Source organism: Desmodus rotundus, chromosome X (genome assembly GCF_022682495.2).
Source record: "Desmodus rotundus isolate HL8 chromosome X, HLdesRot8A.1, whole genome shotgun sequence".
Lineage (NCBI taxonomy): Eukaryota > Metazoa > Chordata > Mammalia > Chiroptera > Phyllostomidae > Desmodus > Desmodus rotundus.
The window spans coordinates 4,659,865-4,731,953 of NC_071400.1; the positions used below are offsets into that span (position 1 = coordinate 4,659,865).

General features: G+C 40.1%; 1 protein-coding gene across 3 annotated transcripts; it reads right to left on the reverse strand.

The window, feature by feature from the left end:
- Positions 1-13,065: 13,065 nt before the first annotated feature.
- VSIG4 (V-set and immunoglobulin domain containing 4) lies at positions 13,066-34,506 on the reverse strand. 3 transcript variants are annotated; one of them, XM_045191294.2, is made up of 8 exons: positions 34,354-34,506; positions 30,088-30,444; positions 28,951-29,232; positions 18,503-18,565; positions 17,899-17,976; positions 15,148-15,252; positions 14,085-14,106; positions 13,066-13,731 (listed from the first exon to the last, which is right to left on the reverse strand). In XM_045191294.2, exons 1-8 carry the CDS (start codon positions 34,406-34,408, stop codon positions 13,554-13,556), a joined length of 1,140 nt encoding a protein of 379 aa, XP_045047229.1. In that variant the 5' UTR covers positions 34,409-34,506; the 3' UTR covers positions 13,066-13,553. The 3 variants fall into 3 exon arrangements, with proteins under 3 accessions (XP_045047229.1, XP_024411021.1, XP_045047230.1); XM_024555253.3 differs by having other exon boundaries at positions 13,066-13,791; XM_045191295.2 differs by lacking the exons at positions 17,899-17,976; positions 18,503-18,565 and having other exon boundaries at positions 13,066-13,791.
- Between the last annotated feature and the right edge of the window lie 37,583 nt (positions 34,507-72,089).

Here is a 72,089-nt window from a genome sequence, read left to right on the forward strand (position 1 = left end):
GTGAGAAAAAAAATAGTAATTTACCCAAGGCAAACTGGGTAAATTTGCCACACCTAGAAAGTGGCAAACTGGAATTCAAATCTAGGTTTTTGAACTGCAAACTCAATGTTCTTGTCACTATAACACAGGCCTCACATGACGACCTGAAATACCTGTCATCAGTCCAGAACCCACTGTGAGCATCTTTGATATTTTTCCCCAATTATTCTAGTTGTAACACTGTTTAACAATAAGAGATATTTGGCCATCTACATCATAGCATCTGTGTTGGGGTTAGAAAAGTTTAGGTTAGACATTGGAAATTCTGAACTACCTATTACCACACAAATTATGGTGGTTGACGCTCTTTAGATAAGACTGTGAAAACTGACACATGCAAATATAGGGCAGGAATATTAAAGAGAATTATCCTGGTGACTAATCTGGAGAGAAGTATATAAGAATTGATTGCCTCTATAATCAATGCTACACCAAATTCTAGCCTCCTAGTTCTAGAAGATGTATAGCTGTTGTGTAAGCTGAAGGGTTTGGCTTAAATTTTACTTTGTCCCCACAAAATGCTTCATCCTTGCCCTTGCTTTAGTCAAAGAAAATACTAGGAAGGTTGAGAGCAGAGCCAATGCAGTAGTGTGTTCCAGATCAATGATTCCAGAGATGCCCACCCCAGTCTGAATTAATGAATATGTAATTGAACAACAATAAAAAAAGAATATGTATTTCAAAGAAATGAAGTTTTGTTTCTTCCAAATACATGCAATGAACTATCATAAATTGGTTCCTTCCTCCCTCCTTTGCCGTATTAGGGGATTAGGTGGACCATTGTAGAAAATAGATTAAGAAAGAATGATTGGGGTCATTTCAGTTATTTTTGTCACTGATGAAAGCTTTTGTAGGACTCTGACTGGGAATAAGATATAGGGAGTGAAGAGTGGTACCACTTCGCTTTTCTTAATCTTTAAACAACTTTTTAGAACTCCTATGTTATTTATATTGTTTACTAGAAGCTAAGCAGAGGTCTTCTTCAGCTCAGCCTAATGATAATAAATTGGAAATTAATTGAGGTTTTTCTGGATAAAACAGCCCTTGTACACTGAGATGATAACTGAGTTGAATTTGATATTTCTTATCAAATTATAAGAGCCATATTATAATTTGGCTCTTATTATATTATTTTTAATCCAGACCCATATTATATATTTTTGTAGATTGCTTCAAAAGCCCTACCCTTCATAAATTGTCACATGGCATTTGACTCTTGCCTCTGTCATTTACTCGTTGTTTAACTTTAGGCAAGTGACATGACCTCCTTGAACCTCAGCTCCTCATTTGTCAAATGGTGCTAATTATAGTGTCTCCTTCATAAAAAGATCATGAGGATATTACATAAACTAATACATGGAAAGGGCTTGAGACAGTGCCTGGCACTTAGTGAGTTCACAATATGTGTTTATTATTATCATTAGTGTACACAATGAATCTCTTGGTAGGTTCAGGTTTTTTCCTTGGTTTTTTTCAGAACACATTTGATATGTTTGAATATCTATAGATGTTCAAAGATATTCTTAGGCTTTTATTTATCCTGTTGAATCAGTGGCCCCTCCATTCACACAAGTTCACCATGTTCTTCCTACCTCTGCACTTTCACTCGCATTCATCCCTCTGCTCGGAATGCCCTTCTCTGCTCTTACTATCCTTCAAGGGTCTTTTAAAATGCTACCACTTCTGTGAAGTTTGTAGTTTAAACAGTTGGAATTAACTTTTCTTTCCGTGGCCTAGACTCCAAAACTCTTTGGCTTGGAGATGGAAGGACCCTACATCATCTGTATCTTTTCTGGCTCCTTATGTGTCCTCATCGGATAGGTTTCAAACCCTCAATCTAGCATACAAGGCCTTCCTCAGGCCGCCTTGTTTGCCTCTCCTACCTTGCTTTGAGCTATTCTTTTCTTTGCATACTCTATTACAGGACACATTAGCCTCCTTATCTTCCTGGACTATACCACATTCTTTCTCATCTCAAAGCTTGTACATATGCCCTTTCTTCTGCCTGGAATGGCTTTTTACCAATTATTCACTTGGTTCACTCCTTCTAATTTTTCAGTCTCACCTCAAATGTCACTTCCTCTGAGAAGTTTTGTTGACCATATTCAAGCCTGGTGGATTAGGTTCCCTTGTTATGTGTTCTTCCAGGTCTCTGTGCTTCCACATTTCTTCTCATACTCAATTGGAATTATTTAATCCCTATTTTCCACCATACTACAAATGTCAAGAAAACAGGCATTTTGTGTGTCTTGTTCATCTCTGTACCCTGAGTGGCTCCTACCATGTCTACCTAGAAAACACTTAACATGTATTTGTTGACGAAATAAATCTAGTCCAGCCTCACTATAGAGATGGAAATATGGAGGCACATAGAGAGAAAGGGATTCACTTAAGGTCACACAAAGACTCAATGGCAGAGAAAAGATTGTGCTGCCCAGTTGTGCTGACTTGTGATATAGTGCTCTTTTCCATACATGCAGTTCTACTACAGTATTTGTTTGTTGTACATGCTTATATATTTAGTCTGACTCCTAGACTAGGCTGTGCATTCCTTGGAGACAGGGATTACCTCTTATACCTGTGTTGCCCAGTGTGGTAGCTACTAGCTAGATGTGACAATTGAACATTGGAAAGATAGCTAGTCCAAATTTTGATGTACAGTAAGTGTAAAATAAATACCACATTACAAAGCCTATGAAATATATCATTATTTTTTTTTACATTGCTATCTGTTTAAGATAATATTTTATATGTATTCGGTTAAATAAGATATATTATCAAAATTATTTTCACCTATTTATTTCTGAAAATTTTAATGTGGCTATTAGAAAATTTGTGGCTCATATTACATTTCTATTAGATGTATATTACTGCTCTGTTGTATATTTCTTTTTCCCATTTAGTGCCAAGCATAAAGCTTGTAGCCAGTAAGTACTCAACACACTGTTGTTGAATGAAGTCGAACTGTAGTTTATAGGTTAATTGTTGCCAAATACCTTGTCAATATCATTGGGTTTGTGGGGAACCTCACAGTGAACCCTCTGTCCCCAGGCCCAGATGTACGTGAAGTTTTTCAGCCCTGGCCTGGGGGTGCCCTATACATTGCATCAGCCTTTGGGTTTCCTTTCAGAGGAAGCCCCATTGCAATCATATGCACAGCAATAACCAGGGTTGAGGTGGAGTGTTTGGACACCAGCCTCTTGCACAGGAAGTGGTCTCAGCTTTGCAATTGTCCTTGGGGCCTTTTCTTTGCAGGCTTCCGATAGGAGGTGGGGGTAGGTGAGCAGGGAGATGAACTCAAAGTTAAAGGGGGGCTTTCTTAGTTCCTTCATGGAGGTGAGGTAAGCTATGGAAAATGGGGTTCTTGGGCTAAGGAGTTTACTGCATTTACTTATGCACCAACACATTCATTTATTACACTATTTTTCTCCTGGTCCTGTGAAAAAAGGAAGGAATCAGATACAGTCCCTACTTTGGGAAGTTCTTGGCCTCCTGTGAGAGACAGATACATAAGTCTGCAGAATGGACAGTTTTTAAAGACTAGAAGTGGGCAGAGCAGGGAACAACTAATTTTGCTGAGGAGTAGTCAGAGAAGGCTTTCCAATCACAGTGAACATTGTTATTTTTTTCTCTCCATCTTTTAAGACCTAGCAAAAATCCTACTTTTAAAAGAACGTTTCTAAACATCGCCACCTTTTCACCCTCTGCCCTGGAGAGTCATGCCTTTCTTACTAACATTTCTTATAGCTCTTTGTACCTTTGCTAAATAACTTGCCTCATTCTGTAGAAAGACATAGTTCCTTAGGTTCATGCCTATGTTCCTCTCCCCTCCAGTCCAAGAATCCCTCTATGATGTGATAGCTGAGGCTCATACAGGCTGTGCACTATTTTCAAGGGAATTTAATTAATGAGTTAAAGAGCTGGGTCTAAAAGCCAGGGGCTATAACCTAGGTTCTGAGACACAGGGAATCTGACTAAAAAAATTTAGTGTTTTTTTCATTCCAGCACTGAGTTAGTAAATGAATGTGTCTACAGTGTGGGATCTAAGTGCTGCCTTCCTGAGCCCCCATCCAACTCTTTTCTCCCTCATCCCCCTTTATAAGCATAGCCGACTCAGAGAGTATCCAGAATGGGAAGATTCTGTGTGCTTTGGATGGACAATAGACCTAAAAGAAAAGTGCCCTTTGTGCTATTGCTGCAAACTTGGCCTTTCCTAGCATTGTTTGTGTTTGTAAGGTAAAGAAGAACTCCAAGGAACCCAGTGCCTTTTGCACTAATTTAGGCCTTTTGAATAGGAAGAATGATTTGCAGGTCCTCCTGGCTCCTAATGCTCTGTTTTATAGACCTATTTTGAGGCCCAAAGTAGCCACTGTTAATTATTACTTAGGTAAAGACAATTTCTCCAGAAAGCCCCTGTTAAAAAAAAGCAAACAAACCAGTAGTTTAAACTTTAACTTATAGGTGGGAAATTTATGTAGATGAATTTAATCACTATATTGTGAACAGAAACAAGGGGATCACTCCTTAAGAAATTGCCCACAGTACAATACTGCTTCCACCCTAAGCTTTAGTAAGAAAGAAAGAAAAAAAAAGGAACTGAATCTCTCTAGAAGCCATATCTGTAGAAACTGGTCACGAGAACTAAGCCACTACATTATTCTGGTAGGGAAGTTTTCTGTAGAGTATTAAGAGTGCAAGTGAATACCTACCCTAGCCTGTCCCTAGAGCCTCTAGGCCCTCACAGGAAAGCCTACTGTGAGGGGGCAGGGATGGGGGGCTTATGAAGGAACCAGGAAATGTTTGAGTTGTAGAAGCCATGAAGATCATCTAGTCCAACTTCAGTTAGTTAAATGGAAAACCAAGGCTAAGGGAGGGAACACAGTTGGCAGATCTGGGACTAGGGCACAGAACTCCTGGTTCCTGGGATATGTTTTTTTTCTCTTGAGCCTGAATTTGTAAGACTGTATGAGACATGTCCAGAAAGTATCCAGCAAGTATGATGAAAAACATTTATTGAAGAAGATACAAGATACAAGAAACATTGTACATAGGACAATGATGCCTCAGTCCCCTTCAATGTAGGCACCATGCAGGCTCACACAGTTGTCCCAGCATTATGATCTTCTGGAGGAAATCTGATTCATTGGCAGCAGTTGAATCAAGTCATTAGCAACTGCAGCACGATGGTCCTTCTGCTCTGGTAGCGGAAGCCATGGATCGAATTTTCCCACAAGGTGTTTCAAGCCAAGATCTTGTGTCAAAATCTCAGACACAGTAGGTTTTGGAAGCCCCAGATCAGCTTCTAGTTCTTGCACTGTCAGTCACCAATGTTCATTGACTGTAGCCTGTACACGTTCAACATTCTCAGATGTTCTGCTTGTTGCAGAACTTCCAGAACATGGATCACTTTCAACAGATTCTTGACCATCTTTGAAGTGTTTGTGCCACACTTTTATTTGCACTGCACTCATTGCATCATCCCTGAAAGCCTTCTGAATCATCCAAATAATTTCCATGGAGGAATGTTTAACCTTCACGCAAAATTTGATGCAGATTCGTTGTTCTACTCACTTAGTCATTTTGAATGTGATGGCCACACAGTACACATGCTCACTCAGTGGCGTGTACCACACCCACTGACTAGTACAGTGAAGTCGTCATTGTTCACGCATGCGCATTCCAGTCCACTCTCCTTGGCTGCCAGGTTACATTGATGTCACACAAACCATTCTCGTTATATTAACAATGTAATATAACTTTTCCTGGACAGACCTCACATGTAGCTTGGGTAGAGTATTTACAGGTGCTTGAGTACTTCTCTAGATCCTACATCTGCTATTCAGACTAAGGACTGGGACTTCGGCACTGCAATCATTGAAGGTGATCCCAAGCATACTCTTAAAGCATTGCAGTAATTGCCTCTCCCATCTGTCATGTCATCAGGATCCACGATGTAGAGCACTGCATAATGGGAATTAAGCATCTTCCTGACCATGAATGGGGACTGCCCAAAGATTGCAAACACAAGATGCTATAAAGCCACTCACTTTCTTCTCATACCTTTCATGTCTTGTATGAACTCTGAAAGTCACAATTAAGGGCTTGGTACCATCTTTTCCTTCTCAATGTCAACTACTTTTCTTCCTTCTCTATGTACCCAACATGGGAGAGTAGAAAAAGCCTAACATTTGGAGCCAGAAAGAAATGCTTACAGATGCCCCTTTCTACATTATTTCCTAGATTTTTGTCTCTAGGCAAGTACCTTTACTTCTATGTGCCTCAGCTTCCTCACCTATAAATAAGGGTAATGAAAATACCATACACATAATTGTTGATTAAATGAAATAATACATGTAAAGCACATACTAAGTTCTTTAATATATATGAATTTCCTTCTTTACTTACATTTATAAGACTCTTGGATACCAAAATGTGGTCAGAGCAGTGCCAGCAGGGCCAGTTTCATAGTCATGTGAGCTGTAAAGTTCCATAGGGACCCGTGCTTACAAAGACCCGGCACTTGACTTAATGTTCTGCTGTTGCCATCTTGAAATTCTCACTTTGTTTTAAAATAAGGAGCCCCTCATTTTCATTTTGGACTGTGCCTTGCAAATTATGTAGCTGTTCTGGGGAGGGGATGGTAAAAAGGGTATTTCTGCTGCTAGTACACATTGTGACAAAGTGAGAGAATGCACGATTTGGAGTTGATATAAATGGATTTGAATTCCAGCTATGCTGCTAATTTTCTGTTTGTTATCAGACATTTTCTTTCATCCCTCAGAAATTCAATTTTTCAATTTGACAATAGGGGTTTTCATTTGATAATGTCTCAGCTATGATACTTTAGGATTCCCTCAGTAGCTCTGGAGAACCTCCTTGGCCCATAGGCAGAGCTAGGGTAGTCAGGGGTTTTTTTGCTTCGACTCTCTGCAGCTATGAGAGCCAGTGTCTTTTGGAGGTTGTTGGGAGTGGGCGGGCACATGGCAGTGGGGACTGTTGCTGCACTAGTGGACCCTTTCACAACAGCACTGTTTTGTCATTTTGCACCCAGATTTCCGTTGGCTAACCTCAGCCTTATCTTCCTCATTTCTGTTTCCTCTTGAAGACACCAAGGGCCCTTCAAAACACACGATGATCCTGCTCACGGCATAAAGCCCAGTTCCCTCTGGCCTCTGTAGGTTGGCTATCACCAAGGAACCTGTGCCTCCTCTGAGACAAAGGCACTACTTCAGTAACAGGTATAGTATCCATTTGTCTTCTCTTCTTGGACTCGCAAGCTGGATTAGTGTCTATGGCTACTAAACATGGCTTGGATCTGTTTATCTCATTCTCCTTGAACCCTCTTCAGGGATCTTGGGTTAAGGATTGGGGAGAAGAAGGTTCTCATTGGTTTTCTATCCTGGAGCTTCTAATAGTGAGAGTGAAGGATGATATCTTTTCCCCAGACATGCTGTTTAAGAGATAACCACATGGAAATGGAATATTCTCTGGAAATAGGAGTCAAGATATTTGAGTAGCAGTCCTGGTTTTCCATTTACCCACTGTGTATCTTTCAGCAAGTCTTTTTTCCATTCTATGACTCAATATTTTGGCCTCTTCTGCAAAGAAGAGGAGGGGAAGGATGTGATGGATTTTGTCTAGAGACTCTTTTAGTTTTTATATCCCTTATTTTGATGATTGTCAGCCCTCTGTTGACAAATGAGAATGATGCTGAGTAAATATCTCTGGGTGGGGCTGAACAGGCTGCTGGGCCATACCTGAAAAAAAAAATCCAGACTGCTCTTAGTATGAGAAGGCCCAAATGAGTTAGTTGCAGGGCAGGTCCTGCTGCTTGGTGTATTAGCCCTTCCGGAGTGCAGCAGGGGATAAATGATGATATTTTATGTAGCATGACGGACCAGGAGATGAGTTTTGGGAAGTTCTCAATATGTCTTCATATAGGTATCCACCTCTTCTTCCTATGGGTCTGGCCAGCTTTTCTCAAGTGAACCACTTTTCTTATATACACTCTATTGGAGAAGCATGGACTAGAACATCAAGAGTAGAAATAAAAATTGGTTTCAGATCAGCTACCAACTCCTTCCATTCATAGTGGGGTGATATGTTTTATAAGGCTCTTCAGTTTTTAGTGTACTAAGAAGGAATCTTTACATCCCTCACATTTGTTTTCCTTTTTGACATAGTCATAAAAGATGTTCAGCAGGCTTGGACTCCTCCAGTTTATCCAGGTCTTCTCCCTGGGATTGGTAATGATAGAAGAAAGGCACCAGTTGCCTCTCCCCTGCCACCCTGAATTCAAACTCTATTAATCAGCTTCCTTAATTGACCAGCTCCAGGGAGCCAAGGTACCAGTGGACTACTTTTTGGGAAGCTCTGAAAAGCTCACTGAACAGTTTTCTAACAACTCTGCCAGGTAAGTCTTCTTGTCCCCCGTTCTAGAGAAGAAAACTGAGGCCCAAAGAAAGACCTTCCCAATGACATGATTGGCTAGTTGGTACCCAAAGCACTATTAGAATTCAACATTGTCTGATTGTTTCCACTCTACCATATCCATTGACAATGATTGCTACTTTGGCTAAAAAAAGCCACGCTTCTGAGTGGCTTGGGATGGATTGGGTAGGTAGCGTGGAAAATGGAGGAATGGAAAATATATTTTGGATCCTTAGATTTGAAATCAGTCTAAGATCTCAAATTAGAGGAGCATGTCACCTCCTTACCAACATACGTTCAACTAAAAGAGTTAATAAAATAAAAACACAGACTTTTTTTTTTCTTTCTGGAAGAGAAGCCTTCTGACTTGTTTTAGCTGGGATAGGACCTTATGGCCTCATGGGGCACTTTTCTATTCTTGGTAACCTTGGAATGTGTACCACTTTTCATGTCAGTATTTAATATTGCCAACTACTTTCTCACAGATCAACTGCAACTGTTAGGAAGGGGGTAAATTTGACTCAGACAACCTGGAATAGTTAACAATGGAATCTGGGTATTGTCAAAGGAATTCTCCTGGAATTTCCAGGCCTATCCATGCTCCTGGCAGCTTCCTTATTTCTCCTATGGCTGAGGGTTGAAGGATTCCAGTGTCTCACTGCCAAGATAACTGCCTGTCTTTTTCCTTTCTTGTGGATGTATCTACCTTTTCCCAGAGTGACAAGTACAGGAAGGAGGTAAAATGACTGATGATTAAAGCTGGAAGGCAAAAAGGGTTGGCATATGGCAAGACTCCAAACTGTGAACAACTTGTATGACCTTTAGAAACTTTCTTCCCCAACACGAGCCTTCATTTCCTCATTTATAACATGAGTAAATGAGACTAGATGCTAGTTCTTTTATAGCTGCCTTTCTTGAGTCTTGATGGTATAAGGGGATCATGTTAGGTAAGGCTGAGACTCTTGGAAATTTGTGTTTCATCTGTCCTGACTTTGTTAAATCAATTTTCACTGACCCTTGCTTTCTTTCTGTCAGCACAGCCACCATTTTTTGAGTACTTGTTGTGTATCAAATAATGAACTAATGACTTTAAGTACATTATCTCATGTCATTCTCACTATAACTTATTAGGTACATACTCTACTTATACCCATTTTGAGGATGTGGAAAACAAGTTCAAAGAAATGAAATCATTTATCCAAGGTTTCCCAGATAATTGATGGCAGAGCCAGATTCAAGCCCATGCTTGACTTCAATGCTGAAGTTCATACCCACAACACTGTGGAACATTGTCTGGGAGGGCTGGGAAGATGGGACATGACACTGACTCTGGGGCCTGGTTTTTTCCTGAGGTGAGTGATGCAGGATGATAACCAAATTGTTCTCTCTATGCTACATAGAAGATCCCACTAAAGCTCGAGACCCCCAAAATGCTGTAGCTATAAGACTCAGGCCCGAGGAACCCCCAGCTGAGCACTGGGGCCTCACCTGAATTCTTAATGGAGTGTTCCCTACCTACCCTCAGATCCCTCTTTTTCTTCTTTTTTGCTGTCAACAGACAGTTTATTCTATAGATCCCTCTTTTGATTAGAAGCCTTATGTCTATTTTACTCACTTCCTTATTATGGTGCTTCAGCTAGTCCCAACAGCCTGTGACGTTTCCCTGAGGTTCAGGGTGTGACTCTTTTCTCTTTCTTTCTCTCTAGGGCCACAACTACTATGAAGATTTCACCTCCCCACTGAAGACCCTGGCCCAGCCTTCTGCAGTGCCACGCTCCGTGTATTTGACAAGCTGAGTTGGACACTCCGTGTGGCAGAGTGTCAGTTTGTCAAATACCCCAAGTGCGGCACGTGCCTAGCAGCTTCAGGCCAGGGCACTTCAGATACAACAAATAGACTATCATCTGGATAAGGAACATATGGAAAGCACCAACTAAGCTCTCACAAGTTATTTTTGGTAACTTTGAGGGACTGTAAGCATTTTATCTTAGGTTACTAATGGAAAAGTCAGACAGCTCTGGGAGCCACAGTCCTGGGTGGATTCTACACACACTGAGGTGGGCACAGTAGTCTTAAAAAGGTATCTGGGGCCCAGAAATGTAAGTGCTACTTGATTCATTGTTTTTTCCTTCACATTCCCCTTCCAGCATCTCCCAGCAAGGACACCAGAAGTCTCAGACAAGTCCCATGGCAAGGCTTAGAAACCCATTTTCCTGAAAGTCAGCCTTGGCTCTAAACATGCTTTGACATCATCCATCTCTTTCCTTTTCCTCATGTTTTTTCTCCTTCTGAGAATACCCTCTCCATTTCTTTCTACCTATCCAATTCCTTTCCATACTTCCTGGCCCAGCCAGAGTCCAGTCTCTCCAGTGACTTTTAAAGTCAAATTACATTTTCCTTTTTCATTCTCAAATCTCTTTTTGCCTGGGTCCTTTTATGTACCTCTTTATCTCCTACTGCCCAATGACACCACTTGAATTGTTAGTAAACTTTTCCAGAGGATATTTTTGAATTCCCCACTAGGTTGTGTGCTTCTAGAGGACAAGACTATGTTTCCTTGATTGCTATCTCTCTATTCCATCCCAACCCCAACCCCAACCACTAGCACAATGCTCTGGTTGCAGAAAATACTCAATAAATGTTTATTAATTGATTGACTTTCTACTACTTCATTAGCTTTTGGTCTTTGGGACACATGCTGCCTAGGAATTTTGCGAGGAAAAAAATTAAAAGTGTGGTCAACATAATGCTATAGGGCATGAAAGGTATAGCCAACGTGAAGGGGTTTTCTTCCTCAGATATTTGGTCAAGGACTGAAGAAGGAAGGCACAAAAAGTAGGCTCAGAAGACAAATACATTTTGGGATTACTTGGTAACAAAAAGTTTACAGGTGCTTTATTGCAGAATTTTTCATAACCTTTCCCATTCTGATGCTGCATTAGAAATTTCTAAGAGGGAGCTATAGAATGAAGCATTTCCCATACCTCTCTGGCTGTGAAATTTTTTCCTGTGGACCATCTCCTGTATCTACTATTCCATGGAACAAAATTTGATAAGCTGCCCTAGGGGAACTTCACACCTTCTGGAGACCTCTTTTTACTCCTGTACTTTCCCCTGACCAGCAACCTGTCTAAGACAGGTCTTATGTTATCATCTCAGTTTTGTTTATTCTTATCCTGCAGCCTTGGGGTCGCCCTATATCTGGGACTTCTTTCCTGGCTTGTCTAATATGAAAAAATGGTCAGTTTGGGAACACAGATGATCTCTAGAAGTCTTCCTTCTGCAACAAATATATTTTTGTAGGATTTCACAGACCTTACATTTGGTCTCTGTTCTACCCACTACTGACTTGATGTGTTTGACTTTAGACAAATCACTTTTTCTCTTTGGGCTTCATTTCCTCATCTGCAATATGGGAGAATTAGAATCAATAATCTCCATGCTCTCCAAGAGAAGAGACTTTGAGATATCCCTGGGGGTCCATAGCTTCTATGGAGGGGGTAGTCCCTGGATTTGGCGCTACTTTTACCAAGGAACATGCAACTAGGATTCTCTTCCCAACCTCAGTATAGAAATAAATAATGGCTGTTTTCAAAGGCTGTGGGGTCTGGACACAGAGCTGTTTCATGAAGAAAGCTGAGGTTTCCACTGGGTGTGGATCCTGTTTCAGGTGATTGTAAGCATAATGGGGAAGAAGTTGCTCCTTTCACAAGCTATGTGAAGCTGGCATTTGGAGATAAGGAAAATGCTGAGGTTTTGACCATGGGCTTGACAATTTAGGGGTGGTGAAGTGAAGGAATCCTCCTTGTTCACTTTTGTGTACTATTTTGACTTCTGTAATCATCCCAAAGGAGAGAAGTTCCTGGTGAAACCTGAGCCGATCTTGGGGTTGTGTTGGAAACAAAAGTGGCAACATGTCAGTTTCTATGATGAATGGAGAAGTTGATTTCACATGAATTACACGAGGGAGAGGAAGCAGTGTTGAACTTTCCCAGAACAGGTCTTCAAAGAAGAGAATGATTTTAAAGTATATGCATATACATGCATACACACACACACACACACACACACACACACACTCTCACACTCCTATTTGCCACTCCTACTTGAGGAGAGACTTATTTGCTTTGAACTCCACACAACATTGAAAGAAGGGACCAGGAGATAGGGGTGACCTATGAAGAATACAACTATTCCAAGTTTTTTAGGGTTCCAGAAAATGGATATCCTTGAGGGTGGTGCATCTGTACTTTGGAAAGAGGGGGAGCCCTTTATCTCTGCAACCACAGTCTCCTGAGATAGAATATGAGCTCCTTTTTTTCAGGTTTTCAATTGACCTGGTAAGAGTCATCCAGGTGGACCCTGTATGATGACTGAGAAGGGAATAATGGAAGGCAGTTGAATACTATCTTTCCAAAGATTCATTGTGTTCTAGCTTGGCCCACTGCTGAAGTGAGGTAAGGGTGGCATGGGTGGGAAGAAGAAAAACCAAAAAACAAAGGTGCTATTTACACTCCCAGGGCCCCAATCATTTCATCTAGTCTCATTTTAATCATTCTTGGTAGGTGCTTGAAACAAGACCAATACAACCAAGGCTGCTATTATAATTAGATCTTTATTGAGCACCAAAAGAATATCAGAGCGCTAGACTCACAGTGTAAGAGCAGAACTGAACCCTAGCCTGTTACATGACAATTTCAATTTAAAACAATCTAGCTTTGGAAAGAAGGAAGTGATTCTGGACATAACTGGTCCTCTGAGCTGGCAAAACTAAGCCTCCCTCTGGTCTTCTGGTGAGAATATGCCAAAGTTAAGTAGTGTCTTAGTGCTATGAGAATTTCCCCCTGGTGCTTGGAGAGAAGCAGCAGAAGCCCCAGGCAGGGATTCTAGAAGGCTTGGGACCTAACCCAAAAGCAGGCTTGCTTGCATGCCTGTGGTAATTTCTTAGGCAAAGCCAGTCACACCTAGGGATCCCAATGTTGGCAGTTAAGACATGTTGGGCTATCCAGGAAGAGGGGAGGCCATACAAGAAACAGAGGTTAAAAGGCAATTATGTCAGCAAACCCTGGCCTAGTATGGCAGTTTTAGCAGACACTCTTGCCCTCGGTGGTCAGAAGCTCATGATCCGGGGAAACTGTGTTCAGCAGACAGGCATAGTCACCATTCATCTGGGCAATGATCTGGTACTCCTGGTCCAGCCAGAGTTCCTCAGAGTAGTCATTGGCCCGGGTCCAGGAAGCTGGATCTTCACTGTAGCAGCCACTTTCGAAGATAGGCACCCTCATTGTTTCACCAGAGTTACTGGCCTCCCTGGAATTCACCCTGCGGCCCAAGAGCCCACCACACATAAGAAGGCACTTGAGGCTGGGACTCTGGTTTCCCACCCTTGTGCCCCAATTCTTGTCAACTGACCCACAGGCTGAATTATCCTGTGCATTTTGTGGGCCATGACAGAACTTCAGGAAGTGCTTCAGAGAGGGAAGAAATCTGTGCCCTGATCCTGAAGGCCTTTGGGCATAGGATTGCGTTTGTGCCAAACCCCCTTTCCTCCATGCCAATGACCTATAGAATTGAGGGCATGGAAGGAGAAGATAAAAGAGGAGAAACTATCTTACCTGAAGACTTCATAGACATGATCTAGAAAAGAAGGAGAAATCAGGTCAGAAATCTCCATGGGGAGTGGACAAGGGCTAAGCATGGACTTTGGGTACCAGTCAAAGGGTAGGGGAAGAGGAGACATAGAGGGGTATATCAATAAGTACAGCTTTCCAGCAACTGGAAGGTGAGTTGAAACAGGGATATAGATTTCTCAGGGAAAGGAAGAGAAAGCACACTTAGTAACTGTCCTCTTTAGCGTACTGTGACTTAGGACACTGGGCTAGAGCAGTAGTTCAGTGTGGTAGGGAGAGGGACACTGTACCTGAATCCACTTCCCACCCAGGAATCTTGACTAAGATACCCAGGGAGTCCCTGTGGGAAAATTGGCAGCCAGGCCAGAGACCAGACAGAAGGGGCTGAATTAGTGTGATGTCAGGAACCATGGCTTATGCCATTCCCAAATGCACTCATCCCAACCCTTCACCCAGGAAAGTCCAGAAATAGATCTTGAAGTGGGTCACCATTTCCCCCTAGGAGAAATATCTATATTCCATGCAAGTTTGGAATATTTGGAATATCTATATTCCAAAGTCTAGTTTGGTACAAAGATGAAAGTCTTTTTGTACTGTTCTCTAGAAGCTTATAATCTTTCAACTGGAAATGTATACATTACACCACAACAAATTATTGTATTGAATTCCAGGCTTTGAGTCTATAGGTTTTATTGCTATGTATCATTATTGATAAACTCCATGCTTCTACATTAAATCCCCTAAATAAATTGTAAGCAACTTGAAGCCAAAGATTCTGATTTCTCCTTCTCTTTTATCCTCATTAGACAACCCATTACAGAGATTGCTGTACTATGTTGCATACCAAAGATTTGTAAATTAATTTTTATAAGTTGTATTGTTATTGTTGGCTTTCATGTCTGTCTGTACTTACCCTTACCCTCACTCCCAAACTAGGCTTGGAACCCTTTGAAATGCCTAACAAAGTGCCTGGTACAGAGTTTATATGCAACTATGCTGCTAAAATAAATGAATGACCAAGAGCCACCCAGTCATACTCATAACTCACCCTGTTGGGACTTCTTCCTGTAGAACATGATATAAGTCATGCTGAAGACCACCATACAGCACAGGGAGATGATAAGAATTATGACAAAGATAGGCAGGCCCTTTCCTAGAAGGCAAAACAACACTAAGTGGTATTTGGTTAAAATTTTTTCCAGAAACAGAGATCCAAATAATCAGCTAAACTAACCCACACATCTTTCTTTCCATTTTCTATATTCTCCTAAATTTCTAAGTTAGCCAGAGAGACAAACAAAATCCCACTCCTATGACAAAGACTTGAGAGAAGCTAGAGACTTCATATATAAACAAGTTCTTCCAAACCCACTGGTTGATGGCTCATAGGCCTCATAGTCCTCCATGCTTTTCATGGGACCAAGACAAGAGGTTTTCACCTTCTCTTAGAGAGGAGAAAGTAGTACCCTGACTTATCAGCTTCACAAAAATACTGAGAGTTTTGTTAATTACTTCTAACCATAAATTTCTTTCCTTTACACTCTCTGGCCAAGTACTCAGGTTTCTTTTTCCTCAAAACATATTTCCATGGAGTCTCCTGGGTTACCTATTCCAATCATGTCTACAAACTGAAGGAAATGACTAGACTGGGCTTCTAGTCCTGGATTTGTTATTTACTTGCTGTATTGCTATGGTAAGCAAAATATTGGTCCTCAGAAGATGTTCCTATCCAAATTCCCAGAATCACTCTGTTTATGTTGTAAAGAGAAGTTAATGTTGCAGATTGATTTAAGGTTGCTAATTAGCTGACATGGAGATAGGGATATTATCTTGAATTATCTGGGTGGACTCAATGTAATCACAAGGGTTTTGTAAAGGTGAAAGAGGGAAACAGATGAAGAGGTAGGAGTCAGAGATTTAAGGAAGGGAAATTGCTACTTTTAAAAATGGTGTGAGGGGGCCAATAGCCAAGAAATGCAGGTAGTTTTTAGAAGCTGAATAAGGGCAAAGAAACTGATTCTGTCACAAAGTGTCCAGAAAGAGCACAGCCTTGCTGACACCTTGATTTTAGCCAAGTGTGTCAGACTTCTGATCTCTATAATTGTAGGATAATACATTTGTGTTATTTTAAGTCACTAAGTTTTGGGTAATCTTTGTAGCAGTCATAGAAAAATAAATACAGTGACTTTAGTCAAATTCTTGGCTAGGCCCTAATTTTCCCATAACTTCAAGGAAAAGATTGGATAATGTCTAATTATCTAAATATTGTAGCTACAATATTCTGAATCTCGGGCAGGATCAAAGGATAAAGAGGAATACGTAAAAGAATCCTGATGTTCATAGAATTTGCTGCTGCAACTGGCTTTGTTTTTGCCAGACCCCAAAATATTCTTTCTTAGACATCTGGTATTAGTGGTCCTCAGATCTCTGGTTGGAGTCAAGAGAACCCAAGCTATAAACTGACACAGATAAAAGGAAGATTCCTCCTTGGAGGGAGTTAAGTAGTGAAAAACTTGATAGAGGATGTAAGGCACAGACCCAACTTCTGAGAATCCCTATTCTGCACAGGATTAATTTCTCATTTTGCCAAACCAACTCTCTAAGAGGCATCTTATAATCTCCCTTCTACCACTGGATATTGCCCTGGAGAGGCATGCAGTTACAGAAGCCTTCAAGCCAAAGGTGGCACGCCAATTAGGGATGGGCTATGATCAGAGACATCCAAGAAGCTCTGCAACCTGGAGTGCAGAAGTACAGGAGTATTAAGAAGTCCACCATGAATTATAGCTAGCTAGCTAGAGGATGAGATCAAGAGTGATAGTCATTGAACTAATACAAACCAATCAAAATAGATGCCTATTATAGACTAGGAGTCTTACAGGACCCCTGCAATGCTAGGCATCAATATTTTTGTTGAAGGACCATGGGGTGGTCTGGTGAGTTCTGAGAAATAGTCCAGGGCAACTCCAGTGATAATGAGTTCAGAAGTTAAGAGAAGTATCAAATGATCAACTAGTATAAATTATTTTATTATTTAAAAATCGTCCCTGGCTGGTGTAGCTCAGTGGATTGAGCGCAGGCCTGTGAACCAAAGGGTCGCCACTTTGATTCCCAGTCAGGGCACATGCCTGGGTTGCGGGCCAGGTCCCCAGTAGGGGGCGTGTGAGAGGCAATCACACATTGATGTTTCTCTCCCTCTTTTTCTCCTTCCCTTCTTTTCTCTTTAAAAATAAATATATAAAAATCTAAAAATAATAAATTAAAAAAATAATGAAGTCATAGTAGTGCATACCAGCTCACCATCAGCTGCAGTTAAAACATAAAAGAGCTTCTTCTTGTGATTTGGATCTCTGAGACCATGACTTAGGGATCTTTGAAATTTTGGAGGAATCAGAAGTCAGTTGCAAGGTGCTTGGTGAACTCTGGTGAAGAACCCCAGTAATGAGGCCCTTCCATTATCCTTTGTGGCCTCTTTAAGAAAGCTGAGTGAGATCATGGACCCATTTTTCTTCTTGTTTAAAATGTTTGTAAAGTATGACAATAAAGAACCAACTAAGAACACATCTACCACTTCCCTTAACCCCACTCTGACTTTGCTCATCCCTGGATCTATATCTCTCCCTCTCCAGCCCACCTACCCTTCTCATCTCCAGGGTCTTTCACCATTGTCTAAACTGTAAACCATAGCAAGTAATTGTTGCAGAGATGAATTTCCTTAGAACAAGGTATGTCATGGAAAGTGTCAGTTGCAAAATTCAAAGCCAAAAAGAATGAATAGGAGTTGTGACATTGCCCTTACCTGACCCAGCACTGGTATCCCCAAGGTAGCTATGCACTTCAGTGGTCCAGGCCCCAGATGAATTCACTGTGAGTGTTCCTATGAAAACAGGCTATTAGGAACTGAGAACGCTCTTCCATCCAGGAGCTGGAATGTGGACAGCAACTGCAAAGTTTGGGATCCTTCTCTAGACATCTGTACTGAGCTTCCCAGAATTTCTGGCCATGTCATTGATTACTTGTACTAGCAGGTGAAGTACCTTAGTTTATTACTTTTGGAAGTGGGAAGAAGGTCCAAATAGGGGAGGCAACATGTTCAAAGTCCCACAGCAAGTGAGTCTATGAGCAGAAGTCTTCAGTTTTTTCATTTCCCATGGGATTATTCTATCTCCTTACTTTTGCTTCAGAAGTTTTCACAAAGAAGAATATATATATTCATGGTTCCAGTTTTTCATAGCCCTTAAATCCTTACTATCTTTCATTTATTTTTATTACATTATTGCTATGTTCTCTCTGAGGAACCCAGTGACCTCTTGTTCACTATCTAATGATATTGGGCACTCTCCCTTGGCTTTCATGACACCATTTCAGACCTCTCAGTTCAAAACAACCCCAGTAAAACTTACTTTCCAAAGGGTATTGCATGGTTGTAGGTGCCTCACTCTTGTTTGTTTGTGACTTTGAGGACTCTGTAAAGGAAAAGGAGCTCAGTCAAGGTTACCAATACCCTTGAGAGAACAGTTGAATGACCTAGAAAAATTGGAAAGTAGGTAAAGGCCAGTAAGGGCCATAATTGGACATATCTCAACAATTCTCTCATGATGGTAAAAATTTGTGTGTTACCTCTTTATACTTAAAATCATTCTAGGGCAGCATTATTAACCCAGGATTTGTAGACACAAAAGAAATGCATAGGTAGAGTGCAGAGGGTTTTTCAAATTGGATGGGAAAAACAGACTTTGGATTTAGTAATGTTAACTAATTTTTGGCTGTTTATTCTCTTGAGAAAGACTTAGGGAGTATTACAAAGAAGGTGGCTGTGGGTAATGTCAGTGGAAATGGTAGAGTAATAACCTCTGAATATTTTACCTATCACAAATGCACAAATAACTGGCAAAATTTCTATAATCAGCTTCTTTTTCAGAATTTTGGAAATTAGCCAAATGCTTGCATCATCCCAGGGAGCATTTATGGGAGGAAAACTCCCCATTCTTGTTAATAACTTGCCCGTTTCATGGCATTTTAACTTATCTTAGCCCCATTACCTCTCAACAGTCCAGTTGTAGCCCTGAAATAAGATCGAATTCCAGGTGCTAGAGTAAGCAGAAAAGATTTAATTCCCAAACAATTGTCATTATTTGACTTGTGTAACAGTTTCTTAAAAGACTTGATTCAAAAGGCTTGTCTATATTGGTCAGTCAGTGCGAAAACTCTCCCCAGGGAGAAGAATTTGTCACACAGCTGCTTGATGAAATGAATAACAGTTGACAGAAACAAGAGTGTAACAAAAGAATTCTTTTTTTAAAAACTGAGGAATGAGATATCCATAGGGACTTTGAAAAACACACATGCATAGAGCTGTGCACATACTCAGGAAATACATGAGAAGACCATAAGTTTTTACCTTTGCCTAGCCTGAAGGCTCTGAAAGGCAGGAAATGAAGGCTATGAGACAGTTATAAACTTCCTAGGTAGGTGTTTAAGACATAATTTTAAAAGGCAATAGAGCCCTTTAATAAAGACAGGGAAATTTCGTGGTTCTAGGTATTTAAGGAAATCTTTTTTCAGTTATTAGCATGCCACTAGGGTAACACAGTAGAGATGTAGTGGCCATTCATGACAAAGAATATAGAAGACTATACAGAATAAGTTCAGAATAGTCATGAAATGAACAAACAGCAACTACTATAACAAGTAGTGCCAACAACAAGTGCTGGTAAGAGAGAGAAAAAAATCAGATTTGCAGAGTTGCCAAATTATATTTAAAAAGTCCAGTTTTCAAAGAAAATATGAGACATGAAAAGAAACTAGAAAGTATTGCTTATTCACAGGCATAAAATAAGTAGAAATGATCCCTGAGGAAACACAGATATTGGAAGTACTAGAAAAATATTTTAAAACAACTATTTTAAATATGTTAAAAAAACTACAGAGAATCATGTCTAAAGAACTAAGAGAATGAGCATAATTCAAACCAATTAAAGAAAATCAATAAAGAGACAAATTATAAAACAGGAACCACCTAGAAATACTGGAGTTGAAAAGCACAATAATTAAAAGGAAAAAATTACTAGTGGGGAGAAAAAATATACTAGAGCAAATTTTAACAGGCAGAAAAAGAATCAGTAAATTTGAAGATATGACCATTGAAATGAGCCACTTCAAGGAACAGGAAAAAAAAAAAGAATGACAAAAAATGAGCAGCTCCTCAGAGATCTGTAGGGCTTCATCAAGTATACCAAAATACAGGCAATGGGAGTTCTAGGGGAAAAAAAGATTTAAAAAAAGGCAGGCATAATATTTTATGTTTTAATCTTCACCTAAGGATATGTTTATTGATTTTAGAGACAGCAGAAGGGGGTGGGGGGGGGAGAGAGAGAGAGAGAAACAACAATGTGAGAGAGAAACATTGATCAGTTTCTTCTCATACACACCCTGAGTGGGGAATCAAACCCGCAAGTTTTTTGGTGTATGTGATGGTGCTCCAACCAACTTAGCAATCTAGCCAGGGTAGACATAATATTTTAGAAAATAATGTCAAATAATTCAAATTGTATGAAAAATATTTAATCTGCAGGTAGAGAAGCTCAATGAACTGTAGGTAGGAAAACGACCCAAACCTAGACACATAATGAAAGTCAAAACCTGTACTGAAACAATATTGAAAGCAGCAAGAGAGAGATGTAAGTCATTATACAAAGTGATTCTCAGTAAGATTAATTGCTGATGTCTCACTGGAAATAATGGAGGCCATAAGAAACTGAGATGACATATTTAAAGTACTCAAAAACCCCCCACATACCCATCAACAATTTTATATTTAGTAAACCTACCCTTCAAAAAATGAAGAAGGAATTAAGGGACATTAAGATAAACAGTAGCTGGGAAAGTTTATCACTACCAGATCTGCCTTATGAGAAGTTTTAATGAAAATTCTTCAGGCTGAAATGAAAAGACACTAGATAGTGACTTGAATCAATGTGAAGAAATAAAGCATCAGTAAATAAAACTGCATAAGTATAGATTGTAAATGTATTTTTGTAACACTTTTTTCTGTTTTAAAAAACAACTACATAAAGCAATAATTATAAATCTATGTTGATGTGATTATAATGTATAAAATATAATCTGTTACAGTAACAGCATAAAAGGAAGAATATAGTTATTTAGAAACAAAGTTTTTTATGCTATTGAAATTAAGTGGGCATAATCCAAACTATATTACAGTATATTAAGAATCAATGGCAGTCTCTTTGGTAATGACCAAGTAAATAACTAAATATATATGGTAGAAGAATGCAGATCTAAGATGATGGCAGATTAGGTGGGAGCTACACTAATGTCCACCCAGGACTAAACGGGGATTACAACCAAATTATAGAAAAAATAATCCTGAATAACCAAAGACTAGCTGAAGAGAAGCCTTATAACCAAGAACACACAGAAGAAGCCACATAGAGACTGGTGGGTAGTACACAGGTACAAGAGGGCTGGCCAGGCTTCCAAGAAAAGCAGATGAAGTTCTAGAGGGATATCTGAGCTATGGGGGGGGGGGTTCACCCTGGGAAGTATGAGGTCTGAGCCCCAAGCCAGGCTCCCTAGCCTAGAGCACAAGAACCAGGAAAGATGCTCATATAACATCTGGCTGTGAAAAGCAGTAGAATTTCTGTCCACCAGGAAAAGATGGCTAGAGAGACAGCCAACCTCCTAAAGGGCCAAAACACAAAATTTTGTTCACAGCCACTCACCCTGGGCTCCAGCAGAGGCCACTGGGTATGTTTTGAGCCTCTTTTTTCAAACAGACTAGAGCTGTTTGAAGAGATTCTGGGTTTGGAGATTCTGGGGAGAGAGCTGAAAGTTCAGCTGCCAGGATCCCTATACTGAGTCATTCCCCCATACTGAAGAAGCCATCTTTCTTGGGCACTGCACTCTTCTCCAAATGGCATCAGCCTGGGGAGAAACGATAGCCCTACATGCTGGAATCCCTCTTCTCCACCCTGTGGAGTTTAAGCCCTGCTGAGGAGTACAGCCAGAGGCTCTTTCAGTGACTAAGCCTAACAAGCAACCTGTAGGTGAAGGCAGATCTCTGGGTGGTTTGAGAATTTTGCTGACCCACTCTCAGGCCTGGTGGTGGTAAAAGCCATCCTTGGTGTGTAGCTTGGTCTTTCATGCACTCACCCAGGCCCAGCAGAGGGAGCCATGAGGTGTGGATCACTGATAGCTCCAGATTCATAAGAAATTCATAACACATTGCTCAGGGTCAGTCACAGGCAGCATCTATAACATTGGTCCCCACAGAGTCCCTCCAAAGAGGCTCAGAAGATACCCAGTGTCCAGCTTCAAACAAGAGCAGAGCAGGATACAATAAGCTTCAAAAGCAGCGTATCCACAGGAAGATCTCGGCAGGCACCCAAAACCACTGAATTGAATTCTGCTTTGTGTGATGAGCATCTGCACAGCAGCTTGCATGCACACTGTGTTGTGGGTTGAGCCTCAAAGTCAGCCAGCCTGAGGGTCAATCCCACACATGAATGGACCAATAAGAATTAGGATTCAATTATAGCAGGAGGGCCCACATAACACACACAAGGGACATTCTTAGAGTACCCACCTCAAGTGATTAGGGAGACTGTGCCAGTAGGTCCCATGGGACTCCTACTATATAACACCACCCTACCGAGACTGAGAGTCATAGCAGATCTACCTAACACATAAAAACAAACACAAAGAGACAGCCAAAATAGGGAGACAATGAAATGGGCTTCAAATGAAAGAACAAAAGAATTCTCCAGAAGAAGAGCTTAATGAAATAAAGGCAAGAAATTTATCAGATATAGGATTCAAAGTAATGATTATAAGGATGCTCAACAGCATTCAAAGTAATGACTATAAGGGTGCTCAACAGCATGAAAAAAGACATAGAAACCATAACTATGGACCTGTCAGAAATGAAGAATGCAATATCTGAAATAAATAATACACTGGAAGGAATAATCAGTAAGTTAGATGAAGCAGAGGATTGAAACAGCAATTTGGAAGACAAAGTAGAAAAAAACAACCAATCAGAGCAGCAAAAGAAAAAAAAATTAAAAAAACAAAGATAGTTTAAGGGACCTTTGACACAAATGAAGTGTAACAACATCTGTATCATTGGGATACCAGAAGAAGAGAGAGATCAAGAGATAGAGAAGTTATTTGAAGAAATAATGACTGTAAACTTTTCTGACCTGGTAAAGAAAAAAGACACACTAAGCCCAGGAAGTGCAGAGTCCCAAACAAGAAGGACCCAAAAAGTCCCACACCAAGACACATCATAATTATTTAAAATTTTTTAATTTATTTATGTTTAGAGGGGGGGAAAGGAGGGAGAGAGGGAGAGAAACATCAATGTGTGGTTGGCTCTTGCACGCCCCCCTGCTGGGGACCTGGCTGGCAACCCAGGCATGTGCCCTGACTGGGAATCAAACTGGCGACCCTTTGGTTCACAGGCTGGCACTCAACCCACTAAGCCATACCAGCCAGGGCCAAGACACATCATAGTTAAAATGGCAAAGCTCAAAGCCAAAGAACAATAAAAGCCATAACAGAAAGGCCATTAGTTACCTACAAAGGAGCTCCCATAAGACTGTCTTCTGATTTCTCAACAAAAACATTTTAGGCCAGAAGGGATTGACATGAAATATTCAAAGTGATGGAAAGCATATTTTGTCCACTTATTGACAAACATTCATTAAGTACCTCCTTCGTGCCACATACTTTCCTGGACTGGAGAACTAGTAATGAATTTTACACCTAACAACATAAAATAGGTAATATATGCTGATAAATTGATGGTTTGGTGACAATAGATGGGCATGGGAAGTTTATTTAAAAGTCTGTTGAAACTGTTCAGAAAAAAAGATTATGCATCCTGATAAAGTGCTATAGGGAAATAGGAAGAAAGGAAGGATAATTCAGTCTTTGGGAAAACTTATGATCAAAGTAGGAATGAAGGAAGAACCAGGGAGTCTAAGAAGAATCATTCAGATATGTCTTAGGAGAACCAAAATAGAGTAGTGGTGTTGATAATAGTGTTTGAAAGAGCTTGAAGAGGAAGGAATGTTTAACAGGGCCCACTGCTACAGAGAAGTTGAGGAGGATAGGTGTGAATGGAGAGGTCTTGAGCTTTGGCAATTTGGAGGTCAGTAATGACTCCAATTTACAAAGTTATATTGTGGTAAATTGGGAAGAACTTCCATCAGAAACTGCCTGTTTCATGAGGTTGGTAGTGGCCATAGAGATGGAGCAACAGATAGAAAGAAAGCTTTTTTAATTTAACATATATAGAGGGATCCAAGATGGTGGCAGAGGAGGTGGAAGTTATACTCACTTCCTCCTAGAACCGTATCAAAATTAGACCTAAATTATAAAACAATTAAACTGGATAACCATCTGAGGACTAGCTGAACAAGTTTTATAACTAAGGATATGCAGAATAAGCCACATGAAGACTGGTAAAAGGGGAAGAGGTGCAAAAAGGGGCTGGCCCCACAGTCACCTGAGGTATTGAGAACCCGGAGGGATATCTTAGCTGCAGAGGTCTCCCTGAAGGAGTGAGCGTTCTCAACCCATGCCAGGCTCCCCAGGCTAGGGAACCAGTGCTGGAAAGAAGAGCCCACATAATATTTAGCTGTGAAAATCAGAGGGGATCCTGTCTGCCCAGGTGAGAGGAAGACTGCTGGAAACCCAGGTGTCCTCTTAAAGGGCCAGCACAAAAAAATCTCGCTCATGAGCACTCACCCTGGGCTCTAGAAGAGGGTCATCAACTCAGAGGAGACTGGAGTCATACAGGGAGAGATTGGGTTTTGTGGAGAGGGCTGGAAAGATAGCCACCAATGTCCTTGTGCTGAGTCCCTCACCCACACCACCCACGATGCCATCTTTCCTAGTTATAGCACACCCCTGCATATAGCATTAGTATGGGAATATGCCCTATCCCAACCCTGCCACCTCCCTGAGGTTCCACACTCTAAAGCGTGCTCCTGACAGAGGGATCTGTTGGTGTCCCACAGCCTGGGTCTTGGTTGCAATCTTTGTTGAAAAACTCTTGAAGGATTTCAGGCAAACTGAGGGAGTGTCAGAGACATACAAGGAGAGACAGAGTTATGTGGCTGTAGAGTGAGGGCCATTTTTCCCCATGTGCCAAATCAGCACCACCTTTTCTGTATTGGGTCAGCCCCCACCCCCAAAATGGCATCAGCCTGGGAGACTACATTAGTCTCACCCTGCTGACCCCCTGAGGCCCTGACTTGACAAGCTTGAACCTGGCTGGAGGATGAACTGGTGGCAGCTAGAGTGGGTCCATATGCAGTCTTTCCAGAAAAACTCTCAACAGGCCCCATTGTTCCTATGCAGAGCTCTCCTTCCACAGGCCCAAATATTAATATGTTTTACCCTGATGAACACTACTGGCCCCACCCTGATGACACCCTGAAACACTGTTCTACTACAAAGGTCCGCAGGACCCAAGGGATGGCAACTGGGCTTGGTGTACACTGAAACTTTTGCTGAGTGGCTTCTAACCCAGCACTGGTGCCAAGTTTGTATCTATATTAACCTGGTGAAGACCACTTGCCCCTACCTGGTGACTCACTGAGAACCTGCTTTATATAACTCATGTATTGCCTGAGGCTCTTGCAGAAGCTGAGTTTAATGAGCAGCCAGCAAGTGGCAGCAGATCTTGGGTGCCTTGGGCTTTTTGCTGAACTTTCCCAGGCTTGTTACTGATGGCAGCAGGACCCTGTATGCAGCTTGGCCTAACTGACATCCATCCAGGCTCAGCAAAGCAGTTACCAACCATGGATCACATGTAGCTCCTAACAGGAAGCCCAGGTACGTTCACAGGCAGTGTATTGACCTGCATGTGAGTCTCTCCCGAGCAGCCTCAGAACCAACACACCCAATGGTTGGCTTCATATCACAGCAGAAAACTACCTGATTAGCTCCACAAACAACATAACCAAAGGGAGGCCTCAGCAGGCAACAGTCCCTGCTGAGGCAAATTACACTTCATCTCATAGCGGCTTATACACTGTGGTCAGCGTCAGTCTTCATAAGGGTCAACCTATACTCACAGATGGGCGAAAAGCATCAAGACTCAACGACAACAGCAGGGCTCACGTAACCCACACAAGAGACACTGCTGGAGCTCCTGGCCCAGGTGATCAGAAAGAATGTACCACTTAGCCCCACAGGACACTACATAAGGCCACCCTACCAAGACTGAGAGACATAATAGATCTACCAAATACATAGAAACAAACACAGAGAGGAAGACAAAATAAGGAGACAAAGAAACATGTCCAAAACAAAAGAACAGGAAAAATCTCAAAAAGGAACAAAATGGAACCAAGATGGCAGCGTAGTTAGACACACTGCGCCTCCTCACACAACCAGAACTGACAGAAAATCGAATGGCAAGGAAGTCCGACACCAAGGAAATAAAAAAGAAACATTCATCCACACTGGTAGGAGGGGCGGAGACGGGCACCGGGGCGGAGAGGACTCGCGTGGCCGTGGTGGGACCGAGACTGGCAGAGTGTGGGACGAATGGGGCAGGCAGTCTGACCACTAGCAGAACCTGCGGCCCTACATTCGCGCACAGATAAACCAAGAGGGCCGGACTCAGACTGGCGGAGAACAGGGCAGGCAGAGTGGCGGGTAGCACCCCATGGCCCCACATTCGCGCACAGATAAACTGGGACTAACCGTGGGGGAGCGAAGCAGACCACGTAACCCAGGGCTCCAGCTCGGGAAAATGAAGCCTCAAACCTCTAATTGAAAACACCCGTGGGGGATGAGGTGGCAGCAGGAGAAACTCCCAGCCTCACGGGAGAGGTCGTCGGAGAGACCCACAGGGGCATAGGGCATGCACAAGCCCACCCACTTGGGAATCAGAACCAGAGGGACCCCATTTGATTGTGGGTAGCCGAGGGAGTGATGACAGAAATCCAGTAGAGAGTGGAGCGGACGCCATTGCTCCCTCTCAGCCCCTCCCCCACGTACAGCATCACAGTGCAGCAACCAGCGTTACCCTGCCCTGGGGAACACCCAAAGCTCCGCCCCTTTAAGTAACAGAAGCACCAAGACAAAAAAAAAAAAAAATGGCCCAAATGACAGAACACTTCAAAGCTCCAGAAATAATTCAACTAAGCAGCGAACAGATAGCCAACCTATTAGATGCACAGTTCAAAACACTGGTAATCAAGAAGCTCACAGAACTCGTTCAATTTGGTCAAAAACTAAATGAAAAAATGAAGGCTATGCTAAGAGAAACAAAGGAAAATGTACAGGGAACCAATAGTGATGGGAAGGAAACTGGGACTCAAATCAACGGTGTGGACCAGAAGGAAGAAAGAAACATCCAATCAAAAAAGAATGAAGCAACAAGAATTCAGAAAAATGAGGAGAGGCTTAGGAACCTCCAGGACATCTTGAAACGTTCCAACATCCGAATTATAGGGGTGCCAGAAGGAGAAGAGGAAGAACAAAAAATTGAAAACTTATTGGAACAAATAATGAAGGAGAACTTCCCCAGTCTGGCAAAGGAAATAGACTTCCAGGAAATCCAGGAAGCTCAGAGAGTCCCAAAGAAGCTGGACCCAAGGAGGAACACACCAAGGCACATCATAATTCCATTAGCCAAGATTAAAGAGGAGAGAATCTTAGAAGCAGCAAGAGAAAAGGACACAGTTACCTACAAAGGGGTTCCCATAAGGCTGTCAGCTGATTTCTCAAAAGAGACCTTACAGGCAAGAAGGGTCTGGCAAGAAGTATTCCAAGTCATGAAAGGCAAGGACCTACATCCAAGATTGCTCTATCCAGCAAAGCTATCATTTAGAATGGAAGGGCAGATAAAGTGCTTCTCAGATAAGGTCAAGTTAAAGGAGTTCATCATCACCCAGCCCTTATTATATGAAATGTTAAAGGGAGTTACCTAAGAAAAAGAAGATCAAAAATAGGAACAGTATAAATGACAGCAAACTCACAGTTATTAACGACCGCACCTAAAACCAAAACAAAAGCAAACTAGGCAAACAACTAGAACAGGAACAGAACCATAGAGATGGAGATCACAAGGAGGTGTGTCAGTAGGGGAGTGGGAGGGGGAGAGGGGGGGAAAGGTACAGAGAATAAGTAGCATAGATGATAGGTGGAAAATAGACAGGGGGAGGGTAAAAATAGCGTAGGAAATGTAGAAGCCAAAGAACTTATAGGTATGACCCATGGACATGAACTATAGGGGGGAATGTGGGAGGGAGGGAGTGGGCAGGATGGAGTGGAATGGGGGGGGGAAATGGGACAACTGTAATAGCATAATCAATAAATATATTTTAAAAAAAGAACCAATAAATGCATAAATAAGTGGAACAACAAAAAATCAATGTCTCTCTTTCTCTCTCTCTGTAAGACATCAATAAATAAAAAATTAAAAAGAACTACCCCCCAAGATAAAATAAAATGAGGGTAATGATAGCTATCTTATGAGATAGTTGTAGGATTCAATAAGAAAACATGTGTTGAATTCTTGTGAATTGTATCTGGCATGTACCTAGTAAGCATCACTTTTCCCTTTACTTTTATCTATTTGACCTACAGCATGGCAGGCATTATCTCCAGTCCTGTTGTGTCCAGTCCAGAATTTTTCTTTCTTTGTGATTGTACAATCAATACCTCCCAGCCCCCATCCACACACGCACACACACACACACACACACATATCAATCTCTCTTCTTTGAAATAAAGACACTCTACTGAGGTATATCTGGCATAAGGTGGTCCATTGAGATGTTCACCAAAAGAGAGTGTTGCTCACCTTTGACTACAAACTTCACAATGTCGCTGCGCTGCTCAGAGCCTACCCGGCCCTTGGCAGTACAGAAATAGTAGCCTGAATCAGCCACCTCTGCAGCCATGAAGAGTAAGGTACCCAAGTTTGTTACTATAATAGGTTCTGAGTTGTTAGTCTCTTCTTTGTACCAAACATAACTGATGGGAGGAGAACCCCGAGCCTGGCATTGAAGGCTAATCCTCGTTCCCTGGAGCACTGTGAAGCCATAGCCACTGTCAGTCGTCACTGTGGGCTTGGAAACAGAGACTGCAAATGGAAGACAAGAAAGGAGGCTCTGGGAAGTTATAAGAATATGGAAACATAAGGCTGAATCATCCTTTCTGGGTATAGGGGTATGTTTATATCTGCAAAGGGAACTAAAATGGGTTTCTGATGTGGGTGGGAGGCAGCAAATAGGACAATATAAATAAAAATGGCTTCCTTTAGAAGATTAGGTATCTTTTATACTACCTTTTTTTTTTTTGGATTATCTGAAGCTAAAAATCAACTGACTCTTAAAAAAAGGTCTTTAAGCTCAAGTAGAGTTTTTGGATTATCTACAGTTTTTGGATTACAGGGGCAGGTATTTGTAAAATTGTCAAGCCAACAACACTTATCTTGGCTAAGTTTTATCCCTTTCCCTAGAGCTTCTCTGACAATGTTAATTCATTCTCCAATATCCCGATAAGATACACTCATTTTTATCAGTTTTAAGACCCAGAGCCCAAGAAGGGCAACAAGGCTATGGACGCTAGAATTTCTAGGACACTTGAAGTAGTAGGGTTGAAAGCCAGGAACACTTCTCAGTACTTTTTAAATTATGCCATGAAACACTCATGGACAACAGTGTGGTGATTGCTGGGAGGTGGGGGAAGGTATAAGGGGACTAAATGGCAATAGAAAAAAAATACGATAAAGACTAAATAAAAAATAACTTATGCCATGAAATGGATGACCTTGAGGATACTCTGTCTTTCTATTGCCTTCTATTAGTGCATATAACTAATGAGAGACTATGTACACATTAACAAATGTCTCAGAGTTTCTCAGGATTTTCTAAGATTATAGTCCTCTATTAGCTCTTTGCCTATCAGCACTTTCCTACCCCCAACAGTGACTCACGTTTTTGGACACGGAGCTCAATGATCTCATCTCTCACCACTTGGTTGCCATCCGGGGTCTGCCAAGTGACTTCACAAGTGTAGTGGCTACGGTCATCCATCTCCAGGGTCTTCAGTTGGAGAGACACATCTCCTGGAACCTCATTGTTGACGTTCAGGCGGCTCCGGTACTTTGCTTGCTGGATATGATCTCCAGAGAAGTCACGTACGAAGATGGTGACTGGGTCAGAGTCACGTTGTACCAGCCACTTTACTGAGACTTGGGCGTAGCCTTGCAGAGGACCATAGGTACAAGGAATATTCACATTCCCTTTCCAAGGCCCTATCACACGCTCAGGTGCTTCAAGGATTGGATGGCCTGAAGATGGGGAACAGAGGAAGAATGCAGACATTGATGACACATCCACCTGGGAGCTAGGGTGACTCTTTTCCACTAATCTTCCTCCAGCCCTCCCAAATCTCTGCCCCTTTTTCTTAAAAGCATTCTCACACTGCCCTCGTGAGAAACAAAGCAGCATTCTGCTGTAAGGACATCTGCAGCAGCTAAAAATGCCTTTGTCTATGCATATGTATGTCTTCCCTCCAACCTTGGGGGAACCGTGATGCCTGCCTCACATTACCCTCTCTGGGAAGTTCTCGGGATTCTCACATAGCCTACTCTTGTCTGTCACGAACATGGACAGCCAGTCTCAATTTCTCAATCCTGGATGTCACTTCTAGAATTAGGTCAGACACAACTCTTCCATCTCAGAATAGGGGCATGGGACATAGTTAGTAACCAAACTTCTAAAAATCACATGTTTTTTTCCCTTTTCCTTCCCTTCTCCTTTCCTCTACCCATCCATTCATCTTTTTCTCTTCATCCTGTTTCTTTTTCTTGTTTTTCTCCTCTTCTCCTACTTCTTCATTAGCAGCATAAAGAAAGAGTACAGTAGGCAAAGGGCATCACAAGAAAAGAAACATTATACTATTCCTCATGTACTGATCTCCAAAGTGAGGGTAACCACAATAGCATTGAATTATACCTTCCAACAATCTCTGTGGTACTCAGAAAATCTAAAGAAAGATTAAGTAGGAGCACCAAGTGAAAGCAGGAGGGTAGTGAAAGACTGCATGATAAGTGAGAATAACCAGTATTCTTACACCAGTATATACACCAGTATAAATTCAAGGTCTGCTGTACCATTACATCTTTCTGTGTGACCTTGAATAAATTGCTATACCTGTCTGAGCTTTGGGTCATTATCAATAAGATAGAGGTGAAAATAAACTTTACATGAAGGGTTATCGTGAATACAAAATGAACTCATAGGTGTGAAAGTACCTAGCATGCCAGTCCTGTCTAATATCTCAAGAGAAACTTCTCATATTTATCTTGATTCTTGTTATCCTATAGAAGTCTTCACTGTGTTTTCTCCAGGGTGAATAGATTAATTGGACTACATCATTGTCAGCTTTAATAATTAACTGAAGGAGAAGTTAGGACATGAGCAAGCTAGGAGTTATCCTTCCCACTCTGATGGAATCTATTAACTTACAGGGAGGCAATAGGCTATCCCTGGGTTTGGGGGCAGCCAGAGAGGACACAGTAGCCTGTACCTCCAAAAACAGGACTGGCATAACAATCAATGTGAAATGTTGCCCATATTAAGAAATACTTCTGGGTTAGGAAAAGTCTACTTCAGGAAAACCTCAACATCCGAGGGGATCCATGAAAACTACCATATGGTTAGGTACTTGGTACAATAGGTCTTGAGGGACCAGGCAAGATAGTATTTTGGAGATTTCTGGAGTGACATAGATCCAAGGGCTTTTAGAAATCACTTAGTTGCATTCCCTTATGGTGTCTATGTGTAAGGTTGAGGCCCAAAGAGAGAAGATGCTTATCCAAAGTTACAGATAGTATGAGCAGAGCTGGGCTTGGAGGTCTAAAATAAAAGCTTTCAGATGCTATGCTGCCTTCTTACCTTCTTAAGTTCCTAAACTTATTAAGGATTTGTGGGCTTCAGTTGTGGCCCAAGCCAGCAACCTCTAACCTGGGCCTACTTGACATGGTTTGAAGTGATGTTATCCTAGGGCTGGATAATATCCACTGACTGCCTGAAAAAAGAATTCCCCCATCTGCTGGCTACTTTCTAAAAAGTCTTTCCTATAACTTTAAAGCCTTGTTCTTTTTCCTCATGAAAGAATTGGATTTCCTTCAAATATTGTCTCCCCTCAGGGGAAAGACCAGGGCTTGGTCTTAAGGGGCTTAGTTGGAAAAGGGTTTAACTTGAGACAGAGGGAACAGTACTGGGGCCCATTCTGGTCCTGGACCTGGACTTATAAAAGCAAAAGTCCTAAAGAAAGGAAAGACCTAGTTTTCCGGTTGTGGGCCCCTTTATAGAACTCAGACTGGGTCCCTTTTTGAATCTTCCTCCTCTCACCATTGCACAGAGGGTGGTATCTTCCCATGACCCCGTAGCCTTGTGTCTGGCCACTTTCCCTCTATTGGGGTATCTCCTAGGTAGAAGAGTAACTCAGATAATAGATGTTTATAAAATTCAAATGTTAGGATTTATTTTTATTATGATTATTTAAACATGTGTCTTAGATTTAACAGCTGATTCTGGCACCTAGAGGCTTTTCAGAAGTGAAGCCACAGTCCTACAGAGCTTTCCGGCTGGCAGGGCCCTTTGAGACCAGTCAAGATGATCTCCTCACTGTACAGATGAACTGGAGACACTAAGATGCAGGGAGAGGGAGGGCGTTGTTGGTATTTCAGTATGTCATGAACATTGGGTATATAAGGTAAGACCCACCACTCAAATGGAAGCACTGCTCCCAAGTATGGAGTACCTAACAGTCTGAGGAGGAAACAATACACATATGAACTCTCACGTGCATGCCCACACATGATTTAAATTTAACATTTACAAATTGTTTCTATTAGACCCAGCCCTGCCTCTACAAGTCCCACCTCAAACCAACACATTTGAAGAAGGTAGGGAAGTGTACTCTAAAAAATGGAAATATTGTAGTTGTAGAAAGAACACTATGTTTAGAAGCATTAATTGTGCCAGTAATGCTTTTCCCTCTCAGGCCACTTAATTCTATCTTGAGGTTCTAGAATTTGATGGATCACGGAGCCCTAGGATAGGATAGTCTAAAATGAGTCAGCTATGAAAAGCTGCATTCATTCTGACCAAATGACACCACGCTAACACCCTCCAGCCTCTCACTGTAAGAATATGGAACAAGCAGGGGTTCAGCAAGAACCCATTTGACCTATCATGGTTGCATTTAGCTATTAGTGTTAGTTTGTTAAAAGGCTATCTCAATTCTCAGGGACATAAATAAAGATGGAGGAAGACCCAAGGAAATAATGCTACTATGGGATAGTCAAACCTCTTTTGGGATATGTGTCCAGCGTTAAGTTCCCACAAGTAGCCCAGACAAACTGGGCCATAACCACAGGGAAGTGAGTTACTCCAGAAAGTGGTAAGAAAGCAAGTTCTATGAAGACGAGTTGAAGGATCTGGGGCTGTTTAGCTTGAAGCAGAGTCAAGGGGGCATGATGTCTGTTCTCAGAAATGTAAAGGGCTGTCACAGTATAGAGGAAGCAGATACAATCAGTGTGTCTACAAGAAACAGAGCTGGGACCTTTGGATAGAAGCCACAGAGAAGTGGATTTACTTGAACATGAGGAAGAACTTTCTAACAGTTGGAGATGCTCCTGTATAAACTAGATGGCCTGGGGAAGTGAATTATTAGCCACTGGAACTATGTGACCAGATATTCTGAACACTTGTTCATTACAGTGAAGGATGGACGTAGCTTACTTTTAAGGTCCCATCTAGCTCTTCAAGAGCATTCTTTCTGTGGGGGATATGTGTATTAACCGGGATCAGACTCTGAAGTTATGGTAGAATTCTACCTTAAATGGTAGAATTTAAGTTGAAAGACATCAGATGGAGGAGGGATTTGGTTGGCATTGGGTACCTTCTGAATGTCCCTGAGATAAAACAAGTACTATAAGATTATGTGGATACTTTCTAAGAGAGGATCCTTTTCAATTTCTATGGAAACCTACCTCATGGCTTCTTCATTAGCCTTCAACTATCTCCCTGCCTTCTGTTCAAAGCTGAGAAAGTCTGCACTATTGGCTGAGAAACTCACCTGCTCATTAAGAAATAGGCTTTCCTCAGTAGACATTCAATCCAACCTCCCCTTCCCAGCCTTTTGTCTGTGTCAGCAGTGGCATCCAGGCCACCATTTTCTTCCTTACCATAGGTGACCACAATTAGGTTGTCCAGGAGCAGCAGGCCCAGTAAGAGCCCCATCACAGCCAGAGCAACTTCTGTCCTTTCTTCCAGGCTCCTGCTGTCAAAGAGTCTTGAACTCTTGATTGCTGCCAGTGTCTGTGCCTGCTCAGCTCCCTTCCTTCCCTATATCTCTTACTTGGACTCCCAGTCCCATCTCACATTTCCCTTCCTTCCCTATTTCAGCACAAGTCACATGAGCATCCCCCTCCCTCCTCTGCCTGGGGTTAGAGGTTCAATGGTGAAGGAAGAAATTTCTCCCCCTGCTAGGGTATTGATTTGACTTTCTCTGGAGTCAGTAAGGCTCTCTGGTCTTTGATGTCCCAGGATATGTTTATTTTAGGTTTCCTCCACAAGACTTAGAGGTTGGGGGTGACCTTTGGGATGAGTCTGCTCCCTCCAGTCTGGGGATGTTTTTCTTTCTGGTGGGCCTACGGAGAAGAGATGCACATTTCTGGCCTATGTAAAATTCAGCATCCTAGTGTTAACTACTGCCTGCTCAGCTGGATAAGGCTGTCATGGGGGAATATACCCCCATTTCTCATATTGGAAAAACTCTTTTAAAAATATTTTCTATTAAAGTTTACACTCAATATTATTTTATAATACTTTCAGGTGTACAGCATAGTGCTTAGATAATCATATACTTTACAAGGCCCCCCCCCCCCGATATTACCAGTACCCACCTAACACTATACATAGTTATTAGAACATTATTGACTATATTGCTTATGCTATGCTTTACATCCCCATGACTGTTTTGTTACTTCCAATCTCTACTTCTTAATTCCTTCACCTTTTTCACCGAGTCCATCAACACCCCTCCCCTCTGGAAACCATTAGTCTGTTCTCTGTATCTATGAGTCTTTTTGTGTTTTATTTGTTTATTTTGTTCTTTAGATTCCACATATAAATGACATTGCACAGTACTTGTCTTTCTCTAAAGAAATTTCATTTAGCATAATACTTTTTATTTTTTTAATTTTAGCATCTTTTTTCTTTTTGTTTTTTGATGTTCAAGTACAGTTGTCTCCATTCCCCCCCGCCAACTCTTCCCTGCCCCACCGACCCCCACCTCCCACCCTCAATCCTACTCCCCTTTGGTTTGTCTATGGGTCCTTTATACATGTTCCTTGATGACCCTTATTCTTTCCTCTGTTCTGAATCACTTTCTCCTACAGCTCAACCTTTTTGGTGGGGAAGCCTCCCATTAGTGCACATAAGGGATCTTTTATTTATTTTTTAAGGGAAACTTAAGTTTTTCAGGTTGAACTTTTTAATGACTTTCAATTAATAGAGACCCCTGACATACAAGAGAATGACAGCAAGCCTCCTAGGAAGCTTAATTGCTTCTCTTCACAGGTCCTGGAGTAACTATAAGTCCACCAGCAGTCTACGTCTAGGTTTCGCACTGTCCACAGTCTACTGAGCTTTGAAAATATAAACACCTCCAAAAGGAGAAATGCATCCAACAAATTTATCCTGACTTGTAAATAACATCTAATTTTAGCTTTCTTTTTAACTAGAGGGATAAGAGATGCCTTGATTGGAGAGGGGTGAGCTTTGCAGAGAAGTGGAGTAAGATTCCAAAGAGAGACATTATTTCCTCCATATGCTTGCCAAGGGGTGATTACATACACATGATCTGGGGCTCTGCAAGGACTAAGAAGAAACTCTAGCATTTTAACCTTTGCCATTACCATATGGAATTCTGCCAAGACCCTGTGCTTCCCAAATTCAATCCCCCTTGTCTGGTCATCCCTTACTCTTTGGTTACTTCATTCAGTCTACATCACTGGAACTTCTAGTGATTCTTTCCTATTGGGTCCTACAAAGGGAAATCTGAGCTTTTGAGAATCCTCCATTTGTATTTTCCAAGCAACAACCTACCACCACTACCACCATACATCTACACACACACACGTGCACATGCGAGTGCACACACACACACCTTTCCCTCTACATGATAAAAATCTTAAAGCCCATGCCCCATTACACTGATGTCAATTTCTTTCTGGCCTGATGGATGCATGTTTTTTAAACTGTCCTCTTGCCTCTTGTTAGAACCTCCTGGATCTGAAGAAAAATAAATATCCAGGGGGGCAGCATTTCTCTGGTGAATACTTCCAGTCCTGCAGTGGGTTCAGTAGCCCTCTTGAGCAAGAAGAACATTGAAGGGGAAGTCAGGAAGCCCAGAGACAGACCAGGTTCTGCATTTACTTCATTCTGAGACTTTGGCCAAGTTAAGTCTCTCTGAACCACAGCTTCCCTAATTTTAACATGAACACTATTAGACTTATTGTTTATATCTTTTCAGATTTTTAAAATCAAACTATACTATACATACAACAACAAGTATAGCAATGATAGCTACTATTTCTTTTTATTATTTGTTTAAACATTTATTGAGTACTTTCATGTGCCAGGCATGGTGCAAGGCACTGGGTATAACAATAAGTAAGAGAAAGTCCCTGAAGGAGTTCACTTTCTAATGGTAAAGTATTGAGTAAACTGACGCACAGACTGGTAAATGACTTACCCAGTGAGATAGAATTACCTGGATACTGGTAAATGAAGGACTTGTGATCGAAAGAAGACAGAGCACTACTAATTCATCATAAGTAAACCCCTTTGATTGAAGAGTAAGGCTGCATACAGAAATACAAAATCTGCTGGCAAAAAGGTTAAAATAGTTTCCAGTTTTTACCATGATTGAATTCATGTGTTGTAATCAATGAAGCCACTATCTTACGGCATTTCTAAACTTGCCGCTAAAGGCTTGGAGCATGCCACCACTCTGCTCAGTCACAATAACTATAAGTAGCTTGAAGTCCAAGTTTAGCACTGGGAATCATACTAAAGTTCTTGAGTAGAGCCTTAATGCTGCCACTGAGAATGAGGGAACTTCAGGGGTCATTCGTTTGAACTTCCATATGGGATGTTTAAAAAAACTGACTACATGAATTCTCAAATCAAGTGATGGCTCTCATTTCAAGCAATTCTTTTTTTTATTTTGTATTATTCTTGTTTATTCTATTACAATTGTCCTAATTTTTCCCCTTTTGCCCTCCTCTACCCATCCTACCCTCTGCTCCCACAGTCAATCCCCACCCTGATGTTTCTGTCCATGAGTCATTCATACATGTTCTTTGACTACTCCCTTCCCCTTCTTTCTACCCTTCCTCCTGCCCTCTCTCCTCTGGCGACTGTCAGTCTGTTCCACGTTTCCATGTCTCTAGTTCAGTTTTGCTTGTTAGTTTATTTTGTTCATTAGATTCCCCTTATAAGCGACTGGAAACTATTATGCTACATGAAATAAGCCAGTTGGTGAAAGATAAATATCACTTCAAGCAATTCTTCACTTTGCTGTGGAGGATTTTCTGTTTTATCACGGTGTTCTGGGTGTTTACTTTTACATGAAATGGTCCCTACACCTTCACACATCTAGTTACTTGAGCGATCCTGTTCCCCTTCACACAAATAGACATCAATGGACCCTTTGGTGCTCCATATATGTACCATGATAGAGTCTTCTCTGGGAACTGGAATATCCAGTCCAGCTTCTACTGAAGCTTTAGCTGCAATAACATCTGTTCATGGAAGTCTCCAATGCTATGATGATCTTGATATGTTACACATGCTAGTCTTTTTTTTTTTTTTTTGTCATCTGTTAACTCAACAGCTGAGCACAAATTTTTTGATATATTTATTGATTATGCTATCACAGTTGTCCCATTTCTGCCCCTTCACTCCACTCCATCCTGCCCACCCCCTCCCTCCCACATTCCCCCCTATAGTTCATGTCCATGGGTCATACTTATAAGTTCTTTGGCTTCTACATTTCCTACACTATTCTTACCCTCCCCCTGTCTATTTTCCACCTATCATTTATGCTACTTATTCTCTGTACCTTTCCCCCCTCTCTCCCCCTCCCAATCCCCTATTGATAACCCTCCAGGTGATCTCCATTTCTGTGGTTCTGTTTCTGTTCTAGTTGTTTGCTTAGTTTTGTTTTGGTTTTAGGTGTGGTTGTTAATAACTGTGAGTTTGCTGTCATTTTTACTGTTCATATTTTTTATCTTGCTTTTCTTAGATAAGTCCCTTTAACATTTCATATAATAATGGCTTGGTGATGATGAACTCCTTTAACTTGACCTTATCTGAGAAGCACTTTATCTGCCCTTCCATTCTAAATGATAGCTTTGCTGGATACAGCAATCTAGGAGGTAGGCCCTTGCCTTCCATGACTTGGAATACTTCTTGCCAGCCCCTTCTTGCCTGTAAGTTCTATTTGGAGAAATCAGCTGACAGTCTTATGGGAACCCCTTTGTAGGTAACTGTGTCCTTTTCTCTTGCTGCTTCTAAGATTCTCTCCTTCTCTTTAATCTTGGCTAATGGAATTATGATGTGCCTTGGTGTGTTTCTCCTTGGGTCTAGCTTCTTTGGGACTCTCTGAGCTTCCTGGATTTCCTGGAAGTCTATTTCCTTTGCCAGATGAGGGAAGTTCTCCTTCATTATTTGTTCAAATAAGTTTTCAATTTTTTGTTCTTCCTCTTCTCCTCCTGGCACCCCTATAATTCGGATGTTGGAACGTTTCCAGATGTCCTGGAGGTTCCTAAGCCTCTCCTCATTTTTCCAAGTTCTTGTTTCTTCATTCTTTTCTGGTTGGATGTTTCTTTCTTCCTTCTGGTCCACACTGTTGATTTGAGTCCCAGTTTCCTTCACATCACTATTGGTTCCCTGTACATTTTCCTTTGTTTCTCTTAGCATAGGCTTCATTTTTTCATCTGGTTTTCGAACAGATTCAACCAATTCTGTGAGCGTCTTGATAACCAGTGTTTTGAACTGTGCATCCGATAGGTTGGCTATCTGTTCGCTGCTTAGTTGAATTATTTCTGGAGCTTTGAAGTGTTCTGTCATTTGGGCCATTTTTGTTTGTTTGTTTGTTTGTCTTGGCGCGTCTGTTACTTTAAGGGGCGGAGCCTTAGGTGTTCACCGGGGCGGGGTAACGCTGGTCGCTGCGCTGTGATGCTGTACGTGGGGGAGGGGCCCAGAGGGAACAATGGCGCCCGCTCCCCTCTCCACCGGATTTCAATCTTTCACTCCGATACCCACAATCAAACTGGGCCCCTCTGGTGCTGGTTCCCCAGTGGGTGGGCTTGTGCACGCTCTAAGCCCCTGTGGGTCTCTCCAATGACCTCTCCTGTGAGGCTGGGAGTCTCTCCTGCTGCCACCCCAACTTCCACGGGCGTTTTCAATCAGAGGTTTGAGGCTTTATTTCCCTGCGCTGGAGCCCTGGGTTGTTCAGTCTGCTTCACTCCCCGCCGTTTGTCCGGTTTATCTGTGCACGAATGTGGGGCCACAGGGTCTGCTAGTGGTCAGACTGCCTGCCCCATTCGTCCCACACTCTGCCAGTCTCGGTCCCTCACGGCCACGCGAGTCCTCTCCGCCCCGGTGCCCGTCTCCGCCCCTCCTACCGGTGTGGATTAATGTTTCTTTTTTATTTCCTTGGTGTTGGACTTCCTTGCCGTTTGATGTTCTGTCAGTTCTGGTTGTGCGAGGAGGCGCAGTCTGTCTACCTATGCCGCCATCTTGGTTCTCTCCCTTCACATCTTTAATGACCACTTATAAAGCATTTCCAGACATTCTCTGGTTGTTGTAAGGTAGAAAGAAGAAATTTTAGATATTATCCCTGTATTTGTGATATTTTAGTTTTTAGTGTATATAGAGTCAAGACACACATATATGGGCACATACACATATACACACTGATACAAAGTGGATTATTGGACTTTAGACCTTGTGGTTTAAATAACATTTAGTGAGTAGTGTGAAAATACTTCCCAGAGAAAATGATATGAAAACTACCATTTATGGTATTTCTGCTTTGGGCTGGATGCATTATCTCTAGGCTTTATCTTGCAAGGAAGACATTATGAATCTCCCTCACCCTTTTTTTTTTTTTTTTTTTTTTTGGTTGAGGAAAATTGAAGTCTAGAGACACCAAAAGACATGTTCACGGTCATGCAGCTAGTAAGTGTCATAAAGGAGATTTCCAATTCAGGCTGGTTGGTTTCTAAAGCCTGAACCTTTCTCCTCCATTCCCTAGGGTCTATACATTAGATGCACCAAGAAAGATGAGGTGGCTGAAAGGATGAGGTGAAGGAGATGCATAGCTGCTTTTATTCAGACAGTTTACCTTTTCTTTATTCTCAAACCCAGCACTACCTGGGATGGTGGTATGCATGTGGTAAAAGCTTACTGGTTGTGGGTGAACAGCGGAGAAAGCAACCCATGTACTTTGAGTTCCAGTATCCAGATGTTACTGTAACTTTGTGCCTACATCCATCTCCATAGCCCACCTTCCTGGAAAAAGGTTTAAAAGGCATATTGGAGCAATTCATTACCATGCAAACATTAGTTAAGACCCTCCTGTATGTTTGTGTACCTTGTGGAAAGCAATAGTTCAAGAACATGCATACACACAAACTCAGAAATGCCACATATAAAGATAGAGTCACAGATACACATGAACACATAAAAACACACAGATGTACATATGTGCATAAAACTGTCATAGGCATAAAATATTAACACATTGACACATAACACAAAATGTGCATGCAGAGATATATGGCTCACAATACACAGACATACAAAACAGTTACAGGGACACAGAAATATACATATATGCACAGACACACAAAAGCAAACATTGAAACACAAACTCATATGCCCAAGCAGAGCATAAGCAGACAATATATGCATGTATACATATAAAAATTCATATAAACACAGAGATACACACATATAAACATTAACCCAAAGGTACATAAAAAGATAGGCATATGTGTTTAAAAGCAAAATAACAATGACAAACCTCACACTTTAATGGAAGGTAATGAAAAAACCTCATTTATACAATGAGGGTAGAGAGATGGCAACAAACTCAATGGACTTTAGTGTTCTAGGAAGGCTTCCCTTAGGAACTAGAGTGTGATGTGGGCTGGAACCCGAGATTTGGACAGTATTGTAGAAGCAAAAGGTATGGGAAAGGAATATCAGGAGGGAGGGAGAGAGAGAGAGAGAGAGAGAGAAAGAGAGAGCGAGAGACCCAGAAGCAGCATGGACAAGAAAACTTCTGGTGAAAAGGGAGAAAATCCATTAGACTTTAGCTTGGTGTATACATAGAAAGGTAAGGAAAGGAAAAACTTTGCAAGATTGTGGAGAGTTTGGAAGACCATGCTAAGATGCCTAAACTTGATCTTATAGGTTTCTATGGGAGCCATAGAAGGTTTTAGAGTGGAGCTGGGTCTTACTGCTGTTGAAAGAGGTATTCATTTCATCAAAAGATTTTACTACGGACTTGTGTCTGTGTCAGGCTTGTGTTAGGTTACTTACACGGACTCTTTTACTTAACCCTTATAACAAGGGTATGAGAAAGGTACTAATTTTATTCTCATTTTGCTAATGACAAGGGTAAGGATCAGGAAATGTAGATAACTTTCCTCAGGCTCCATAGCTAATTTGAAGCGGAACTGGGAATGGAACCTATACAGTCTGTACAAGAGTCCTTGTTCTGGCTACCACTACCCAATACTGCATCTTGTGCTGTGAATTTCATCTCTGTAATTCTGGGCCCAAGTCAAGGCCTGGTGTGTGTTTACTGTTTGTTAGGTTTAACCAAAATGAAGGTGATATAACTAGGAATTTAAAGTACTATAAAACCATAAGAGAATGAATGTTTAAATCCCCACAGGGTCAGGAAAGGCATTGAGGAGAAAGTGATGGCATTTTAAGTGGACTTTGAAGACTTGGTAGGTCTTCTATAGGAAGAATGGGGCACATGAAGGAGTTATTTCAAGCTGAAGTTCATGGAGAAGCAGGGTCGCTTTTGTGTGGATGGATGACTTTCTCTTCAGCACCTCTAGCCTTGCTCATATTCCAGACTTCAACCCTAAGACATAAGCAAATGGTTTGCCTCAGGACAGGACTTGACCTATGGGTATACCCATAGGTTATACCCATGTGGTATGACCTATGGTAATTGCACACCATGTAATAAAATATCTACTGTACTAAGCATAAGTTTACATTTCCTGAGCACGTACCATCTGCAGGATATCAAGGAAAGGAGGTGTCTATGATCATATTGGTAGGCAGAAACAAATAAGCCAGCATTAAAATTTCATTTAAAAATAGGCAAATTTATAGATTCAGAAAATACATTAGTCGTTGCCTAGGGCTGGGAGACAGGAAGGAATGAGTAGTGACTGCTAACTGGTACAAGGTTTCTTTTGGCGGTTATGTAAGTATTCTAAAATTGATGATGACAATAGTTGCACTACTCTGTGAACATACTAAAAATAATTAATTGTATGCTTTAAATAGGTGTACTTTATGGCCTGCAAATTATATCTCAATAAAGCTCTTAAAAATTCATTACAATTTTGGAAGAATCTTTAATGGCTTGGGAAAAGTTTAGAATACAATGTTAAGCAATAAAGAATATCAAATTGTACATGCCATAACCCCAATTAGATTAAAAATATAATGGACTTGCATATAGTGTTTAATTTTTTCTTTTAAGTTTTCTGTATTTTCTGTTTTTCTCGATGATCATATATTTTGTTTCTATAATTATGTATGTGGAAAATAAGCATGAACTGTTAATATTTGTTTGCAATTGGTTAAAAACAATTAAATTTTTCTTTTGTACTTGTTATTTTTATAATTTTCAAATTTTTCTACAGTTAAAATTCATTATTTTAATAAACAGACAAAACTAAAGCATTTGAAAACACCATAAGATATTCATTGTATATTGCAGTATTTATAAATAAATAACATATTTTAAATTAATCAATGTAAAAAATAAGCAATAATCAGGAGACAACTTGCAGAAGAAACAATACATTTGGCTAGTAAATACATGGGAATAAGTAAAACCTAGTGGTTGCTGTCCATTGTTGGTGGAAGTATGGGAAAAGAGGCACTCCGTCATGGGGATGGCCAGAGTACTAGACCAGTGCCAACATTTTGAAAAGCAATTTGGCAATATCTATCAGGATAAACAGACTTACTGTGCTATTGAAGTTTTAGAATATTATTCTTTCTACAGAAAACTTAGACAAGTGTACAATGACATACAAATGAGGGTGTTTATTGCATCATTGATTATAATAGAGAAAATTAGAAGCAACCTAAATGTCCATCAGTATGGAAGTGAATATGTTCATTGACATGAATTATAATTTAGAATTCTTTAAGTTCATCAATATAATAAAGAAAACTACAGTTATTTTGAAAATGGGGTAAATAAATATGAATAGATAAATAAAGATGTCTACAACATGTTCTTAATTGAAGAGAACAATTTTAAAAAGAGAATACATAATATGAGTCCATTTTTAGAAAACAAAAAAGGTTAATATATGCACAGTACAACTCTGTGCAGGGCAAATGACAAACTAATCAATGGAGTGAATCTATGGGGGACTTTCACTTTCTGCTGAATGAAGAGGATTGAATATAAATCACAGATCTTCTACGTATTAAGGCATGGGACCTCATGTGTTATTTTATCTCTCTAAGCTCAGTTTCCTCATATGTTACAGAAAGCTAAAAAGTGTACATATTTCTGGGGTTGTCTTGATGATAAGATGGAAAATGCACATACATGCTCAATTAATATAGCTATTCTGCTTTGTATTGCTGTAATTTTTATGCATTGTTTCTGAAGCTAGAAAAAATGTTAAAGAAAAATAGACAATTCACATTCAGATAATGATTTGATGACTTTGTCAGACTAGCAAGCAAAGTCAGCAGAAATTGTATTAAACCTTTCTGTGGGGAGCAGAATATCTGGTAACCTGCAAAGGAGGTCCCTGGATGGGAAAGCTTAATATCTTTGTTCTTAAAGATTATTGGAAACTGAACTATTTTTACATGCATTCTCCCAACCATCAATTGTTACTATCACTCTATATGTGAAATAGAGGTTCTAAAGTTAAGTAACTTGCTCAAGGTCACACATAGTGGAACCAGGAATGTTACCCTGTTCTGTATGATTAAGTTTGTACTCATTCATATTGCACACCACCACCTAGATTAATTCAAGTGGAGAGTGAGCAAACATTCCCTGGTGCATTCCACAAGCCCTTTGTACAGCTATCAGCTTTCACACACCTGGACCGTTTCTTGAGGGTCTGGAAGTGGAGCCCCATGTGTTCTCTTCTAAAGTGTTTCCAGATTGACCAAGAGTAGCTCTGTGTCCTTTTATGTCATGGGCTTTCATTGACCACAAAGATTGAAAACCTTTGAGCGAATCAAATTTTTCTATCTCACTAGTTTGGGAGCAAAGCAGAAGTAGCAAAAGCTGACAAAGCCCAGCTGGAACAGGGATGTTGAAATGGACACAATATTCCCTTATGAATATGACCAATATAAATGTCCTAAACTTAATTCTGCTTTTATTCTTATATATTCTTCTATATTATCCTTAATCTTAGAGGTAATAGGTACTCTTCCTTTCTTTTGTCTCTCTTCTTTCAGGTGCCTCATTGTGCTGCTATCTCCTCTTTATCCTCAAAGTCAAATTTCTTGTTGAGGTTTTTGTGTAGTTTATAGCTAGATTAGTAAAAGCTTTTCCTTGTGGACCTGGATATCCCAGATTTATTTTTATTTATTTAGATTTTTAAAATAATTTATTTTGGATATGTTATTTTTTTATCCCAGGAATGCGACAAAGAATTTATTTTTATTTTAATTTTTTTATTGTTCAATTACAGCTGTCCCCATTTCCCCCCCCCCCATTACTCTCCCCTGCCATACCCACCCCCACCTCCCACATTTAATCCTCCCCTGCCCTGCAGTTGCCTTTGTCCGTGGGTCCTTATACATGTTCCTTGACATCCCTTCCCCTTCTTTTACATATACACTGAACACTACATTGACCATCTTTTCTTGGCCCTGAAAACTCTTCCAATTTTTCTTCATCAAATGATTGTAATATCCAAGTCCATAAACCTAGACTTAAATATCACAGATATTCTAGCAAAGGGCAGGTAAGAGTGGGAAGCACAAATATAACTTACTTATTTTTATTGTCTGCTAGAATGTGAGCAACATGAGGGAGTTGTTTTGTATATTATGCTTTTTGATATACCACAAGTGCCTAGAACACTGCTTAACTTAAGAAACTATATGAGTTTAGTAAATATTTGTTAAATGAATGAATGAACATTCTAAGACCTTGTAGTTCATTCTCTTCCTTTCTAGTGCTCAAGTAATAATCAAACCTGCTCCTAAAATTTACAGGTAATATATTCTAAGTAAGACTCTCATTTTTTCCCTCAAAAACCCTTTCCAGTTTCTAAAACTAACCACTGCTAGTTAGTGGTTAGTTTTAGAATTTGTTATTTTGTTCATGTACTCATTTATTCAGTTGATAAGTGCCTATTATGTGCCTGACCCACATTAGTGTCAGAAGTAGAAAACTAAGTACAAAGTATTCTTGCTTGCAGGAAACCCATAATCCAGAGTGGGACCTAGACACAAAACAATTATAACTAGACTTCCAGGCTACATATAATAAATGCCATGTTATATATACCAAATAGGATAGACATAGAAAGGGGACAGATCACCTTTAATTGCCTTTTAATATCACCTTTAATAACACCTTTAAATATCACTATAGCATATCTTTTCTGTAGCCGCTTAAGCCCATTAAAGAATTAGCAGAAAATCGTCAGGTGCTTTTAGCATTGCTCCTATGACTGCTAGCAAGTATGCCCCCTTCCATTAATATTTCTTCTCCTAGCCTTTTCTTCTCTATAATATATAATTCCAGTTCCATTTGCTTGGTTCAAATATCATGGTCTCATGACCTTGATCACTTTTTGAGAGTCCTTATTAGGTTTTCTTTCTAATGACTATTTTAGTAAGCTGTGATAGTCAACCTCATGACTGGGAAGTTGAGAAATTAAAACATTTTCAGAGGGCATGCTGACTGATATGGAGCAATGTCCTTGATGGCATAATAGTCAAATCAACCCTCCACCCACATATAGAATGGAACAACTAGGAAGATATAGCAATAAGTTGAAATTGGGAGACAGAGTTAAAATGAGTCACCAGAACACCCAGAGCTGCAGAGGTCATTACCACTTGCATTTCCTTGATTAGTTTGGTCACTGTTATCTAGGTGAAGACTGCTAATATTAAATTTATCAGTATTCTTTGTAAGACTGCTCCTGGCTAGCACACTACTGAGGATGAGTCATGTACAGATGTAAATGTCCACCTACCTGTAGCAAAACTGGCTTAATGGAACTGTATTGATGTTGGGCCATGTGAGAGGGTACAAAGTGTGCAACAGTAGATACTACTTTCTTCAATATACACAGACCACATAACAACCCAAACATAGCTCTTGTCCATCTCCACTTTGGAAGCCATTGCAAGGAAATATCTCAGAGCCTTGAAGTTAATGATACTTTCATCTGTTGTCTCCATTTAATCGTCATAATCTCTCAAAGTGAGAATTATATATCACAGAAATATAAAAAAAGGCATTTTCACAAGCATTTACTTTTTCCAAAGGCTTGATAAATATTTAATATTTTAGGTACTAGGAAGAAAAGTATACTTGCCACTCTATATTGGAACATATATCTATGTGTGTCTGGTTGAAGGATCTTCAAGGTTTGGTCTGGCTTCAATTACTTCAGGGCAAGTTATTAACTTGATGGATCCAGGAAGTCAACATTATCAACACTGGTAAATGCTGTCAACTTAAATAGATAAACCAGTGTTTACCAGTCTTGATTATACTTCAGAATCATCCGGAGGACTATAAAAACTCCTAATGCCCAGATATTACCTCCGACAAATTCTGAAATCTTTAGGAGTGGGTCAGAGATATCAATACTTTATAAAGCTCCCGACCTGATTCCAATATGTAGCCAAGGTTGAGAACAACTGAATTAGAGTAATTGTTGTGTCAATTCAAATGTCATTTAAGTTACTGTAATGACATTTATGATGCCTGTCCAGAAAGTATCCAGCTGTGCAATATGAAAAATAGAGGTATTTATTGCAGAAGATACAAGATACAAGAAACATTGTGCATAGGGCAATGACACCTCAGTCCCCTTCAAAGTCAGCACCTTGGGCCTTATACAATTCTCCCAATCGCCATCAGCCGCCCCATTGTATTTTTCTGAATCTCATTGATGGTCTCAAATCTCTTCCCTTTCAAAGGTGATTTTAGTTTTGGGAAAAGCCAGAAGTTCCAGGACACCAAATCTGGACTGCAGGGGGGCTGAGTCACCTGGGTGATTTGATGTTTTGCCAAAAAAAAAAAAAAAACCCTGCATGAGACATGATACATGAGCAGGTGCATTGTTGTGATGAAGCTGTCAATCACCAGTTGCCCATAGCTGCGGCCTTCTGAATCATCTGAATAGTTTCCATGGAGGAACGTTCAAACTTAACGCAAAATTGGATGCAGATTCCTTGCTGTACTCACTCAGTCATTTTGAATGGGACTGCCACATGGTACACATGTTCACACAATGGCATCTGCTCCCCTCACTAACTACTACAGTGAAGTCATCATTGTTCATGCGTGCTCATTCCAGTCCACTCTCCTTGGCTGCCAGGTTACATGGATGTCGTGCAAACCATTCTTGTTAACAATGGCTGGACTTTTTCTGGACAGACCTCATATAACTAGCAATATTTCCAGGGATTACCATCTTCTTTCTTCTGCCCTTTTGGTATGGGCATATATAAAAATTCACTATCCTGTAAAATCAAACTAAATATTGCCCTCGGTAAGCATGTGATCAAAGTGTAGATTCAGGGGCTTACCAGGCATGGAAGGTATTCTTATGATTTGGGAAAGCACATAAATCAAATAAAGGGTAAGAGAAGATCCTGGAATTAGATAACATATTCCAAATACCCTCCCACCACAGCAGGCACTAGTATTACTGTTATGTAATACTATCCTGTATGTAAAGGGATACAATGATATTAATTGTTTATTTGGTAAGTTTTATATTCTATGGTTCCCTTTTATAAATTATGTTTTTAATGAAAATCAATGTTACTTAAAATTTTAAGGAATTAACTTTTTAGTCAACTTTGTAAACAAATTTCCTTTTCTACTTTTCCTCTTTTCATTTAACACAATTACATATTTGTGTGATTAATATGACTCTGCTAATCGACTATGCTCCATGAGGACTGCAGCTTTGTCTTGCTCACCACTATATCCACAGTTCTTGGAACACAGTAGGCACTTAATAATATTTGTTAAATTAAAAAACTCATAACAATAGAAAGGTAGGTGGTGGTTTATCACCTTTTTAATTGATGAGTTTTACCACTTTGTGTATTTTACTCTGTCTGTCAATAGCACAATAGTCAAACAGTCAGTAAAGACTTATTTTTGCCTAAAGACTTTGTGTTCTTTTAAGGCCCTTGAGGAGAGGGAACAGAGATCTTCCTCCATTGTTCTAAAATCAGAACTACCAGTTCTCATTTCTAAAGGACAATTCCCTGAACACGGGCAAAGTAAAATAAGTTAAGGCACTTGTTGCAAAGCTTTCCATTGTATGAGAGAAACCTTTTCATATTTTCAAATCCCAGGGGCAGCTGTTAGTAACATCTAACTCTTCTTTAAGCAAGTAAGTTAATACTAAAGTATATTTCATTATACATTTCATAATGCACATGATGTTTCTATTTTGAGGGGTGTTGCTGCCCTTTACATAACCGACATTTTATCTAATGAGAAATTTAAAACTTTTTCAGACATGTGCCCTTATAGGAGAGTCCATGAAAGCATTTGGGCCTTTGCCTGGCCTGGAAAAGTGACCATGGCTCTTAAAGGGAGAAGAGAAGCAAAGCCCACATTCTTGCAATTTATCTAGTAATCTGATATCAGGAAAATTTTCCCAGATTACATTGTTGTGGTCATACCATTCGGTGCAGTGGTTTTTGTTTGTTTGTTTGTTTGTTTTGTCTTCTATAGGTTGTCCAAAGCAATGCAGTGATAGGTTTAGAAAAGAACTTACCAAAACCAAAGGGAGGTAGGATTGAGGATGGGAGGTGGGGGTCAGTGGGGCGGGGGCAGTGGTAGGGGGGAAATGGAGACAACTGTACTTGAACAACAATTAAAAAAAAGAAAAGAAAAGATCTTACCAAAACAAATAAACAAGAAAACTCCAGTTTAATATTTACTTGGTAAACACTAAGACCTCTCAGTCATTTGATCTTTTGTTTGAAGCTAGTATCAAAGTATGTTGACTATTTCATTACCTATTTGGTATGAGCTGTGGACTCTGGGAAAACAGAAAACATTTATTTAGTAGGCTTATTAATATTTGACTCTTAAAGCTATCCAAGTACAACCAGATTATTCATACAGCATGCCAATTTCATCTCATATGATTGCTTCCTGTTGCTTATCATTTCAAAATATAAACTCCTGAACTATTGACTTGGGAATACTGACTTACTTTGCATAACTTATTCACCTTTTTGTTCCTATTTGTAATTTTTGTCCCAGCTATGCCATGTTCACTTCCAACTCTCCTTCTGTTACTTCTTTAAAACTCTCAACAGCTTTTAAAAACTAAGCCATAAGTTTACTTATCCAGTTAACATAGTAGTACCTATCAATCCAGCTCACTTTTGTTCCTGCTGCTTTGTAACACAGATGACTGTGGGATGTTTTTACCTTGCATAGAACCACATAGTCAGAGGGCACTCCATCTAGATAGTTTTGAAGTTGAAAAAATGTTTCAAATACAAAGTCATATGTACCTATAATTTACATCTTTCATACCTATATGCACACATGTCTAGAAGCTGCACTTTTTTTTTTTTGCCATAGAGCTCACTCTACCTCCAAGAAGAAGACACCATGAAATGCATACTAAGTTTTTTATTAATTGTGTAACATTTGGAACAACATTACAGTGACAACACAATTTTTTGAATTTATAAAATATGTTAGATGCACTCCTACATATCAAAAACCCAGTCCTGAGTAAAATGAAGTCTGGCCTTCAGAATTTTAAAGACTTTGTAAACCATTATATTTAATTAAACAAACATGCTCTTTCTAAGATTTGCTGATTGAAGAGAATTAGAAAACCTTTTTTTTCCTTTGAAATTGCTATGGAAGGAGCATAAAATAAATGAATCTATAGGGGCAGTTTAGCAGATGGGAGAGAAAGAGTAAGGAAATGGTACAAACTGATCTTTTAAAACTTTTAGCTTGAAGTTTTCATATTCATGTTGAACAACTAAAATGTTTTAAATGCTCTCTTTACCAAATAGATAATGTAGATTCACATGTGTGATGGTGCCCACTGGTTGCACAAATATGAATGCTGCTGTAGGTAAGTTTATATGAAAATTGTTCCAGGTTGATGAAAAATACCACAATGTTTCTGACGTATAATTTAATTTAAAGGAATTACATATATATATATATATATATATATATATATATATATATCAAAGTGTACTTGAAGAAACTATACAGACTGTGGAAATGGGAGATACAGTGGAGAATTTGTTGACTATGAATGTGTCATTTTCCTTTCTCATAAGTTACATTCAAGTAGAAGTCTCAATTTTAGTGGAGTCTTTAATAAAATTGGCAACAGAGTTGAGGAACATCTATGGCAATAGCTTGTATCTGCCACTAGTTTTTGCAGATAACTGGGGTTCAAACATTTCAATTAGATTTACAACATATTCTAATGGAGAAGAAACATTCAGGGATATAGAATCATGGTCATGTAAATTTGGTAAGACATTAGATAGCATAATTCATCAAATTATCCAAAATGAGGTTATTAGAATTTTGAAGTCTTTCTCCAAAGTCACTAATAGCACCTTATCAAACAGGGAAAGCAGGGCATTTTTCATGTATTGTGCTAACTCCTTGTCTGTATGGAAGACAGTGCTTTGTTATACAGAATGTGAGAAAAATAAAGTTAAAACAAAGTATAATTCACAAGTGTTATACTGTTAAATGCATCACAGCACAACATTAGAATTATTCTCTCATTCTTCTGAGTCATTACTCTCTGAGCTGGCTACTGGGGGGCACATATCAATTATGAACAATGTACTTTCATCTCTGGACTTAGAAGCTAATATCACCTTTCCCTAATATATGAATGCATTATTTCAATCTTGATATTTTTATATGAGCAGAATAAAGATCTTTCATGTGTTTTTTTCAATATACAGTAATTTCAGAATAGTACTAACTACTAAAATGTAGATCTCTGCAGGATGTGCTTACCATAAAATCCAAGGCAGGCTATGGAGGACTGTGCTTAGTAAACAACCAAAGAGTTACTTTCTAAGAAAGAACTTCTTTGGGTGGCATGTGAAAAACCCAAATTTATTACAATACATTGCTTTGGTAATTTTTTTTGATGATTTGTCTTAAATTCAGAAACATCATAATGTATTTTTCTTAGCTTTTTATAGTAATTTTCAGGGATTTTAATTTATATTATCTCATTTGATATTCACAAATGTCACAAGAAAAGCAGTTATTATTATACTTAGTTGACACAGAGTAAACACAAATTCATAGAGGTTAAATGACTTGCCTAGAGTCATCTTTGTAGTAAGTGGTGGAACTAGCACTAGGACATAAATCTTCTGATCCATGTTCAAGTATGCTTTCATACCCTTTTTGCGCATTGAATTCAAAGGGACTTACCTCTCCTTCAATTTTGACTAAGCTTAGATTTTAGATAGAAAGAGAAAGTACTGGTATCTTCATTGGCCAATAATTTTTAGAGATAAAGCTAAATAGTTTGGGTAAAAATATTTAATCTCTTGAGAGATTAAATAACTGAGGGAAGTTTTCCATTTATTTATTTTCATAATTTATTTAAATTCTGTAGTTTCTTTACTAACTGTTCTTTAGACAGGATGGAGAGAATCAATGGATGGTCTGGTGACAGTCAACTGTAGCATGGGAGCCTAGTTGTCATTTAGCTTGAACTAATATTGACCAATATCTAATTGGCCAGGCAGAAGCAAACATAGTAAATATTGGATTGAAACTTTGAATGATGAGGTTCATCAAACATGCCTAGTCTGCCTGACAGAAAGAAAATAACACTTTTTCCAAGTCATCTTGGTTAACTAATGCAGCAAGAATGATGAATATCAGGGTCTAGTTCCATTACTGATCAATGACAAAAACAGTTCTATCTAGATCTTTCTTAGCTGGAGAAAATAATTACTGGAAAGTAAAAGAGTTTTATTTTATTTTATTTTGTCTCAAAATAGAAACAAAAGTAAGACCATATTAAGCTATGAGAAAGAAACCTGTGGGAACAGTATTAAAGACTATTATCTGCCAGGAATTAAGTTTCCTTGCTCTTCCCAGGAAGTTGAGGAAGAGTTCAATAAAGACAGTTTTAAGAAGCAGATGCCCTGCTCTTACAATTTCCATTATAATTATGGCCATTTACTACCTGATTCAGTTCAGGCAAAATGCATGAATTCTTTTTATAGCTTAAATTTGTTTACCTATCCAATATTTGTACAGTAGTGTATTTACCATTTAGATACTTAACCATGTCACAGTGGTCAGGTTCTTCTTTTATCAAATGTTCTCATTAAAATACTACCTGTGGCCACAAACTTATAGTTTAAGAGATAGAGTGAATATCCTGAGGTATTAAGTAATGCTAAATATAACAAATATATACAAAATTGATAAAAAGGTCAAGGTGATAATTTAAATATTTTTGAATCATAGGCATAATATTATACTCAGTGGAAGTTGTCATGTATCATTCTCTCTCTCTTTTTTGTGGAATAATCCACTTAAATTCAGTGAAGTCTTAAAATGAATTGATAGACTTACCTTCACTGACATGATCAGGATCATAAATCACTTTCTTCCTAAATAGCAAACACATTTGCCCCACTATATGGGTAATGGGCTATGCTAATGCTAGTGATTGAAATGTCACTGGCATTAGCACATTACTCTCCACAGTCCCCTGGCCACGAAAGGCAAGTACTCAAGAAGGTTCTGTTACTCAATATGGTAACCAGAGTCAAATCACATTGAATCACATACTTTTCAGTTTGTGATCAGATAGACAATAAAATAAACTTCCTCTTTGTATAATTTATGAAGACAGTAATAGCCAGGAAGAGTAACAGTTTTCTTAAGAGAAGAAATTGTCAATTGTTTTTATCAGTAGCCATTTGCAAATGTGTTAACAAAGAATTTCAACTTCACTAAGCTGGTCTCTGATGCATCTTGTCTGTACACTGAAATAAAAAAGTATTGAAAAAAAGTACTAATTTAGACTGGGAATTTCTATAATTAGTAAATATTAAGGCAAAGGAGAAAAAACATGAGTAAGGCAGTGGGAGGATATAGATGGCATACCTTAAGCCATTCTGCTTCATTCACTTAAATGAAGTTTTCCTGCTGAGAACCTACTATCTCATATGGCAATTTTCATTTGGATAGGTGTAATACGGTTCCTTAAAACAGGTAGTATATAAAATGCAATATGGAAAACTGAAGAAATGGATCTTATATCTATATTTGCCATGACTGAGTAGTTTCAGTTTCACTCATTATGAAAGTAGGAAGTTCAGAACGTTACTGTAGACAATCAGTCAGAGTACTGGAGTGTTCTTATACTGAGCATACCAAAGCTAGCAAGATGAATGGACAGGACTCAAGTGCTCCCAAAGCTAGCAAGATAAATGGATTAAAAAAGCCCTCCCCTCCCTGTGCCTATAAGAACCACAGGCTTCAGCAGGAAAGGGAGATGTTCTCTGAGATGGCAGTCCACCATTCTCCCAGGTCATGGCACCTGAATAAACTTTTTTTCCTTTTGCCCCAGCACCTGTCTCATAAGTTGGCTTTCATTGTGGCATGCAACTGAACATGTATTTTCAGTTACAAGAATTGACCACCTGAAAAAAGATTATAAACAAGGTCTTCTAAATACAATCACTTAAATTCTAAAGTTTTAGTTATCATGGAGAAAAACTATTTCACACCATAGCTTTGTGTAAAGTAGGACAATGTGACAAGAAGAAGACTTTTGGATACATGAAAAATTATTACTAAAACATCACAATTCTGTATAATAGCTACTTATATATAGTCTATTTTTAAGTTGTTAGAGCAACTAAAAATACCACACACCACATAATAACAAATAAATCATGGTATTACTATAGGGAAGAGAAACTATTGTATAATAGTTCCTTCATTTTTCAGTTCATAAAATGAAGACAAAAACATCATATACACTAAATTAGTAACAAAGCCAAGGTGATAATTCCAATATTTTTTAATTCCAAGGCCTAATATTATACTCAGTGTCAGTTGTCATAGATTGTCCTCTTTTTGTTGAATAACCCCCATAAATGCAGTAAAGTCTCAAAAATAAATTAATAGGGTTACATCACTGACATGATCAGGGTTATAATTCATTTTATTCCTAAATAGCAATGATTTTTGCTCCACAAGAATAGCTTCAACACATTGTATGTGAATCTCATCTCTTAAATGACAAATGGAGGGGTGGGGAATTAATAAACTCTGCTGCCAAGCAGGATGGAAAAAATGGTAATCTAACTGCCAAGAAACACACAACTCTGAGACTAGTACCAGAGTCAATTTTTAAGGAAAAAAACCCCTAAACATAATAAATTTCATAAATTGTGGAAGGTCCTAGACCAAGAAACCACAAATCATATGGTATTTTCCAGTTACAAATATTTCACTTCCAGACAAAAAGCATACTGAAATTCATAAGATTTCAGTACATAATTTATTGGTTATAATTCAGGCAGAATAGTCCTCTTCCAAGTAACATGCCAGAGTTTGTAACTTGAGAGGCCCAGAAAATAAGGGTGGAAGAAAAAACACATTAGTCTAGATTAGGTCCTAGGAATCCTGAATAAGAAGTACTCTTCAACCAAGGAAAGCGCTCAGCCCAAAGGATGCTTTTTGTTCATGTGGTGCAGGTAAAGACAATACATTACTTGACTGCCCCCAATCAGAACAGAGTAAAGTGAAAAGTACTGCAACAATGTAGCTGCCTAATACAAATAACCTCTAGGGCACTCCTGTCTATAAGATTTTATACATGTGTAATTTAGGCTGTGAGATGACTGTATTCCTCCCAGTACACAGCATGCAATCTGAACCTCATCAATACATGAGATCATCAGACTTGAGGGGAGGGAAACATTTATCAATTGCCAGTGAGCAAAAAAGTTGCATATTTTGACTTAACTATATGGCACATTTTATGGTGACATTCATTAGGAAAATCAGGTACTCTTAAGACCATTTATGGTATTTCTGTCAACCATTAATCTAATTTCAGGAGGTCCAGATGCCACTAGATTTTTACAACCCACTAACACAGGGAGCCTTTGGTTTTCTGCATAGCATCGTCCATGTAGCAGAACTAGAACTCAACTTCTGTGGCCAACTCAGTCATTTACTGTTAAAGCTACTTAAAATAATCAACAATTGACTGACTAGTTATGATCAGTTAAGGTTCTGAGGAACTCCAATGTCCTGAAGGATGAAGGTTATTTTATTGTCTAGATTAGCTCCCTTTGGTACAGGTCCAAGTGTATGGTCTACAGTGAAATTTGGAATCAGGCTCAGAAATCTCACTGGGCCACTTTTTGGATATGTTTCTCAGGAAACTGTTTATGCAAAAAGAACATGAAGGCCCACATCTGACCTTTCTCTCCTTGGGGTTGAGAAATAAAAAAGGATCACTATTAGGGAATAGCATAAATGTAAAATGATAAAACATGTAAACAGACAAATGTAACACTGCTGATGAAGGTGAAACTTAAGCAGACACTCCTCTTCCACATGCCCCTCAGGGTTTTCATGGGAAGAGATTTGCTGACGATAGTGCCTTTGTGGCTCTAATTTAGTAGTATTTCTGCTGAAGCACACACAACACCCTAGTTTCAGGAAATGAAGACATCATTTTTTTCCTACAGTTCTGTGGTAAGCAGGAAGTTCACCCTACTTTAAAAAACTAATTTCAGATATAAAATGTAGGGCGGATTTTATGCTATCAATGTTTGGCTCTCATTTTTAGAAGAAAACAAATGGGGGAAGCAAAAAGTGAATCTGTACTATTATGGGAAACAAAGATAATATTTGGGAGTGGAGTTGCAAGGCAAATGTTTCTTTAATCATGTCTCACTATCCTAACCATAACATTACATTTTGGGCTAACAGGTAACTTTTTAATCCTAGAATAATATGTGTCTGAAATCAAAATCCAGATTTCCTCAGAAACACAAGACATCCGTTAGAGCTAAGTCCTGATATAAGTTGTTGACCATAATTCAGTTTTCCCTTAAAAAAAACATAATTAGTAAAGGTTTCAAAGTGAGTGTAGATTCAATATTCAACTGTACAACCAAAGTATAGTATAAAATTGTGCTACCATTATTGAGCTAGATTTGGGGAGTCATAAGCTATACACTTGGATTTCCAAGTTCCCTTCACTATTCTAAATGATGCTCTTGGGCTTCTCAGAAAAAAAGGCAAGAGAGTGGGCAAAGGTAATCCTCAAAGACTCTACAAGCTATTGTTAATATAGACTTACCTTTCTTCGGTCCTATCCAAAGTACTTTTAAGACTAAAACAATGAAAAATAATCTTCTTTAAAAACAAGTGGAGTACCCCCAGGTTTAAGAAGAAAGAGACTGCATGTCTATTATAGTGTTACACTGAGTGTCTGATTTGTCTTTAATGAAGTTTGGATCATTGTCCCCAGAAAGACGTGACACTAAGAGACAGATCAAAGATGGCAGCAGAGAAGGTGGAAGTCACACTCTCATCCTCCCAGGACCAAATCAGAATTACAACTAAATTAAAGAACAACCAACCTGAATAACCAGTTGAAGACTAACTGAAAACATTGTTACAACCAAGGATTTATAGACAGAGTCTTATTGATACTCGTAGGAAGGTGGGAAATAAGAGAAGAACTGGCTCTGTGAGATGGGCTGGTCCCACACCCTCATGTGGCCTTTGAAAATCCAGAGGGATAGCTGAGCTGCGAAGTTCCATAACCCTGAAAATGAAGAGAGCTCAACTTCACACTGGGCTCCCAAGCCCAAAGCACCAGAGCTAGAAAGAAGAACCCTATAACATCTGGCTGTGAAAATCACCAGGGATTTTGCCAGCCAGGGAATGATGGCAGTCTGATAGAAATCCAGGCATCCTCTTAAATGGCCAATGCTCAAAATTTTGTTTGTAGCCACTCACCTTGGGCTCTGATAGAGGAAAGGCAGCTCAGCACAGCATACTGCAGTCATACAGGGAGAGATTGCACATTATGGTTCTGGGGACGGGGTTGGAGGAACAGCCACCAAGGTTCTTGTGCTAACTCCCTCTTCCCCACTGCCCACAGATACCATCTTTCCTAGGCCCAGCACACCCCTCCATAATGCATCAGCCTGGGGGAATGCAATAGTGCCATCTTCCCAACTCTCTGTGGCCCCACTCTGCTGAAAATATGCCCTGCAGAAGAGTCAGGTAGCTGTAGTCATCCTTCTCTCACAGTGCAGATTTTCTGGGAATGATCTCAAGGACATTTAGACAGACTCAGGGTGGCAGAGACAAAGGTGGAAAGAATAAGTTGTATGGCTCCAGGGTGGGGACCATTTTTCCCTCACACACCCAATTGGTGCCGTCATTCCTAGGCAGAGCCTCCCATCCACAAGGCCAAATCTTGGTCTGCTTCAGCCTGATGGACTCTGCTGGCCTCACTCACGACTCCCCGTGACCATGACTCCCCAAAACTGTTCACAGACCCCTCGCAGATGGTGGCTGACCTTGGTATATCCTGAAAAATTTGCTGAGTGGCCTCAGAACCAGCACTACTGCCAAGTTTGAATCTGGATCAACCTGGTGAATACCACTCACTACTACCTAGTTACTCATGAGAACATACCTCATGCAACTTGCGTATTGCCAGATCTTCTTTTTTCCTTTTTTCAGTGAATGAACCTAACAGGCACCCAGCAGATGAAGGTGAATCTTGGGGTGACTTGGGTCTTTCACTGTCCTGCCCCAGGCTTGGTGCTGGTGGAAGATGGCTTTGGCATGCAGATGGATCACTAGCACATGCACTCAGGACCAGCAGAGGCAGCCACAGACTGCTGATCACTTTGTAACTCTAAACAAATAGTGCAGGACCAGTCACAGACACTGTCTGATGTTGATCTGCATCAGAGTCCCTCCCAAGAAGCCCCAGAGCCAACACATCCAGTGGTGGGCCTCAGACTACTTCACAGAACAACCTCAAAACTGCATAAGCAGCGCACCCAAAGGGAGATGTTGGCAGGTACCAGACCCTGCTGAAACAAATTCTGCTTCATGTGATCAGTCCCCACACAGCTGCTTATACACAGTGTTTGGGGTCAAATGTCATATTCTTGGCCTATCTTTGGGCAAGAGGATAAAACTTGCCCATAGATGGGCCAAGAACAATCAAAACTCAACTACAAGAGCAGGGATCACATAACTCACACAAGAGACATTCCTGGAGCACCCAGCTCAGGTGATTAGGGAGATTGTGCAACTGAGTCTGACAAGACACCTATTACATAAAGCCACCTTACCAAACAGAGAGTCAGAGTACATATATCTAATACACAGAAACAAATACAGAAAAGCTGACAAACTGGGGAGACAAAGAAACATGCTTCAAATGAAAGAACAGAAGAAATCTACAGTGAAAAAACTGAATAAAATGGACAAGCAATCTACTAGATACAGAGTTCAAAACAATGGTTATAAGGATTATCAAGGAATTTACTGAGAACTTCAACAAAAATATAGCAAGAATAAAGCGGACATAGAAATCATGAATAACTAGATGAAGAATACAATATGTGAAATTAAGAATACTATAAAGGAATTCTGGGGAAGATGGCGGCAACATAGGTGGGAGCGGAATCTACTTCCCCTCAGCGCCAGGGAAATACCTAGCTGATCTGAGGAGTAGAGCGAACAGCCAACAGTACTCCAGCATATACGAAGATTAGAGACCAAAGATAGAGGACATTGAAAGATCTGACGGTAAGAAGAGTGCTCAAGGACAATAAGGTCCCCGGGACCTGCGTGAGGACCAGGGCGGCTGAAGCCCCGGCCCGGAGGCAGGGTCTGCTGCAGGATTCTTGGGAGAGAGCCAGGCTGAGCTGTGTGAGCAACCAGGTGCTTGTTTGGACCAGGGGGGCTTGAATAGGAAGAATTTCTCAAAAAGGAAAAGAAAATAGAGGCACTCAGCAGCTAGTTAGAGAACTCTCTGCAGCAGCCTCGGCCTCTGGCGCCACTCCCCCCTCAGCCCCTGGACGGTGAACGAGGGATAAGCAGCCCTGGTGCTCACCTGAATCCCCAATCGGCCGCACCCAGATTAGCGGACTGGGGGCCCACACCTGAAACCCCAGCGGGGCGCCCACACCTGAAACCTCGGGTGGGTGCGCACGCACCGGGAGCAGAGGCTAGCTGCCCCACCCACAGGCCCAAAGTGGAGGACCCGAGGGCCACTCGACTCAGGCCCAAAGCGGCTGGATCGGCCAGCAGTGAGCAACTCAGGCCCAGAGCTGAGGACGAGCCAGCCGCGCGTGACACAGGCCCAAAGCAGCAGATCTAATGATCAAAGGCCTGGCTGCCTGCGAGGTACCACACCTACAACTCCTACCGAGCCCCTGCACACAGAGCCCTGCAGGACCTACTGGCTCTCTAGGACGAAGGCAGAACACCCAGCAGAGGGGAGCTGCAGGGCAAGGGGAGACTGCATTCCCTGGAAAGACTCGACCCAGTAGGGGGCTGAACCACCCCATAGCAGAACCGAGAGCCCCTAGCATCTAAGACAGCAAAGAGCAAGAAGGTGGAGTGTGAGTTGTCCCTAATTGGTGCAACTCAAGGACAGCACAACTGGTGAACTAAAGGCCTAGTGGGGAGCAGAAGGACCCTGAGGAACTGGACTGGAGGCTGAACAACAGCGAAGAGTGTGGCTCAGGAAGAGAGAAAAGTGAAACCAATCCTTCCAACCATCCCCTCCCGTTTCACAGACAGGAAGACCAACAGACCTACCTGACCGGTTTAAAGACAGTAGAAGACTTTTTTTTTTTTTCTTTCCTCCTTTCCCCCTGAATTCCTCCTTCCTTTCTGTCCTTCTATCTTTTTTTTATTCCTTCGTCCTTCTATCCGTTACCTTTTTTATTCCTTCTTCCTGACTTCTTTATTTATTCTTTTGTTTTAATTTTTGTTAAAATTCCTTCTTATCTTGCCTCCGATCTTTCTTTATTACTTCTTCCTTCCTTCTTTTCATTTTCTATTCCCTTTTTCCCTCCTTCCTTTCTGCTTCTTTTTTTTTCTCCTCCCCCCTTTCTCTTTTTCCCACAGGTGAGACAACAAAACCTGGAGTGCTGAAAAGACCAGAGTTAGACCATGTTACACCCATAAATGTCAGCTGAAGACCAGTGAGCACAGGAGATTAAGGAGACAGCACCACTGAATCCCATTGGCATTCTACCATAGAAGTTCATACCATAAACCCAGGGAGTCAGAATAGATCAATTTAAGAAGCAGAGGCCAACAAGAAGAGCCTCACAAACAATGGGAAGACAAAGAAACAATTCCCAAATGAAAGGAAAGGAGGAAGCCTCAGAAAGAATGCTAACTGAAAAAGAGGCACGTCAACTATCAGATACTGAGTTCAAAGCAATGGTTATCAGGAAGCTCACTGACCTCTCTGAGCTCACAGAGAACTACCAGAAACTACAGGGAAACTACAATGAACTCACTGCAAACTATATCAACATGAAAAAGGAAATAGAAACTATCAACAAGGGCCAAGAGGAAATGAAGAATACAATTTCTGAATTGAAGAACACAGTAGAAGGAATGAAAAGCAGACTTGATGAAGCAGAGGATCGGATCAGCGAGCTGGAGGACAAAGTAGAAAAAAACACCCAGAAAGAGCAAGAAAAGGAAAAGAGGCTCAGAAAGAATGAAGAGGGATTAAGGGAAATGCAGGACAACATGAAACGTAACAATATCCGTATAATAGGAATACCAGAAGGAGAAGAAGAAGAGCAAGGGATAGAAAACGTGTTTGAAAAAGTAATGATGGAAAATTTCCCTAATCTGAGGAGAGAAAAAGTCACCCATATCCAGGAAACACAGAGAATCCCAAGCAAGAGGAACCCAAAGAGGCCCACTGCAAGACACATCATAATTAAAATGGCAAAATTCCAAGACAAACAGAGGATCTTAAAGGCAGCAAGGAAGAAACAGGAAGTAACATACAAGGGAGCCCCAATAAGGTTAGCAACTGACTTCTCAATGGAAACGCTCCAAGCCAGAAGAGAATGGCAAAAAAATATTCCAAGTAATGAGAACCAGAGGCCTGCAATCAAGACTACTTTACCCAGCAAGGCTCTCAATCAAGATAGAAGGCCAAATAAAGAGTTTCCCAGACAAAAGAAGTCTAAAAGAATATGCTTCCACCAAACCAGCTCTGCAAGAGATGCTAAAGGGACTGCTTTAAGGAAAGGAAGGAAAAGAGAAAGAGAGAGGAACACAGGTAGGAAAAAATGGCAATGAATAACTACCTATCGATAATAACCTTAAACGTAAATGGATTAATGCTCCAATCAAAAGACATAGAATAGCTGAATGGATAAGAAAACATGACCCACACATATGCTGCCTACAAGAGACCCATCTCAGGACAAAAGACCTACACAGACTGAAAGTGAAGGGCTGGAAATAAATTTTCCAAGCAAACGGACAGGAAAAAAAAAAAGCAGGGGTAGCAATACTCATATCAGACAAAATAGACTTCCAAAGAAGGGCCATAAAGAGAGACCCAGAAGGTCACTTCATAATAATCAAAGGAAGAATCCACCAAGAACACATAAACATTGTCAATATATATGCACCCAACATAGGAGCACCCAAATATATTAAGAAAATCTTGGAGGACTTCAAGAAAGATATTGACAGCAACACAATTATAGCAGGGGACTTTACACCCCACTGTCAAAAATGCATAGATCTTCCAAACAAAATATCAAGAAGGATATTGTGTCACTTAACAATACCCTAGATGAAATGGACTTAACTGATATATATAGAGAGCTTTTCATCCCTAAGAAGCAAAATACACATTCTTTTCAAGTGTACATGGAACTTTTTCAAAGATAGACCACATGATAGGACATAAAGCAAGCCTAAACAAATTCAAGAAAATTGAAATCATTTCAAGCATTTTCTCTGACCACAAGGGGTTGAAACTAGAAACCAACCCCAAAGGAAAAAACCCAAAACACTCAACATCATGGAGACTGAATAGCATGCTATTAAACAATGAATGGGTCAAGAACGAGATTAGGGAAGAAATCAAAAACTTTCTGGAAACAAATGAAAATGAACTCACAACAACCCAAAACCTATGGGACACAGCAAAGGCAGTCCTGAGAGGGAAGTTCATAGCAATACAGGCCTACCTTAAAAGGATAGAAACATTTCAAACAAACAACCTAACCCTACGCCTACAAGAACTGGAGGAAAAACAACAAAGACAGCCCAGAGCAAGCAGAAGGAGGTAAATAACCAAGATCAGAGCAGAGTTAAATGACATAGAGAATAAAAGCACAATTGTAAGGATCAATGAATCCAGGAGCTGGTTCTTTGAAAAGATGAACAAAATTGACAAGCCTTTAAGTAGGCTCATCAAGAAAAAAAGAGAGAGGATCCAAATAAACACAATTAGAAATGAAAGAGGAGAGATTACAACTGATACCACAGAAATACAAAGGATTGTAAGAAATTACTATGAAGAACTGTATGCCAAGAAATTGGAAAACCTAGGTGAAATGGACACATTTCTAGAAAAATATAATCTTCCAAAACGAATGAAGAAGAAGCAGAAAACCTGAACAGACCAATAACAGCAGACCAAATTGAAGCAGTCATCAAAAAACTCCCAACACACAAAAGCCTTGGACCAGATGGTTTCACAGGAGAATTCTACAAAGCATTTAAGGAAGAGCTAACCCCTATCCTTCACAGACTATTCGAAAAAATCCAAACTGATGGAAGACTCCCAAACTCATTTTATGAAGCCAGCATCATCCTAATCCCAAAACCAGATAAAGACACAACGAGGAAAGAAAACTTCAGGCCAATATCGCTGATGAACATAGACGCTAAAATTCTCAACAAAATATTGGCAAACCGCATCCAGCAATACATCAAAAAGATCATCCACCGTGACCAAGTGGGATTTATCCCAGGGATGCAAGGATGGTACAATATCTGCAAATCAATAAACATAATACATCACATCAACAACAGCAAAGACAAAAATCACATGATCATATCAATAAATTCAGAAAAAGCATTTGATAAGATACAGCACCCATTTCTGATAAAAACACCCAGCAAAGTGGGAATAAAGGGAGCATTCCTCAACATAATAAAGGTCATATATGAGAGACCTACAGCCAACATTATACTCAATGGACAAAAACTTAGAGCTTTCCCACTAAGATCAGAAACAAGACAAGGATGCCCTCGCTCACCACTCCTATTCAACATAGTATTGGAAGTCCTAGCCACAGCAATCAGACAAGAAAAAGCAATAAAAGGCATCCAAATTGGAAAGGAGGAAATGAAACTGTCACTGTTTGCAGATGACATGATAGTGTACATGGAAAATCCTATGGACTCCACCAAAAAACTACTCAATCTAATAAATGAATTTGGCAAAACAGCTGGATACAAAGTCAATACTCAGAAATCAAAGGCATTCCTGTACACCAGCAAAGAAACTGCAGAAACAGAAATCAGGAAAAAAATCCCATTTGATATAGCAACAAGAAAAATAAAGTACCTAGGAATCAACCTAACCAAGGAGGCAAAAGACATGTACTCAGAAAACTACACAACACTGAAGAAAGAAATTAAGGAAGACTCAAACAAATGGAAGCATGTACCATGCTCATGGATTGGAAGAATTAACATCATCAAAATGGCCAAACTACCCAAAGCGATTTATAGATTCAATGCAATCCCTATTAGAGTACCCATGACATATTTCACAGATATAGAACAAACATTTCAGAAATTCATATGGAACCATAAACGACCCCGAATAGCTGCAGCAGTTTTGAGAAAGAAGAACAAAGCAGGAGGGATCACAATACCTGATATCAAACTGTATTACAAGGCCACGGTAATCAAAACAGCCTGCTACTGGCATAAAAACAGGTGCATAGACCAATGGAACAGAACAGAGAGCCCAGAAATAAACTCAAGTCTATACGGTCAATTAATATTTGACAAAGGAGGCAGGAGCATAAAATGGAGCAAAAACAGTCTCTTCAACAGATGGTGTTGGGAGATCTGGACAGCTACGTGCAAAAAAATGAAACTCGATCACCAACTTACGCCATACACGAAAATAAACTCAAGATGGATAAAAGACTTAAACATAAGTCGTAACACCATAAAAGTCCTTGAGGAAAACATTGGCAGGAAAATCTCAGACATTCCACGCAGCAACATCCTCACAGACACATCCCCTAAGGGACATAATGTCTGTCCCTTGCTGATGGGCATAAGCAAGGGACATAAAGGAAAGAATAAACAAATGGGACCTCATCAAAATAAAAAGCTTCTGCATGGCTAAAGAAAACAGCACCAAATTACAAAGAGAACCAACAGTATGGGAAAACATATTTGCCAATGATTCCTCAGACAAGGGCCTGATCTCCAAAATATATAAAGAACTCACACGACTCCACTCCAGGAAGACAAACAACCCAATTAAAACATGGTCAAAGGACTTGAACAGACACTTCTCCAAGGAAGACATACAGAGGGCCCAGAGACATATGAAAAGATGCTCAGCATCACTAGCCATCAGAGAGATGCAAATTAAAACCACATTGAGGTACCATCTCACACCAGTCAGAGTGGCCAACATAAACAAATCCACAAACAAATGTTGGAGAGGATGTGGAGAAAAGGGAACCCTCGTGCACTGTTGGTGGGAATGCAGACTGGTGAGGCCACTGTGGAAAACAATATGGAATTTCCTCAGAAAACTAAAAATGGAACTGCCCTTTGACCCAGCAATTCCACTGCTGGGATTATACCCTAAGAACCCTGAAACACCAATCCAAAAGAACCTGTGCACCCCAATGTTCATAGCAGCACAATTTACAATAGCCAAGTACTGGAAGCAACCGAAGTGCCCATCAGCAAACGAGTGGATCCAAAAACTATGGTATATTTACACAATGGAATTCTATGCAGCAGAGAGAATGAAGGAGCTTATACCCTTTGCAACAGCATGGATGAAACTGGAGAGCATTATGTTAAGTGAAATAAGCCAGACGGTGAGGGACAAATACCATATGATCTTACCTTTAACTGGATCATAATCAATAGAAAAAAAAAAGCAAACAAAATATAACCAGAGACATTGAAGTTAAGAACAATCTAACAATGGGCAGGGGGGAGTGGGGAGGGGACAGTGAGGAGAGGGGATTACAGGAACTACTATAAAGGACACATGGACAAAATCAAGGGGGAGGGTGGAGGTGAGGGAGGGAGGGGGGTTTGGATGTGGTGGGGTGGAAGGATGGGGAGAAAAGGTACACAACTATAATTGAATAACAATAAAAAATTAAAAAAAAACAATCTTTAGCCCACTGTATCTAAAAACCTCTTTTGTCAAATATTCACAATAAAGGTGTGAGTTTATTCATGGGGTCTCTATTCTGTTCCATTGATCTATATGTATGTTTTTATAATAGCATCATGCTATTTTCATTGCTATGGCTTGTTAGTATAGTTTGATATTAGATAGCATGATTTCTCCAACTTTCTTCTTATTTCTCAAGATTGCTGTTGCTATTCACAGTCTTTTGTGGTTCATATAAATTTTTGGAATATTCATTCTAGTTTGGTGAAATACGTCATTGGAATCTTGTTGGGAATTGCATTGAGTCTGTAGACTGCTTTGGGTAGTATGGATATTTTAATGATGTTAATTGTTCCTATACATGAACACAGTGTATGCTTCCTCCCATTCGTATCTTCTTCCATTTCTTTCTTCAGTGTCTTATAATTTTCCAAGTACAGGTCTTTTCCATTCTTGATTAAATTTCTTCCTTGGTATTTTATTATTCTTGAAGGAATTGTGACTGGGATTGTTTTCTTAATTTGCTTTTCTGATAGTTAATTATTGAAGTAAAAAATGCAACTGATTTCTGGATATTAATTTGGTATTTTGCTATTTAACTGAATTCATTTATTAGTTCTAGAAGAATTTTTTTTTTTTGGTGGAAACCTTAGGGGTCTCTATATACAGTCATGTATATAACATGTCATCTCCAAATACTGACAGTTTTACTTCTTCCTTTTCAGTTTTGGATGTCTTTTCTTCTACTTGTGTGATCGCTGTGGCTAGGACTTCCAGTACTATGTTTAATAAGACTAGTGAAAGGAAACATTCCTCTCTTGTTCCTGATTTTAAGGGGAACACTTGTAGTTTTGGCCCTTTGAGAATGATGGCTGAGGGCTTGTCATATATGGCCTTTATTGCATTGAGGTACATTCTCTCTATTCCCACATTATTGAGCATTTTTATCATAAATGGGTGCTGGATTTTATCAAATGCTTTTTCTGCATATATTGACATGATTATGTGGTTTTATCTTTCACTTTACTTATGTGGTGTATCACATTCATTCATTTGTGGATATCGTACCATCCTTGCATCCCTGGAATAAACCCCACTAGATCATGGTATATGATCTTTTGATGTATTGCTGTATTTGGGTTGCTAATATTTTGTTGAGGATTTTAGCGTCTACAATAATCAGGGATATTGCCCTGTATTTTTATTTCTTTGTAATGTCTTTATCTGGATTTGGAATTATGAGAGTCTTGGCCTCATAAAATGAGCTTGGGAGTCTCCCCTCATCTTGAATTTTTGGAATAGCTTGAGAAGAGGTATTAGGTCTTCTCTGAATGTTTGGTACAATTCCCCTATGAAGCCATCTGGCCCAGAGTTTTGTTGGACATTTTTTGATTACTGCTTAAATTTCACTAGTTGAAATTTTCCTATTCAGATTATCTGATTCTTTCTGATTTAGTTTTGGAATATTATATGTTTCTAGGAATTTACCTATTTCACCCAGGTTGTCCACATTATTGGCCTATAGTTGTTCATAATATTTTCTTACAATCCTTTGAATTTCTTTTTTGTCAGTTGTTACTTCTACTCTTTCATTTCTGGTTTTATTTATTTGGGCTCTCTCTTTTTTCTTGATCAGTCTGGTTAAAGATTTGTCAATATTGTTTATCTTTTAAAAGAACCACATCTTGGATTCACTGATATTCAGGAGTGAGGAGTCCCAACCCCACACCAGGCTCCCAATCCTTGGGTTCCAGTACCAAGAAGATAAGACCCTAAAACTTCTGGCTGCAAAAACCAGTCGGGATTGAGTCAGCAGAAAAAACTTCTTGAGTCCCAAACAGTTCCTCTTGAAGAACCCACACAGGGACTTACTAAGACTCACTCCCTCTGAACTCCAGCACTGGGGTAGCAGCTTGAAAGGCACCAGTGGTATACAGGGAGGAACTGAAGTGTCTGGCATCAATGTCAGAGCTGGGAGACAGCTTTCCCCTAGACAGAAAGTTGGGAAGAGGCCATTGTTCTCTTTCTGAATGCTTCTCACACACAGCCACAGACCTGGGAGGCAGGTGCCATATCTGAAACTCCATCAACCAGGCTAACACTGTTTGCCCCACCCTGGATCCTCTGAGACTCCACTCAAGCTGTTAACAGTTGCTTTTTCATATGAATGAATGGTCTTGGCTCATGCTTCACAATTTCTTAAATTCTCTCAAACAAGCAACAGCTGGCCTCAGTGAGCCCCCATCCCCATACCTCTTGTTAAGTGGCCCCAGGTCCAGCACTAACAGCAGCCAGCCTAGATTCACAGCTTGGCTTCACCTGAGAATCTCCAAACCTGGCACAAATAGCAGCCATCTCAGATTGCTTTATTGCTCATGCAGGGTGGCCCCAGGCAGAACACAGTTGGGGGTTGACATGGGCCTGCACCACCCTGGAAGCCCCAGAGCCCACACATACTGTGGACAGCTACAGACCACATTGGAGCACCACCATCCTGCCTCTGCACAGCTGATCCTTCATGGAAGGTGGAGGTTGGTGGTCAGTGGTCACATCCAGTCCTTGCAGATGACTGACCTGGATAAAACCCTCCCATTGACCTGCCAACATCAATTAATCCTCAACTACAGAGGCGTATGTACTCATTCCACATGAAGGGTGTACCTCAAGTACCCAGCTTGAGTGACAGGGGAGGTGGTGCAACTGGACCCTACAGGACACCTACTACTACCAAGACACAGATTCAAGGAAGCTCTACCTAAATCATAGAAAGAAACACAGGGAAGCTGCCAAAATAAGGAGACAAAGAAACATGGCCTAAATCAAAGAGCAGATCAAAACTCCAGAAAAAGAGCTAAACAAAATGGAGATAAGCAATCTATCAGATAGAGTTCAAAACATTGATTATAAGGATGCTCAAGGGACTTAGTGATGACCTCAATAGCGTAAAACAGATCCAGTCAGAAATGATGGATACACAAGCTGAAGTAAAGGACAATTTACAGGGAAACAAAAGTAGAGTGGATGAAGCCAAGAATCAAATCAATGACTTGGAACATAAGGAAGCTAAAAACAACTAATCAGTACAAAAGGAAAAAAGAATCCAAAAGAAAACAGGGATAGTGTTAAGCAGCCTCTGGGACATCTTCAAGCATCCCAACATTCACATCATAGTAGTACCAGAAGGAGAAAAGAGAGAGCAAAAAATTGAAAATCTATTTGAAAAAAATAATGAAAGAAAACTTCCCTAATTTGGTGAAGGAAATAGACATGCAAGTCCAGGAAGCACAGAGAGTCCCAAACAAATAGATGCACAGAAGCCCACTCCTAGACATATCATAAATTAAATGCTAAGCATTAAAGATAAAGAGAGAATCTTAAAAGTAGCAAGATGAAAGAATTTAGTTACCTACGGTGGAGATCTCATAATACTGTCAGCTGATTTCTCAAAAGAAACTTTACAGGCTAGAAGGCATTGGCAAGAATTATTCAAATTTGTGAAAAGCAGGGACCTACAGCCAAAATTGCTCTGCTTAGCAAAGCTATCATTTAGAATGGAAGGGCAGATAAGAAAAGAAAAAACTAAAGGAGTTCATCATCAGCAAACAATTATTATATGAAATGTTAAAGGGACTTATTTAAGAAAAAGATCAGAACTATGAACAATAAAAAGACAAAAATATATAAATACACCAACAATTGAATCTAAAAAACAAACTAAGCAAACAAGATGAACAGAGAGAGAATCATGTATATGAGAGTGTTTTGATGGTTGCCAGATGGAAAGTGGTTTGGGGAAATGGGTGATGATATGAGGGGATTAAGAAGTAGGTAGTTACAGAATAGCCATGGAGTTGTGAAGCACAGTACAGGAAATGGAGTAGCCAAAGAACCTACACATGACCCATGAATATGAACAATGCTGTGGGGATTGCTTGAGGGAGACGGGGTACTGGGTGGATGGGGACAAAGGGGAAAAAATCAAGACAACTGTAATAACATAATCAATAATATACAATTAAAAAGTAAAAAAATTAAAAAATAAAGTATTTTGTCAGATATAAGTATTGCCATTCTAGTTTTTTTTTTCTTTTTCATTTGCATGACATATCTTTTTCCATCCCCTTACTTTTAGTCTGTGTGCATATTTTGTCTAAGGTGGGTCTGTTGAAGACACCATATATATGGTTCTTGGTTTCTTATCCATTCATCTATCCTATGTCTTTTGATTGGAGCCTTTAATGAATTTACATTTAAGGTTATTATTATAGGTACTTATTTATTTCCATTTTACTTTTTTAACTATGTTCCTCTGTTTTTCTTCATCTTCTTCATCTTTGTCTTCACCTCATCTTTGTCTTCTTCTTTCTCTTTATCTTCATTTTCTTTAACATTTGTTGTAATGCTGGTTCATGGTAACAAACCACCTTATTTTTTTCTTCCCTGGGAAGCTCTTTTTTTATCTTTCAATTTTAAATTATGGCCTTGCTGAGTAAAGTAGCCTTGGTTGTACGTCTTTGCTTTTCATCACTTTAAATATTTCATGTCAGTCCCTTCTGGCGTAGAATGTTTCTGTTGAGAAATCAGCTGACAGGTTTATGGAAGCTTCCTTGTAGGTAACTAGCAGTCTTTCTCTTGCAGCTTTTGTGACTCTCTCCTTGTCTTTAAGCTTTCCTGTTTTAATATGATGTGTCTTGGTGTGGGTCTCTTTGGGCCCATCTTTTTTGCAACTCTGTGATTCCTGGACTTGTGTGTCTTTTTCCTTCACCAGGTTAGGGAAACTTTTGATCATTATTTCTTCAGGTAGGTTCTCAATCCCTTGCTCTCTCTTTTCTCCTTCTGGTACTCCTATGATGGAGATGTTGTTAAACTTCATGTTGTCCCAAAGGTCACTTAAACTATCTTTGTTTTTTTAATTCTTTTTACTTTTTGTTGCTCTAATTGGGTGTTTTTTTCTACTTTGTCTTCCAAATTGCTGATTCGACCCTCTGCTTCTTTCAACCTACTGTTTATTCCTTCTAGTGTATTATTTATTTCAAGTATTTTATTCTTTGTTCATGACTGGCCTTTTTTATGGTTTCTATTTCCTTTTTCATGCTGTTGATCATCCTTATAATTATTATTTTGAACTCTTTATCCGATAAATTGCTTGCCTCCATTTCATTTAGCTCTTTTGAGAATTCTCCTGTTCTTTCATTTTGGGGACTATTTCTTTGTCTTCTTATTTTGGCTACTTCTTTCTGTTTGTTTCTATGTATTAGATAGATCTGCAAAGACCCTGGTGCAGACCTATGTCAGGCCCTGCCTACGACTGACCCTGGGCAACCTGTTTGGGGCTACCAGCAATCCACAACTTGTAGTTCATCCTGCTGGGACTTGGTACTTGTAGAAAAAAATGAGCTGTGCACCAAGGTCAGCTTTTATCAGTACTGGTCCCAAAGAACCCAGAAGACTTCTGCCTATAGGCTTTCTATTAGGCTTGGTCACTAAAATAGTCTTTGACTGTAATCCTCAGCAGTGCTTAAGCTCCACAGGGTTAGGTGAGAGGATTCCTTTGGGTGAAGCTGTTGCTTTCCTCCAGGTCAATGTCACATGGAGGGGAGTGCTCTTCCTGATAGAGATAGATTCTGCAGTATGATAAAATGACTGAACACAGGAATATTGGTGGCTAACCCTTCAGCACTCTCCTCACAGTCACCAGCTCCAGACTATCCTCATGTGGCTCTTGTTCACTCTGCCTTCCCTCTGCCAGAGCACAGGGTAAATGGCTACAAACAAATATTGCGTGTTGGCCTTGTAAGAGGGTGGCTGCATCTCTAGCCAGTTCTTCCTCATGGACAGAAACTTGTCTTCTTTTCACAGCCACATGATATGTGGGAACCTTTCCCAGC

What these genes read in the sequence shown, in the direction of transcription:
- VSIG4 (XM_024555253.3), bottom strand. Translation starts at nt 34,408, where the DNA reads ATGGGGCTCTTACTGGGCCTGCTGCTCCTGGACAACCTAATTGTGGTC. An exon ending in CCTAATTGTGGTCACCTATG is followed by an intron (nt 30,445 to 34,353) that starts GTAAGGAAGAAA and finishes CCCCATCTTCAG; the next exon opens with GCCATCCAATCCTTGAAGCA. An exon ending in CATGCAATACCCTTTGGAAA is followed by an intron (nt 17,977 to 18,502) that starts GTAAGTTTTACT and finishes CTGTTTTCATAG; the next exon opens with GAACACTCACAGTGAATTCA.